This window comes from Pelecanus crispus, chromosome 8 (genome assembly GCF_030463565.1).
Source record: "Pelecanus crispus isolate bPelCri1 chromosome 8, bPelCri1.pri, whole genome shotgun sequence".
NCBI lineage: Eukaryota > Metazoa > Chordata > Aves > Pelecaniformes > Pelecanidae > Pelecanus > Pelecanus crispus.
The window spans coordinates 6083868-6155956 of NC_134650.1; the positions used below are offsets into that span (position 1 = coordinate 6083868).

Sequence of the window (72089 nt, forward strand, 5' to 3'; positions counted from 1 at the left end):
GCAGCCTGTTCCAATGCTTGACTACCCTTTCCATGAAGAAATTTTTCCTAATATCCAATCTAAACCTCCCCTGACACAGCTTGAGGCCATTTCCTCTTGTCCTATCACTTGTTACTCAGGAGACCAACACCCACCTCACTACACCCTCCTTTCATGTAGTTGTAGAGAGCAATAAGGTCTCCCCTCAGCCTCCTCTTCTCCAGGCTCAACAATCCCAGTTCCCTCAGCTGCTCCTCATAAGATGTGCTCCAGATCCTTCACCAGCTAGAAAACAATGAGGAGCTGAAGAGCAAGATGGGCAGATGGGGTCAGGTATGACACAGTGGGGGCTCAGTGGTGTCCAGCCTGCAGCTCACAAGACCATGGGACACAGTTCACAATGTGCACACAGACCCACAAGACAGAAGCGCACACCCATGCCATGCCCACCATTTGGTAGAAGTGTCCCGAGACCCCAGCTCTGCAAACAGGGACAAGTGCTGTGAGATGTCAAAGCTCACTAGAGCCCCATCCACCCATCTCATGGCCACCATCTACTGGGTGCAGCTCCTGTATTTCCATGGGACTGGAGGGGAACATCTGGGTCAATCCATATCTGTGTCCCTCAGGATTCGTAGCTTCCTCCTACTTCTGCTTTGGGTTCACGTTTAGAGAAGCAACACTCCACATTTCCCAACCAGCACAACGCCTTCACTACCAAATTGCTGGTTAAATGAGAATTCAAAGGAACATTTAAAAATTTCATCAATGCCACTTGGACATATGCCTTCGGGCTGTTTATCTTTAAATGAGATGTCACATGTAATTTAGTGGCTATATTAAGTATTGTTTTTCACTTTTAGCTGCACTGCTGTGGGCAGCCCTGTATCAGTGCACACCTTCATTCTTCATTAGGAGAGATAAATGAAAATGGCACCATTTTTCTGAATTAAAGCCCAAATATCTGACATGTCAATACCATCTAATGGAACAAAGCACTACAGATTCCTACAGCAGGTGTTTAATTTGCATGTTATTACTGACAACCAAGATTAATGCGTTCCTAAATACTTATGCTGCAATAACAAGAAAAGCAGAGGGGGGTTATACTTAAAATGGCAAACAAGGACAAAATATTTTAAGTTCCTTTTGTTCCTCAAGTGGTTCTGTCTTTTTAACAGAACTAAAATCTTATAGCTGTGGTATTTCTTTTTAAATTGCTCCCCCCAAGCCCCCTCACAAAAGGCAGCCTGTAGAATAACATCCTCAAATTGGAGAAATTTATATTTTAATAAAAACAAGGTGGTGCTGTACTAGGTACACTCTGCCCTGACTTTTAGGAGACGCGATGGCTCTCCCTGCCTCTGCTACCAAGCAAGCTTGGAGAAATCTTTCCTCTGTGCCTCAGTTTTTCTAGCTGTAAAATGCAGGCAGTGATGCCAACCTTCTTTTCTAAATTTCTTTAAAATACAATGTAAACATGCCACATACAAATCAAGAGTTTTCCTGTAGAGTTGCATAACAGGAGATTGCTTAGTTTTTTTATTGCAAGCTGCTGGGAAGTTTTTGCTTTCAAATTTCATAGAGACTTGGACTTCTCCCTCGGAAAGTTCCGAGTTGAACAGCAGAAGAGGCACACCAGAGAGCCCTGAGTAGCCAGGGGCAGCGGGGAGCTTTGGGAAGCCGGAGCCCCACATTGCCCAGCCAGGCACCAGGACTGGGAGAGCCCCAGCAGCGCCGGCTGCCCTAGCCCCAGCTCACAGGCTGCCAGCGCAGTGCAAAGCCCCAAATCCAGCCCAATGTTACATCCACTGCTGCTGCTTAAGGCTTCGCCAGCATGAAATGAAAAATGCACGTCATCTTTTCCATCGCCTCCCCTGCCGCGAAGATGAGAGCCTCAGAAAAGCTCTTTTCATCATCTGTAACACCTTAAACACACCAGATGGTCCCATGGCCATTTAGGGTAGCAACATTGATGCCTTGTGCCTCAGTTTCCCTATTTAATCCCTGGCAATGCAAATGCCTTCCTCTCTCCATCCAAACAGCAAACCAGAAGCGCAGAAGTCTCTGGAGCCCACTGCACACAGTGAACCCCTGCAGAGCTGAACATGCCTCATTTTTCCTCAGCTCCAACTTGCAACCACCCCACACTCTATCCTCAGGAAGAAGAATATCTGAATTTCCAGAAGTTTGTTTTCATTAATGGAGATGCTTCTATGACTGGTCTTTGCCAGGGATCGATAACACTTAGGCTGTTTAAGGTATGTTATGGGTGGGATGCAAGAGTTAATTAGATGAGGAATTTCTCGGTCATTAGGATGGGTTTCCTTGCAAGGCAGGGGGCTGTGGAAGCGGGCTGGATGACAGCAGAGAAGGTATCCCAAACACACCAGATGGGTCTGCAGCCACCCAGGGCAGCTGACTGGCTCCAGGCCCTCACCAGCCCGGGCAGGAGGGGGATGCTCCCAGCCCTTCCCCAGACCCCTCCTGGGGGCAGCTCAGGGTGGGGCTGGTGGCTCAGTGGGTGGCTCTGTGGTGTCCAGGGGGGTTTAGAAGTCCGTGGGTATGGAAAGGGCTGTTTTCCACCCTGTGCTGCATCTTGCACACTTTTGGGTCGTGCCAGCCAGAAATCCCACAAAGTCTCCCTACAGCCTAAAGCCAAAGCTGCAGGGCCGTGGTGATGCTCTCGGTGGGAGCAGGGAAGTTACCTGTTGCTCCACTGCCTCAACCCTTCCTTCGGTGTGGAGGACTTGTGCAGGTAAAAAAAGTTTAAACCTCATCCCTGAGGCATTCTGCCCCTCAGGATGTTTCTTTCTAGACCATAAGCTGACTCTCGCCAGACTGTTTCCTACATATGCATATAACAGCAGAATATCACAGGAATCCAAACTGCTTCTGGAATAATAATAACAAAAGGAAAAACAGAAATGCAATTAAATTACAGCTCAGGGGCATTTGCTTTACAGGAACTCTTTGCTCTGCAAAGACTTGCTGCAAAAATTCAGCAGGATCATCCTGTTCTCAGCACCGCCACGTGAACGTGGAGCCCCTGTCCCAGCTTCAGAAGAGCTCCTCTGGATTTGTCCCAGCACCATCATTTTGACAAGGATAGTGGGAAACACACTTGCTTTCAATTTGCAAAGCTGTATAAGTTTATGCACGTTGGGTATCCAGCTCCTGTTCTCCATCGCTGACCAAACTACAAGACTTGTGCATCATCAGATGTAGGAAGAGCTATAGGACAGGTCTTGTCTAGAAAATCTACCATTTTACAGTGAACGCATCGTTTGTCAACCAAACCCTGTGATACCCCCAGGTAATCACTCCCACTTTCTTTGCATTCTTGCTCATAAGCACCAACCCAGCTACATCCTACCACAGAGCAAACCGAAATCAGTAAGTCAGACCCTTTCTTTGGCACAAGCCGGCAAAGCTCTGGTGTCTTCAGTTAGCCCAGATACAACGAAGCCAGGAGCAGATCTGGCCCAGGGAGCTGCGCAGGGGTAACAGCAGCAGCCGTAATGGCAGGATGCCAGCAGGGTACGTGTTGTAACAGTTTGGGTTCATCACAAACACACAGCACCTTTACAGATCAAAGTTTAGGTGCAAACTCAGCCTGAGAAAGGCAAGGATCATTTCAGGGCAGCTCACTGGCCACACCTGCACTTGGGTGTTTTTGGCAGCAGTGCGGGCAAGCAGAGCCCTCCTCACCACTGTGTCTGCTGGAGGAGGACAAGACACTGCCCTGTGCAAGGGGCTCCTCTGCCCTTCTGCTGGGGCACCCACCGCCACCATAGCCATGTTTCCCTTTCACCCACGGCCCTGTTCCTCTGCGGTTCACACCGTGGCTCGCCCAACGCATTATGGATGCATATTATTCAGCTGCCCTTGAACTATGGCCTCAATGACTTGAGGTCTTGTTTCTCCCTGGTACCTGTGTGGATAACATCAGTGATGTGATCAAGAGAGGGACCTGGACTTTTCAGTGCCTCTCCACAACAGGCCTTTAGGATTTTTATAACCTGATCTTCCATTCATTTTCCACAAAAGGACTTTTATTGTTTTGGAGACAACAAAATAAAAGCTACTATTCACTGCCTGTCAGGTTAATGATTCAGAACAGGCCTGCGTGCATTGAGGAAAACAAGAGTTCAAGGAGCAAAACCAGCATTAACTGCAAATAAAAAGTGAGAGCGATGTTCACATTTATTAGCCGCCCTGTCCACAGTGCGGGGATGCTTCAGCATCACTGGGAACCATTGCCTCCACCAAGCCAGCACCCTCAAGCCAAGCGAGTCCAGCCCAGCAGGTCGGCAACACCACACCTGTGTGGCCGGGGCTGCCATCTCACAAACCAGACACAAGGGAGCAAAACTGCAGGGACTGATGAACCTCAGGCCAGAGGGGGAGGCTCCAAGTCCCCACCCGCAACAAAGTCCTTGCAAGGCTCTCCCTCTGACAGCACCAGTGGCATTTGGCCATTTTCACTCTTTCCCATGCTAAACGCTTTCAGAAAAACCAACCCCTCAGCTCCACGGTGTTTTAAAGACACTCAGTTTTAGGGAGGGTTCCCAGCTTGCAGGAGATGCCCATGGTGGCACCAGCAGCCAGCACCTTCCCCATCCCCAGGGCCAGTCCCATCAGAGCAGTCGCTTGGCCTTGTTGCGGAGCAAGCCAGCCAGAGTTATCCTCTCCAACAGCTCTCCTTGCAGGCACAGGGGGATGAGGCGCCCATCAGGGACGGCTGTTGCTGGATGGGGACACTGGGGCCAGGGACAAGGAGCAGCTGAGGACACCGCTTCTTACAGATGTGCTAGGGGACATATCCAGAGGTCACACACAGCCCTGCTCTGAATGCTTCCCCACACACCTACTGAACCAGGGAAATGTTCTGTCTCCCCTTCCCACCCTGCAGCCTGGGTCATCATTCACACAAGGCAGATGCTCTCCCCACGTGCCATCGACTTACAAGCCTGGCACTGGGTTTCCAAGCGCATGGTGAGGCATTTAAACACACTGAGCTCTCCTGAAGTTCCTTATGTTAAAGAACTTGTTTTTTAAGAAACATTTCTCACCTGGTATCTCCTTTGGTCACCTTAAGAGTACAACTCTGCAGCTCCACAAGCCGCTTCTGCTCTTCAAAACTTGTAATCAAGACAAAAATCTTTACTTTAATCACACAGCAAGGAGCCAGCCTGCCTCCAACCTCACCAACACCAGGTACCCCTGATTTCAGGGGCTGCCCCTCATTTATACCCACCTAACCCAATGCCATCAGGTGGAGAGCCAAACTCTGTGATGAGCTCATCCCTCCTTCTGGGTGGGTAACGGCGAATTGGGTGAAGGCTTTGGGGGATTATTGGCCCTGAAGTGATTAATGCAGCTGAGGGCACCACCCGGGCCAGGGGGGCAGGGAGGATCGGGCTCTGGCAGCATGGCTTTCCCTTGCACGTCTCAGGAAAGGTTGGTCCAGGAGAGTTGTCCCTGATTAGCAGCACCTTACCACATCATGAACATTTGCTTTATGAAAAGCAAGCCTCATATTCCTGGGGAGGAAACTCAGTTAATAAACAACTCCTTCAGCTGCTCCTCTGCGACAGCCGGTGCATTGCAGCCTGCGGGCTGGCAGGTAACTGTTGTATTCAGAGTCATTAAATAAAGTAAAAACCTGTGTTGCCGTGCTCCCATTGCATTGCATATCATAGAAAAAATGAAGAAAAAAACCCACATTAATTACTATTGATTTAAAGAAATGTGCTCATATTATCAGATGGTGGCAACAAATGGCCAGCCACAGGGAAGCTGCTTCTTAGAAGCTGTGTGAGCGGCTGCCTGCGAGCAGGGCTTCACTGGAGGCTCAGCAGAAACGCGGAGACAAATGCGGATGTTTCAGTCTCTCTTAGCCCTAATGACAACAGAGCTCGTTAACATGATCAAAAACTTCAGTTTCTCCAACCTGTTTCTATCTTGAATGGGTGCTTTCAGCAATTGCTTTAATGTTTGGGAAGGTAAAAATTGTTTTACCAAAAGCCCTCCTGGGCTGCAGCACTGACTGGGACCACTTCGCCATCTCCACCCCAGCCCCAAGCTATATGCAATGCACAAATCCTGCTGCACCGGGAAAATTGCATGCATTCCCACGCCCACCTTGTACCCCGGAGCCAGTGGGGTGGCCAGGGGCCATGAATCTAAATCCCCTGTTGCCAAATGTGGGCAATTTGTCTGGAGCTAATTTGGTTCTTTCCCGTTTGGGGTTTGCTGTTGTCGTGTTTCGAAGTCCTGACACTAAAGGAGCCCTTTTGGAGGGGGGTGAGGCTCCTGGCATCCCCGCAGGGGTGGTGGGTACCAATTTCTCATCTCCGGGGGTGGGACAGGACAGACCCACCATGTATTCCTGCCACCAGCAAGCAAATGGGCTGTTCTCCACTGATGATGGAGAAGACCAAGCTCAAGGCACTGAGAGACGCTTTGCTCCACTGGTGAGCCACAGAAATAGAAGAAATTACCCAGCATGATGAATTGGGCCATAATGTTGTGGCCACAAGTGCAGTCAATGCCCCAATTTGAGAGATGTGCCACCTTCACTCTTAGCCAACCCAGTCGTGCTGGTGTCAGGTTAGCTACAGAGCCTAACCGGTGTAGGTTTGCCCAAAGATCGGAAAAAAAGGCTATTTTAGGGAATCGCCTCCAGCAGCCGCACACAGCAGGGAAAATTTTACAGGCCCAGCCGTGCCTGGGTAAATGGCTGGGATGTTTTCAGAATAAGACCTGACAATGTTCAATGGTTTGGACACAGCAAGACTCTTGGTGCCTGTCGAACGTGCATTCAGATTTGTCTAAGTGGCTTCCTCTTAAACTGGCAACGTGGAACTAGGCTTTGGCTTTGGCTCTGCCATGCCTCTTCCCCCCCAGCAATAACTTATTGCCACAGAAATCCTGAAATATCCACAGCAGCTTTAGAAAGTACTTTTAAATACCTTGGCCACAGTCAACACTTGTGTTTTCAACTTAGGCTCAGACTTTAACTTCTGGCCAACAAGTTTGATATGTGGCTGCCTTGGGTCCTTATTTCATCAGTGTTACAGAGATATGAGCTGTGCATCTTTAAATAGCCTGATAAGAGCCTGATCCAGGCACAATTTATGTTGCCCAGATGCTGGAGTTCCTTCCAGATAAAGCGTAGTTTCTCTTCGGAGCACAAGCTGCAGAGCTGATCACTCCCGGCGCAGTGATTTACACCGCTGGATTTCTCCCCAGAGCTCTGATGTCAGGGTGCTGGTGGCTGCAGGAGACACTTCGCTTGCCGTCAGTCATTATCGCTATTTTATTATCCTAGAGGAGAAAAAAATAGCATGCTAATTAATTCCACAGCTTCAGTTGTGGTTTTGCTTTTATTTTATTTATTAGTGATTATGGACTGAGAAAAATGAAAGACAGTGCGTGGGCTCTATCTAAATAACTCCTCTGCCCACCGCTGCACCCGTGCTATAATCTGCAGGGCCGTCTGCATTCTCAGAGTAAACTCTTTAAAGATTTAATCAAACAAATTAATCCCCTACCTCGCCTGTTCCCCGGTAGCTGTCATTCAGGAGGCAGCTTATTTTCCCATTTCCAAGAGCCCGATTTCTGCCGAGTGCAATTTTAAATGAAACAGTCCTTAAAAAAATGCCCAGATAAAAGATTTACTCCAAAAACCCAGTTTATATCCTGGCGTTCGCTGTATATGAAATTGAGATCCATTTAAATGCAACACCACGCCATCGAGCTCCGCTAAAGGCAGGGGCTGCTCGGAGCCATTGGAGGAAGCGACGGGATTTAGCAGGATGGGGCTCTCCTCCCAGCCCCACTGCTGTCTGCTCTGACCTTGGCCAAGTCATTTAAACACTCTACGCTGTTTAGTCATCTGTAAAATGAGTATATTGCTATTTACCTACTTCCAAGAGATACAGAAAAGGTCACCGGTTGCGAAATGCTTGGAGACCTTTGGGGGGAACAGACCTTACATCATGTCCGCTGGCTTCCGAACAGCACCCTGAGCCCAATCCTGCAAACCCCCTCTCTTTAACTGAGCCTGAAGGAAGAGACCCCAGTGCCATGGGATGAGCTGCTTCTGGACCAGGGCCAGCAGCTGAGATGGATATTTTTCAGATCTAGTAACAAAATACTGTTTCTTGGAAACTGAGCTGAATCACCTCTGCAAACAGCTCTGTGGTTTAAGTAATGATTTGATCTATTTTACACTTGGAATAACAAAATAAATAGCCCGGTGACTGCCAAAACTCTCCACCATGTTCATCTTTCAAATGCAAAAGAAAGTGAAAAAACCTTTAATTGGTTCTGCCAGCCATTTCCCCTGGAAACATGCACTGTCCTACAGACTGCATGAGCTCTGCTCGAAACGCTGATGAAAATGGCCTTGAAATCTGATGTACGTACGGCTGTTGAGCCAAGTCACGGCTCTTACTTTTTACCCAGATGGTTAGGATCTTCTCTGCAAAGAGACGCTAATACCTGCTAATAGGCAGAAGCGACTAAAAAAAGCTTTACAGAAAAAAAATTAAATTTAAATTTGTGTGCTTCAGGATCTTTCAGCCTTTTCATTATAGCTGCCCTGGAAAGTGATGCTGAAAGAGATGAACCGGAGGCAGAGGCCTCAGGTCTAACGCTGTGCCCAGTTCAGCCCTCTCACCCAGCCTTTCACCAGCACCGAAGCCGTCAAGGGAGCTGGGGCACCGTAAGCAAAGACTTGTCTGGATCAGCTTTGGGGGCTGAAGCACATGAAGCAAAAGGAAACAATTGGGATTAAACCAATTTAAAATACCTTCACGCTACAAAGATGGGGAATGGTTGGCACTGTGCTGAGCCCGGCCTGCCGAGCGCTCTCATTTATCTCCAGCGTGCATGCACAGAAAACAGGCTGCTGGAGAAGCAAGTTAATAGAGCCACTGCTGTATTCTCATTTATTGCCTTTTCTTCCATGCATTAAAGGCAGCTGTCGACATTCTTAAATCCTGAGGGTTACTGTTGGGAGAGTGTTACACCAATATGACGTATTTTCGGCCCAGCTTCTCCAGAGCGTGGGCAAGAACGAGATTTTCAAAGTGCAGAAATCCTGAGAAAATGGTTAAACCCAAGTGCAGCGACACCGGCACATGCCCACGCACGCCTCCCCATCACCTGGAGAAGCAACAGTACACATCTAAAACCCCTCAGCCCAACGAACCGTGACGCATTTAAGATCTAACCCCACAAGTATTAGAGCGGTGCCAGTACAAGCAGGGGTAAAGCTACCGCCTGAAGCCTCAGGGCTAGGTCCCATGATGGGGCTGAACGCCGTCTACCTGCCCCAGGGCACGGGGGAGAGCCGCAGCCCTCCTGCACGCTCCCTCGCACGCCCTGCCGCGCCGTGCCGCGTCCGCAGGAGAGCTGCTGGATGGGTGCTGGGAGCATGGCCGGGTCCCAGCGTGGGCACCCCACAGCCCCCTCGTCCCACCAGGACCGTGCCCGGCTCCGTGGGGCTGCTTGCAGGCGCTGCTTTATCGGCGGCGCTGAGCTTCCCACAGAAATCGCTGTATCATTAACCTGAGCTTGGCTTTGAACCAGGGCTTTAAGAGTTTATACAAGTAGTAGCTAAAAGGCATTTAATAGCACACTGCAGCCAATAAGCAATGAATGATTTAGAATATTTTACTAAGAATAATTGCTGGTTTTAAAGAGATTTTTTTTCCCCCCCATCCTCCCTGGGGCCTGTAAATGATTTCACAGTAGTAATAGCGAGTAAGAAAAAAACCCCAAAATACAAAGCCACCTAATAGCGGCTGCCTGAGATCAGCTAAACCATGATGCAGAGAAGAAACAGTATCTCAAATGCGGTTTCAGCGTATGTTTATTAATTAAAGTAAATACACAACCGCAGACAATAAAGCAAACGCACTGCCAAGAGCTAAGTTTACAGCCCAGCTAGTCCAGACAGGATCGTACACACTCTCCCACTTTTTAAATTTATTCTAACTCCCCCAAAATGCTAAAAAAAATGTTGCTTTGGGCCCTGACCCCATGCCTGAGATCCACTGCGTGCTCCCCGACGTGGTGCCATGCGTAGCCCTCCCGTGGGCACGGTGCCGCAGGGAGCACCATGGCACAGCCCTGCCCGGCCCCGGCACGGCTGCGACACCGGCAGAGCCGTGGCACACAGCTCCCCCTAAAAACACAGCTCCCCCTAAAAACACAGCTATCCCTAAAAACACAGCTCCCCCTAAAAACACAGCTATCCCTAAAAACACAGCTCCCCCTAAAAACACAGCTATCCCTAAAAACATCGCACTGCACTTTGTCTTCCTTTTGGCTCATGGAACTGTCACAAAAATAAGCAAAAGCATTATTTTTTTGCAATTATTTGCATACTTTCCCCCCCCCCGGCAATGTATAACTGATGTTTGTGAGTGGGTGGGCTGGGAGCTCCGAAACGGAGTATCGGCACAGGGCCATTTCCCAGTGGTCAGGGCCGAGCAGCCAAAGGCCACGGCACAAACGCTCCGCTTCCATGGTGCCGTGGCGCCGGGGCCAGCTGGGAGGGCAGCAAGGCTTTTTCCTGGAGGTCCGATGGATAAAAGTGAAGGGCAATGTTCAACCCACCCGCCCCGTCCGGGTCCTGCTCAGGCCAGGGCTGCGGCTTCCAGCAGCGTTCAGAGGTTGCCCTGCCTGCCGAGCCCCCCTCTCCTGGAAACCCGGCAGCTGCCGTTTGTAAAAACAACAAAATATGTTTCTTATTTTTGTGCTATTTCAGGCTGTGAGCACTGCTGGGGGCGGGGGGGGGGGTACGAGAGAGGAGGGATCGGAGATTTACTGCCCAAAGATTTAACAGAGGGGTTACACTCGAGCAGGGCCGTCCCTGGCTTTTGCTCACACGTTTTGGAAATTCATCCTTTCCCAAAATCCTGGGTGAGAAACCTCTCTCTTCCTTCAAAACACAGGCGGAAAGGAGACGCTTCACTCAGGACACAGAGGGGTCCAGAAGAGACAGGGAAAACAAACACACCTCCAAAAACTCACTTAAAAAAAGAGGATTTTCCAGCTGCCAGTCATTTCCCCTGGATTGCAAACGTTTCCTCTAATTAACAGTACTCCACCTCTTGAGTGTCTACTAATGATAAGCTCTGGGCAAAAGACCTAGAGCGGGGAGCTCTCTATTGATCCCTGTATTGATTTTTTATCTTTTCCCCTGTTGTTATTGCACATGCAAATGGCTGGTAATGACTCAACATTACAACCACTCTCTTCAAGTGACATTTAGGAAACAGTGATTTAATCAGCGGGTGAACAAGGCTGCTTGCCCTCCCAGTTCTCGACCCTGGGGCCTTGCCTGAGCCCCCTCCTCCCCTGGAGCATCCGAGCGGGACAGGGCTCACGCTCCGTTTCACTTTATTCTCCCCAAAAATCATTTTCACAGGGCAGCTATTAGACAGGAACAGCTTTCAATCACGTACCTTCAAATCACTAAGTTGGGGCTTTTTATGGCCACAGTTTTAAACCCCCTAAAGTTATCGCTTCATTTTTAAGATACATTTTTCTAACCATTTTGAATAAGACACATGGACTTATTTGTTCCACTGAGTTTACTGCTATCAGCTTGCTTTGCCTAGATAAAATAACTTGTTAAGTGACATATCTCCTTTCTTCCCTCTTTCTTCATTATCTTTGCTTGGGATTGGTGAATTTTGCGCTGTATTCTCCAAAAATGCTAGCAAAGAAGTGCTACTTTTCCACAAGCCTCACCATTTTCTTGCTGCTTTTTCCCCCTGTAACACACACACAACGCAGCCGTGTACCAGGCCGACACGCTCCCCAACACGATCGTATCAACACGAACCAGAAGAGGAAAAAAACCCAGAACCAAATAAATTTTGTTTGAATGCGGCTGACAAAAAAAGAGCCCTGTAAGGAATGACCGCTCTCGGCGCCGGTGGGGGGACAGGACACCCGCGAGCACCGGTGCTCCTCCGTCCCGGACAGCTCTGGACAGTTCAGGTGGAAAGTCAAAGACTATGGATTTGCTTGGGAAATTCCTGACATTTTCTCCTTCTGGATGGGCCAGAAGATATCATGAGAGCAGTCTCTCCTCTGGTGTTTTGCTATTTCTTTTCTGGGAAGCTCCTCGGTGCAGGCAGGCAGAGCCAAGTCTCCCCTGTGGCATCGCCCGCGACTCGGCCGGCCACGAGGGACGGCACGAAACCCACTTCGATCCCTGGCTTCCCGCTCAAGCAAGTAATGGGACTTGCTAAATAGCAAGGGATCAGGATTTTTTGCAAAATTTCGTAATGTTTTACAAATGGACTCCTGCAGCTGGAGGCAGTTTAGTCTTGCCCCGAAGAGCAGCCTGGCTCCAGAGGCGATGGCTACAGAAACGGTCCCCGGCAGAACGAGCTGCCCCGTCTCGGGGTGCCCTGGAGCAGATGGGAGAGCAGCTTCTGGCTGGGGGAAACGTTCGGAGCAGGGTCAGGCCTCGGCTCCATCCCCTCTCCACCACCCTAGGGAAAAGGACGGTGAAGCCCATGGTGAAGCCGTCCGACCTCCCGACGGAGCCCATCCAAGCTCCGACAGCCTCAGCCCATCTCACAGCCGCCGCCCCGCAACAGGGCTGGATGCTCGGCCAAAATGAAGTGACCATATCCCTGCCCCAGCAGAGGCTGCAAAAAGCTATGGGGTTTCTGAGCAAAGGTGTCAGCGAGGTTAATGACATTAAATGAAGGCTGTTATCGCACGCTTTAAGTTGTGATTCACTGTAAGAGGTGACCCATGACACCCAAACCCAGATACGAGAAGAGGGAAAGTAGTAAGTAAGAAGTAGGACAGAGGAAAGAAGGAGCCCTTCAGGCTTGTACCCATCCCTGGAGGAGAGCTCACTTTTCCCAGCTCTCTTTAAGAAACGCAGAGCTGGAAACGCCGAACGTACATCGCATTAATCTGATGACTCTCCGAGATGTCTAGACTATTGTTGGAGCTGATAGGAAGCTGGCATCATCCGAGCTCTTTGAGCTTTTCTTGCCTTTTTTTTTTTTTTTTTTTTTTAACTAGTAATAAGATTCTTTTCATATTATGCACTGCTGGAAAGTCCCGTTTGCATGCAGACAGCTGCTGTGTTTATAGACACCATCCAAAATGCAGCTAAACACGACAGCTCGCTTTAGGCAGAGCAGCGGGCATTTGTTAAAATGATCATTTCCAAGGGGATTGCAGGAGTTCTTGACTTTTGCTATTTTAAAGTCAAAACTTTGTCCTTATGCAAATACAAAAGTCCCACATAGAAACACGCCTTGGGAAGACCCTGAAAGGGAAAAAAAAAAAAAATCCTTAAAACTGAAAGACAGCCTGAAAATCAGCAGCTCCCATTCATGTTAACCAGAAACACAAATGCTGAGCTAAACAGGCCGTTCCCTGTGAGTGGTCGAGGATCATTTTGGAAGTGCAAGAAAGCCAGCTCGCCTTTAGCGCTGAACAAACCGAATGCTTGAAATCCTTCCTTGCAGATCTGCAGAGCTAAAATAAAACTGAGGTAGGGAATGGCATCAAAACTGCCTCTAATTAAAAACAAAGTCCATGAGAAAGGCAGTTGGGGAGCGTTCCTTCCAAGCAGTTTTTCCTCATTATAACACGACAGGAGTTATTGTACGGAAGAAAACAAAGGATGAGCGAGTTAGTTTGAACACGTGTTTCAAACGAAACACCATTTCCCCCCCCCAGAGGGAAACCCTACACTGAAAGCGAACAGGTAAACTATATTTAAGACACAAAATACGGCTGGGGAGGGAGAAAATCAGCTTTGACTCAAGTTATTTGCATGTATAGAGCGAGGATGCTTTTGTTGAAGAGCGGTGCAGATGCTGCGGCCCCAGCTCACCCCTCCCCACGCTCGCCCTGCCTTCGCCCCAGCCCTTTCCCTCAGCAGCCCCTCCACCCGCGCCAAGCCAGCATAAGGTACAAAGCAGCTTTTAACCCAAAACCAGCGTGGTACGGGAAGAGGGGCAGGGAGAAGCTCCAGGCTCCCAAGCTCTTTTCTCCGGAGCTTTTCCCCGTGGCATGGGGGCCTGTATCACACCACAGGGGGAATGGGCTGGCCGCTCTGCGGCTGCACAGCCTCCCACCTAAAATAACCTCATCCTAAACGCACGTTCCCTTGGATATAGCAAAGCACACAGTGCCCTCTCCTGCCAGCAGCCTCTGTTTTCTAAATATTCCCCCTCACCCGCCTTTTTGCCCTTGTTTAGGGATGAAAATTAATTTATGGCTTGCTTTTATAAGACGTTGGTCACAAGCTGCCAGGGAGCTTGAAAAAATGGTGCGATTTTTTTTTTTCCCTCGCCAGGCCTTTGGGCTCAGGCAGCGCCAGGCAGAGCAGCACAAATCCAGACCCAACCGTGACATCTAGTGGGTAAGGGGCTGAATGCTAGTCTTCTCCTCTGGAGAGGAAAGAAAAAGGTCATTTTTCCCTTCCCACTCATTCCTGCACTCTGGCAACAACAGCCCCTTACACTTGACAGCGTCTCCCACCGGGAAAGACTCCAAAGCCCCCAGCCAGCTCCAGCCCCGGAGCGTTACAGCTGGGCAGTGGCTGTTTGCAGGGCATAACCCAGCTCCGGCGGCGAAGAGGGCAATACCGCAGTCAGCTGCTGCCCTGCAACGAGAGGGAAAAAAAAAAAAAAAAAAAAAGCCTAAAATTTGCTCCCAGCTCTTTGCCGGAGCCACAGTATGGAGACTCCAGCTTTATTTTTCAAGCAGCTTCCAGCTGCCCAAAAGCAAGCGCCTTCATTTTCCGCGATGCGATCTAGCTGCAGACCTCTGTATTTATGCACAAAAAGATTAGGTTGTGCAGACGGGGCAACACACAGTACTCCTGACAAGCCCCAAAGCTTGAAAAGCTCAGGCTCTTAGGGCACGGAGCCGCACACACCTCTTCTCCTGTACTGCGATGTGGTAACGTCTTTGTATAGGAACAAGCATCATAAAAAGACCAAGATTAAAAATTGAATTAGCTTTCAAAATGAAGTTATGAATGTTTGCTTTTTATGATTTTGTTTCCATTTCTCTTTGCAAAAAGATCGCTATCAAACAATACAGGACTGCTGCCAAAAGTTCAAAAGAGCTCAGACGCCTGAGGTCGGTAAGCACCTGGAGCCCCAGTCTGTCCCAGCCAAGAGTGATTTGTCCTGGGCCTCCTTCTGCAGGTGCAGGGAGAACATTTTCTTTGTTTCCATTTATTCATCACATTTAGCACAGTAAATAGTTCATTCAGAATTAAAAAGACCAAGTGGGATCAAAAAAAAAAAAAAAAAAAAAAAGCACAGGAAACTAGTTTTATTTTTAATTCGACTGCAAGAGGAAAACAAGAGATGAGACTATGAGATTCACCGTTCTAACATCATGGAAGTCCAGGCTGAAAGAAAACCAGCAAGAACAGAAGTTTCAAATCACTAATAGCAAGCCAAGAGAGCATTAAAGTCCATTTTAGATGCAAAACAAGTTGACTACAGGTAGTTTCTCATTTAATACAAAAATCAGTTCATGCATTTTTATGGGTTCTCATTTCCAAACATAGCTCAAGACAAATCATTCTGTAAAAAGTCAGTCCATGTGAGCTGTTTCTTTCATTACAACACGGAGAAAGCGTGGAAGTTCAGTCTGAATGAATGTGTGCAAGCAAAGAACTCATACAAATGTATGGGTCTAACCTAGCTCCAGAGTAACTATAAAATATATCGAGTTTAGCAGATGCTTCAGGCGGAGTGTGTCATTGTTACTAAAGAGAATGAACATATTTTCCCAAAGAATGTCTGAAATTATTAAACTTCAGGCCCATCCATCCTGGCATGACACACAGAGCTCCGACTGCATCCTGCTGAAGAGGGCAGCAGCCTCCCAGCGCGCTTCCCCAAATGGGGACACGCTCTCCAGCCCGGCTGCACGAGGGGCTCCCCGACAGCGGGGTGATGCAGGAGCTCAGCGCCGGTTTTTGGGTGTTACCTTGCCCAACCACCCTGCTGTACGCCCGGTAGTGCATTCTGAGCAGCACCGGGCTGCCTGCGCGTGCTTCACGGAGCTGTTCTGCTCGTTGAGGCTGGCACAAGGAGATGCCCCACAAGCTGCGTGCAGGTGACTCTGCTTTCGCCCTTGCTGGCGGCTGAGCTCGTCTCTACCACCAGGTTGAAGAGGAGATTACACACAGGCTTACAAAACCAGAGTCCAATTATCACCAGCTTTTGCGAAAAGGAAATTACGAGCTTTTATCTCAGCAGTAACCTCAACCACACACGTCCCCGGGGCAATTTAACATCCTTTTTGGAACAGTCGCACCCCATCTGTCCTCAGTGCAAACGCTACCCTGCAAAAGGCGACGCTAGAGTACTCCAGTCTCTCTTCTAGAGCTCAGAGGCGATGCAGGGGAACAGGCAGCTGGCACAGGACCAGAGCTGAGGGAGGCTGAATCCCACAGCTCGCCTGGGGGAACTATTTCAAGCATGTTGAATTTTAACCACACATGGCAGCATCTCTGCACTCCAGGGAGAGGTCATCGCAGAGAATCACAAGTTCCATCCCAAGTTGGTCCAAAATAAGAAACAATTTTTCAAAACATCCCAGCTCCCTGCAAGCTGAGAGTCTGGAACAGAGCTCTTCCTCTGCCTCAGGGCAAAAAAAAAAAAAAAAAATACACAGCTCTCTTCATAGCTGACCTTTAAATTGTCAGGAAACTAATACAAGCGATCTTCCCTGAGAAGCCATAGGGAAGGTGAAAGGAGAACATGGCATACGAATAAATGTAAATCCAGAGGGGGTGGGGGGAGGAAATCAACGCTATATGGTGCTGTGCCTGATCCAGGTTACAATTAGGAGAGGAAGCAGAGAGTAGATGCAATTCCAGCTGTCATACCCCAGTGATGTTGCTCCGATGCACTCCGAGTTCCTAACCCGGAGCTCGGCAGCCACCCTGTAAAAGAGGTGTTATGGGCCTGTCTAAGAATCACAGAGATGGGATTTCTGAGAAACCAGCTGTCGCCAGTCCCGCCACACGCCACAGAAAGCTGGCCGAGAGGCACAAGCCCTTCTGCACCCTGGGTCTGCCACCCAACTTCAGGCCACACAGAAGACAGTCTCCTGCTTGGAGAACCCGTTTTCTCTGGCAGGACCCTCCGCATCGCTCCCTCACCTTCATCCCACCTTGCAGCTCGCCCCTGTGCAGCAACCTTCCATGCAATATTTTATTCACTCATCTTCCTCTTTCCCCTCCGACACCGCCAGCCCAGCTCACGCATTAACGACTTGTCACGGAGGAGCTGTCGGCGGTTCCTGCCATAAAGCCCCACCGCCGGCACCGACCTCCAGGAGCAGGCGGAGAAGCCGCATCCTTTGCGGCCCCCGTTCATTATAGCGTCGGTGCGGACGTGCTCCACGTTGCTCCGAGCCACGCCAGCGCTAGAAGCGAGCATGTGCGAGGGGCAGCTGGGAAGGGGACTCCGTTCATCTGTCATTGCCTTTCCTTTGCGCATCAGCTCCAAGATAACGTCAAGGTGAGTAATTAGCAAAATCCAAAAATAGAGAGCGCTCTCCCAGAGGAGCGCGAGCCAACGCAAGCGCCCGCGTCGGCGCCCAGCTGCGTACGGAAGGCGAAGCAGGGGAGCACTGCACGCTACACCTCCACGTGACTTTTCCCCGCAGTCACCTTATCGCACGGTTGGTTCCACGACCGAGTGGCGGTTTTACACTTTCCTTGAGCGGTCAAGCGTCAAGAGAAGGAACTGGTCTCTGCCTCAGTGCCAACACACGGCTCCGGCGTTAGAGGCGCGGGACCAAGGGCTGCTCGCTCCCCGCTCCCTGCCCTGCGTCCTGAAAACCTGCCGCCTCCAAAGGCTCCCCCACGTAAGCCACTTGAACCGCTCTTGAGCAATGCTTGGGCTCGGTGACCATGACCAGAGGTGACATGCCGCAAGCACAGCTCTCCAAATTTCCTAATATCCCGTTGACCTCCTTAACTCTGCCCACGTCGAGCTGTTACAGCTCTGTAACCACGAAGGGGACCACGAAGGTCGGACTCCTCCCCGTCCGTCCGCTCCCAAAACGAGGACCCCTCGGCTGCCCCGCTTCTCCCTCCTGACTTAGCGGGGGTGACGGACGTGCTCCCTGCCCGCATCCCGAGGGGCAGCAGTGCCGGGATCGCTTCCTCGGCAGGCGAGCGGAGGCGCCTGCGGGAATCGGGGCCGGAGAGGCTCCCGGTTGTGCAATAGCAGCTGCTGGATGGCACAGCTGCTGCCTCTCCTTCGGAGTGGGGAGAAAGCAGATTAATCAATGAAACCGAATCCGATTCATCAGAAACTACGGCCATCTGTTAGATTATTAATAGACACAGAACTCGTGTAAAGCACTGGCATTCATACTCCAGCAGTATCTTTTTCTGGAGGAAAAGTTTAGATTAGCAGCAACTGCAGTGTTGAGGGGGGAGAGGGGCGTTGATGGCAGTGTTTAAATCAGTTTGTTATTTTACTTCTGCAAAACCGAGTTCGTGGATTTCTCCCCACCTTCCTGCAGTACAGCATCTCACCTTCAGAAGGCTAAAGCCTTATTTACTTTTTTTTTTTTTTTTTTAAAAAATATAATCCTCACCCCAGGCCTTCTTTAGATTCCTAAAACATTCACCTACCCGCCTGCTCACTTCTAGGGACTCTTCCTCCTGGAGGGAGCGCAGGTTGAAGTGGGAAAGCGTCTGAACAACCTCCCAGCCCCGCCTTGGCCAAGGAACACATCACAGCCTTGTCAGGTGCGCAGGGCGAAAGCCAGGAGTGGTTTTCACGCAGGAGACCAGTAAAACACTTACAGCAATCCGGCGGCACTTAAACCAGCTCATTTTCACCTCTTGTACCAAGAGACTGAACAGGTGGGGCTCGGGGAGAGGAAACAACTTGCCAGATTATTTTAACCACCTCCATTATTTTTGAGATACGCATTTAAACCGCATCCATGTTTGCCTCTTCCTTTTTTATAATCAAGTTATTTCTGTACTGTGCTTGATTCTCTTGGGAGAACAGGCAGCTGAAATAAACACTCCATATTTGCTCACATCAAATAGTTTCTCCAAGAGGAACTGAAATACAACTGACAAGTGGCCTATTTTTCCTTAACCTCCGGCTTTTTGTCCTTGAAACATCGTGACCGGAGGAACCAGCCTCCCTTGCTTGCACCACGACGACTTGCTCTCTCCGAAGCCGACGGAGCGGATGCACCGGAGATGAGGCGGCACAGCGAGACCTTTTACATTCGTGCCATTTTTCTCACGCCTGACCGGCTAGATATAGCGCAGCCAAAGCAGCTGTAACACACCCCGTGGCTAACGCGCGCGAAGGGGAACACAAGGAGCCCTGTCCTCGCAGCCTGCAAAGCGGGCGCCCTGCTCCCCCCGCGCAGCCCCGGGACTGGGCTACTGCTGCAGAATTCACCCCCCCAGCCCAGGAATGAAGCTGGTCAGGGGTAGACAGCTATAAAATGGGCCACCTACAGATGTCAGACAAACTACACTGAACAGACCGAGGGTGGGAAAGCAGTAGGAGCTCCTGGAGATGAGACTAAACCAGCCACCACGATAAAGGCGAGCGGAAAGCAGAGGGGCGCAGCAGCTCGAGACCTCAACCCGCTGCGTACAAAAAGCAAAGCCGCAACAAGATCCAGGCTCCAGCAAAATGGACGATTTCCAACTATTTGCAAAAGCTTCAAACAGCTGCGGGGAGGAAGAAAACTCTCACAGCCCATGACAAGGCAGAGCCAGACCGACCCGAAAACAAGGTCTCTGAAGCAGAAAAGGCATCGAGTCTTTGACAACGCCCGGAGGGCACGGGTGGTGCTGGCTGGGCACGCTCAGCAGGCTCCCGCTGCTAAATGATGTTCGAGGAAAATCCTCCTTCAAGACATTTGACACGGCTTGCCCACCCAGAAGACTCCCAAGAAACCAAGACAGCTGCAAGTCATGTTTTGCGGGATCAGAACACAGGGCATGTCCCAGTGGACAACAGCGAGGGCTTTGCTTCCTCCGGCGACTTGCCAGCAAACCCAGCCTCCCCGCAGAACCACCTGGCAAGTCTGAAGATGCTGATGTCCAGACAGAAGGCTGAGTACGAATCTAAAATTGCAAGGTAAAGGATTTTAAAAAGCCATGAGGCTTCAGGGAAGGCGCCTCTTCCCGCTGTACGCAGCTCCCGGGGGTCCCCATCTGCCGGGCGGGTCTGTGGGTGCTGCCGCAGGCACTGCCTCCCCACGCCGGGAGCGGCGCCCAGGATCCAGCGTTACAGGATTGGCTTAGCAATTATTCAGACTTAATTGAATTCATTTTCATGTGCAGTTCGAAGAAACCTCATTTTGACTTGAGAAACTCCAGAGCATATATAAGATTTTTTTTTTTTGCAGGGCTGCGCAGAGCTCTTGAAAAGCCTCTGTCTAGTGTGTATTTTCCTCTTTTGCCTTAATCCAGTATTAAGATTTTCTCTAGGGAAAAATGTGCGGGCTTCTGGGCCACGTGAGCAGTAAGTCATTATTCTTTACAAATTGCAAGTCATGAATTTTAACAACTCAGAGGAAAGTGTTCATAAGTATTTTCCCAATTTCTAAGATTAGAAATTGAATAGAGATTTAGCCATAGCTTGTTATCAAGGAAAAAAAAACAAACTGAAACCGCTCCAGGCTCTACTTTCCACATAGTGCTGCTTCTCTATTGTGTAGTTAAAAGGAATGAACATTTTAAATACAATATTGCTCGTTAGTTGCAAGTTACAGGTATGTTGTGCAAATTGACTATTTGATTAAATCGTAAAATACCTCAACATGCATCACTGCAACAAATGGCAAGTGGGTAATGTTGAATTACACTTTGCCTTGAACATTGTGTAAAGAAAAAAAATCCATTTAATCTTTAATTTCTTGAAGAAGAATTCATCAATTTCTTCTTACTAAAAGGAGCTATTCCTAGGGTTTTGGCTTTTTTTTTTTTTTAAATTGTTTTGCTGTATTCTGGATATTTTTTCCCTTGCAGTTCAAGGGAACGGCTACATAACGAGAATCCTCAGTGTCTCCTAAAATATGTTGCATTGCCATTTGTTAGATGACTGTAGTATTCCACTACAAAAAAAAAAAAAAAAAAAAAAAAAACAAAAGCAAAAAAACCAAACCAATCCCCAAATGGACTCCTTTGGCCACATGGTTATTTATATTTATTGTAAATTAGAATAACTAAAAATTGCAGCTTTTATTTTAATATATTAACACCATAAATTGGAAAAGTATTGGGGATGCCAGTACTTGTATTTATAGTTGCTACTTGTATGTTAAAAAAGGCTAGCTTTAAAAAAAAAAAAAGAGCCTATACCTTTACTGAGAAAGGGGGAAACAAAATGCTGTAATTTACAGTGTCTGCCTCTCCAACAGCCTGGAGCAGCGGAACAGGGAGCTGCAGTCGGAGATTAAGGACATGCATTCGAAACTGGGACAGCAGCGCAAGTGGTACAGCCTCGTGGAGATGAAAATGCGAAATGCAGAGAGAGCAAAGGAAGATGCAGAGAGAAGAAATGAAATGCTCCAAAGAGAAATGGAAGAGTTTTTTGAAACCTTTGGGGAAATTAACAGATGGAAATAAACAGGAGGCTGTGCGGTTTGGAATTGAGCTAAGCTGTAGGGGAGAGAAAGGCCACATCCCGATTTCGGCACGCGCTCCCATTTCAGAGGCGAGATAAGAACCCAACAGCACAAACCAGGCTGTCAATTACGGAGTCAGCAGTTGAGACAAACTCGTCGGGATCCCTGAACTCCAGGAGCTCTGCACCACCCTACTAATGCCAGGGATGCTTTCTCTTACCGCTGGCAAAAATCTAAAATCTTTCCGACACTTTGCACTACCAACTCCCAAGCCAGCTGCCGGGGTTTAACCCGGCACACAGCTGAACACCGTGCAGCCGCTCGCTCGCTCCCCGCCCGGGGGGATGGGGAGAGAATCGGGGGGGAAGTAACATTCGTGGGTTGAGATAAAGAGTTTAATAGGACAGAAAAGGAAGGAAAAATATTGATAATAATAATATACAAAGCAAGTGCCGCACAATGCAATTGCTCACCACCCGCCAACCGATGCCCAGCCAGTTCCTGAGCAGCGATCGCTGCCCCCCAGCCAACTCCCCCCAGTTTTTTGCCCAGCGGGACACCGTATGGTATGCGGTAGCCCTCGGGCCAGCGGTCCCAGCTGTGCCCCCTCCCAGCTTCGTGTGCCCCAGCCTCCTCGCTGGCAGGGCATGGAAAGCTGAAAAGTCCTTGACTCGTGTAAGCACTGCTCAGCAGCAACTGAACCATCAGCGTGTTATCAACATTATTCTCATCCTAAATCCAAAACACAGCCCTGCACCAGCTGCTAGGAAAAAAAAATAACTCCATCCCAGCCGAAACCAGGACACCAGCCTATGCAGCATGCTGGGGAGCACTCTGGTATTTTCGGGCTAGCCTTGAGCCTCGTACCAGTGCACTGAACGCCTAAGCAGTGAGTGGTTTCCATCAAGGGAGGTCACACTTGCTGGAGTGTGTTACCAGCCACCCCAGAGGTCCCATAGGTACCGCACGGGCTGCAAAAGAGTGCTGAGCACATACCTGCATCCCAAAGTCAGCTGTTTCAGTTAGAGACAAATACAGCAAGGATGCGACAACACACTCTTGTCTCCCTATAGTCCCCTATAGTCTCCCTATAGTTTACGGCCTCAAGTTGCACCAGGGGAGGTTTAGATTGGGTATTAGGAAAAATTTCTTCACAGAAAGAGTAGTCAAGCATTGGAACAGGCTGCCCAGAGAGGTGGTGGAGTCACCATCCCTGGAAGTGTTCAAAAAACAGGCAGACGTGGCACTTTGGGACACGGTTTAGTGGGCATGGTGGTGTTGGGTTGATGATTGGACTGATGATCTTAGAGATCCTTTCTAACCTTAGTGATTCCTAGTTTTTATTTTCATTAAAAAATAATCCAGCCACCAAGCCAGGAAACATGAAATTGCTACTCTCCCCTTAATTGGTTTAGTGGTGGACTTGGTAGTGTTGGGTTAATGGTTGGACTGGATGATCTTAAAGGGCTTTTCCAACCTAAACGATTCTGATTCCCTCCAGCGCTCTCACCTGGCCCCGCGCCTGGGATCCGGAGCTGTTGCGCAGCTCCTGCCCTCTCATGGAAGGGCTGTTCACTCACAGAGGAGGAGGAGGTCTCTTAAAGCCATTTGCTCCTCTGGATTATCATTAGCCTCCCTACGGGACCCCCATAAGAACACATTAATCTTAAGACCATCGCTGGTAGACTCCCTCCCTCACATCTCTTCAGAGCTACCTCTCTCTACACGAGCAATGTGTTAACTCTTTTGATACCAGCATTAATGACACATATACAGTTAAATATAAAGAAAATAACCGCTGTTCTTTTAACCCACTGCAGAACTTTAACATGAACAATGGCATCTGTATACTTAAGCCTGTACTGAATTTAAAATTATACTTTATATGAGAAAAAACATGTGGTTCATTATTTGCTCTTCAGCAAGATTAAATGCAAGAGTGACCATCTACTTAGTAACTCAGTATCTCACTAAAACAGCTTATGATGTGCAAGCAGAAACTGCACAGATGTTTTTCTTCTTCCCCAGAGAGGAACAAACAGCTTGTTTTAAGATCAAATACCAGTGAATAAAAAACCCCAGTCTTATCCCACAAGGTTCACGTGCCCAGGGCAACGCTGCTAGAACTGTCCTACCAACTTCAAGAACTTGAAGGACATATAAAGAAAAGGTATGGCATAAGGCAAGGAAAGTACTTGGGTAAAGCACTTCCCTGTACACACGTCACGGTCTTCCCCGCCCCCCCCCCCCCCCCCATTTAAGAAATTAGGTCTTCCTCTGTAGCTGAAGGAGCAACCTGAAAAATACCCTATCGTCAAATACAGGGGAACTTCAGGACCTACTGGCCATCCCTGCTTTATCCAGATACTCTGTTGCAACACCCTGTAGAGAAGAGATAAAAACTTCAAGTTCTCCATGCAAGAAATAGCCTGAAATAATTTTTACAGCAACATTGCTGTCATAGGTGAAGTTTTTAAAACGCCAAAGCCTGGCTGAGAGCCCTAGCCATATGTTATGGCAGCTGTGTTAACCCTTTCTTTAATATCAGAAAACGGCCATGAAAAGCAATGAGATGAAAGTGGTTCAGTTTCACTTCACCTTCCCCAGAGTTAGGGCAGGCAGCTTTGCAAAGGACCTGGAAACCTCACTGTCTTTGCAGGAATACTTACCTCTTCCTCAAAATAAGTACAATGGAACTATTGTTTCAAGTTAGCTGTACCTCTGTCTTGTTCAGCGAGAACAAAATGAAACACAACATTGAGCATGAGGTGAAGAGAAAATTCTTCCAAAGTCCTTTTATACATACAAACGTATATACACCCCCCCCCCCATACAGCCAGCAGCTTATCTGAAACTTGCAAGGAATTCTGACAATCCAATTCTGATCCTGTTTAATCGCAAGGATGGCAACACAGATCTGTCAGTATTACCAGGCAAGCTTCTGCAATTTATAAAACACTCACATTTCAAAATACACTTGGCAGTAAAACCAAGTGCTGTTAATGCGTCCAAATGTTCCAGCTGATCAGCAGCAAGCAGCACCAACCCATCCCCTAACGCTGTTCTTCATTCCTTTCTCGTACCAACACTTACCTTTTGGGTTAACCGGAAGCTGAAGTGGTAACCGAAACTTTACATTTTAAAATAACTAAGAGCATACATCATTTTGGTTACATAAAGCATTCCACTTAACACAGGAACAATCAAGAAAAAGAAAACATTGCTACAGTAAACAACACAGACTGCTCAAATCATTTAAGTATACATATTTATTTGTAATTTTACAGTGGCTTTAGTACTGTTTTACGATAAGGTTTTTGGAGGAAAAAAAACCCCAAAACAAAACACAAAAAGCTTCAGAATGAGGCTTTAACTAGCACTCCAGAACTAGTTATTGACAGTTTTCCTTATGAAATTCTAGTTTCCTTAAAGAAAAATCAATCTAAAAACAAGGAAGCATGACTGCTGTCCATAAAAAAAACCACCCCACAACTTTCTAGTCATCCTGAAAACAAAGTCCAGCATCAGACAAAATAGCCACTGCATTGAAAGGAACATGTTCCTATTGCACAAGCATCAAGAATGAGATATGACAATCAAAGCCTAATCTCATAGGCAGAAGAGGCCACATGTATCTATATAATTAGACTTCAAAACACATCTTTCTTCTGAAATTATATACCATACTATAATATTAAGGCCATAAAATCAGAACACTGTAACAAGTGATAGGGCTTGATGCTACTTTTTGTGACATTTGGTAAACAGAAGGTGGGAAAGAGGGCCAAAACAAGAGACACAAAGCATTTTGAAGGGAGTTAAAACTTGAAGGCATTTCAAAATAAATTCTCAAAGAACTAATTTCTGGAGGGAGTTTATTTTGCATCATTAGATAAAACTGGATTTCATAACAAATTACTCAAGAAGCCTATTATGCTCTTTAATAGCATGTGTTCTGGAGTATACTATAGAATATATTCTCTGGATTAACATTTGAATTTGTATGAAAACAGTTAGTGATTTTTGTTATTCCCTCTTTAAAATAGATTAAAATTTGTATAGTCTTTACAAATTGTCTTAATGACCAGGTAAGGCTTCACTGTACTGAGTTAACTGCACACAGGTATCTGATTTGCTCTTCATTAGGTACCTTGATTACACTATACTGCTAAAACCACCTGGGGAACCCAACATGTCATGTAAGTTAAAGAAAGGGATAGTTATGTATTGCTATCTTTTCTAATTGTGTTAATTTTATTAGCGTATACCGTACCTGAAAGCAATAGTTCCAAAGAAGCAGTAACTACCATGGAAGTTTAAACATTTTACTTCAGAAAAATCTGGGAGTCTGATGAAGCTGAAAATGCACATTAGTCATTTTATAAAGTTTGGCTTGTCACCATTTAAGAAAATATAGGTATCAAAAACAGACAAATACACTGCTAACCATCTGTTACATTTTCTTTTAAAAAATTAGCACCAATTTAAGCATCTGAATTCATAGAAAAGCTAGTGACACACTTGGTTTTTCAAAAAAGTTTCTCCCCATTAGAAGGCAATACAATAGCGTATGCTCACGGGTATTAAATTAGCTTTGTGATCAGTAACAAATATGACTGCCGTTTCAGGTAGCGAACATAAAATGTTGTTCTCACCCAATGACTTTCTCCACGGCTTTTGTTATCCTAGGAAACTATGGAGTGCTGAACTACAGACGCAGCCTGGGAAACAGATACACCTGCACTTGCTGAAGTACACCCTAGAAAGTATCAGGGTTTCGGACTCGTATTTTAGAGCAGGGACAGTGTCTTCCTGTGGTATTCACACAGCATCTATTACAGTGGAGGACCAAGAAGCATATGTTCTCGCCTTACCATAACATATACAGCTACCTCCTGATGCGTAGCCAAAAGTTAATGAAAAGTTTTTTGTTTAAGAACAAAAATCCTAGTGCTCATAGCTAGCTGATCTTGCCATAGGAACAAACGTTGTATCTTTGTTGTATCTTTACATACTAGATGGCTAGGTAGTCACATCGCTATTCAAGTCACCCTACAGGCATTTGAGTACAAGATGTTTCTCAAATGATCTCTTGCTATGTGTTAAATTTCAGCCCATAAAAAGATTTCTAATTTAAAATCTCTGAAGAAAAAAAAAAAGGTTTCTATTTAGAGGAACATGCTGATCAGATCTATCAGAATAGCAAAGATTGCAACCAAAATTTAAACACATTAAACTTTTTTTTTTTTAATGGCATTCCTTTTTACACCATATACTGGTTGCATTTAGAAGAATTCTAAAGTGCTTCAAACCCAGCAATTAATAAAGTCGATTTCTTTTGTGCAAAACTGCAAGCACCTCTTCAAAAAATAAGCAGCAGCATCAAGGAATAAAAACTTAAAATAGTTAAAATGTATTTTCTCTATTTTGTTTTGAATTCTTGGACCAAAATAATTTGCCATATTTTCAATAACAAATTGCAGAAGAGTGCATTTTATTAGTTTAATTTTATACTGGACTTGTTATACATGTACTGTTTGAAATAGCGGACCCAGGTAAATTTATATCCACAAAGCAACACTGTGGGATTGAAATCCAACAACTAAAATTTTAACTACAAAAATAGTCATTTTATAGAACACAAACAGAAATGATGGTTCTCTCTCCACTTTCTTCCAACACTAATATGAGAAAAGATGTTTTACCTAAAACATTGGTTTAGCTCCAGACATTTTTAGCATGCAGAGCGGGAAAAAAATAAAACTGATTTGATAAGTTGTGTAATAAGCTTTTAGAACATCACTATCACTCACGTAATAGACAATCTAAAATATATGTAAAATAATGAGCCAGAATACATCTTCTGTCATATTTCAACATGTTTTAAAAAAAAAAAAAAAAAAATCAAGGACACTCTGGAAAAGCGAAGAAGTTACTAGATTCATCTATAGGAACTCAAGCCCAAATTCTGCATCTGGGTGCAGGTGTCCCTGGATCAAAACCAGTTTTGAACAGGACTTACACAATACACATCCCAGGAAAGAATTTGGTTCCCAGTATATGGTATCACTAAGTTTAGCATCAAGCCCTGATAGAATCCATATGACACATGTAGAATATACAGACAAAGGCTGTTCAGCATTTACCCCCCACCACGCTTAAAGTACTTCCATGTCAAGTGTCACAAGTCAAATGAAACACTCCACACAAACTGTATTGCTGCAAGACCGAACCCGTACTCCAAAACGGCATTATGCTCAGTAAAGATTTGTCTGCACTTTAACATCTGAACTTCCAGCACACACCAACCTAGAGGACTGCACTTCTGCCAAAAAAAAAAGAGGGTCATTCACTCAGTTCTTGGAGACTCTGTATGTCAGCTGTATTTTGAATGTCTAAATCCTACTTCATTCATAAAATTATAATTTTAAGCCAAATACAATCAGATCTAAAAAGGAAACCGATTTAGCATTTAAGGTCCTTCCTTTAGGAAAGAAAAATTAAACAATATGGAATCACTTAATAAACACTTATGCTCTGTCAGGACTTAAAAAAGACAAAGAAAACCCCAACAGCCCTCTGGTTCCTAACAGTTTTTGAACCTTACCAACCAACTAGTTAATTTCTAGTTAAGGTTGAGTTTAATTTTCATTACTTTGCCAAAGAAATGCAAACCCTTACCGGAAACATTACAAAACTTCAAAGGCTGTTTGCAAACACTACCTTCCAGTCATTAGACTAGTTTATTTTGTATGATCCATGCAGACAAAGCCTTAATTTTGAATCCATTTCTCGTCTTTTTCAATAAAAAAACTTGACCTGCCATATCACAGTATTTCCTCAAAGCACTTACGGGCTGCTTATCCAGATTTTAAAAGGCCAAGCTTCTCTTTCTAAGGTTTTTTTTTTTCTTTTTGAGGAAAAATGATACGAGCACAGATGAAATGAATTGTTTAAAACATACTCCATTTCTGCAATGCCATTCAGCTACTCAGTGTTCATGTATTTAACATAATGTTTCTGGTAAATAATCCGATTGATAGCCATAGATTCCTCTCTCTTTTTTCAGGTGAGCAGTTAAGATTACAGATTGCATCTATGTTGACCACCACTTATTTTTAATCGTATTTCACAAATTGTTTATGTATACTGCAGTAGTGTTAACACTATACAAAGTCTCTCAAAGAAAACTAACATTCATGTTTACAAAACTGAGCAGGTTTCTTAATATATATATATATGTATATACACACTCACATATTCTTTATCTTTAAATACATATAAATATTTATAAATGCCAAAGTGCAAAAAAAATGGTCAATTGCATCACTTTACGTACATGATTTTAGTATTAGGAATAAAAGTGATCATATTGCACACCAAACTAAATTTTTAAACCCTTGTCAAGTTATATGTGCATTTTGTTTTCCATCAATGATGAGGTTCTCATGGCATTGACGACCATTTCACAAACGCGGCACTGAACTGAATCTGCAGTCAGGAATACAACTATATGTATATAGTCCGCATGCAGCGCATTTATAGTCTATATGTGCACACTGAAATAGCATGGGAGCTTTAGCATGCATCTATTCTGCATGCGTTTTTCCGAATATAACCTGCATATGTGCCTTCTCAAGATTGACGTTCGTTCGGGTTATTAGCAATTTGGTTTATGAATTATACTGGAATCAAAATCTACAATATTCACAGACATTTCATGCATGCTCCGAAGGCAGAAACAGTTCTGCCAAATTTTGAAGCTTCAATGTATGCCATAGCAAGAAGACATTAAAAAAAAATAAGGTATGAGACAGCTTTTCCTACAGCAAGATTTACTAATAAGCTCAGTTAATCTCAGGGCGGTTTTTGTTCCAAGAGCACATATTCAAGCTAACAGTACGTACTAGGAGAAGGTCAGATACCAGTTCAAGTCGTGGAGATAGGGCAGTTGTATTAAAAAACATTAAAAGACAATCTGAATCACAGAATAATTTAGGTTGGAAGAGACCTGGAGGTCATCTGGTCCAACACCCCCTTGTTCTGAGCAGCCCAAGACTAATAGGAAAAATTCAACTCTGCAAGTGTCCAGAACACATGAAAAAAAAAACAAAAACACCAAACAAACTTTGTTAAGTCTTCTAGAGCAGTAACTGTTAAAATGAACATAGCACAGTGCAACTTCAGTTGAAAAAGATTGAAATCTTGAAAAGTGAAATCCAGTAGATTACTTCCACAGTGAATCACTAATGTTCATTTTGAATAGGTGTCTTCAGTAATTTTAACTTACACAAAAAACAAGGATTAAAAAAACGCAAAAGAACAACCACCTGTACTGTTCTGCTATATGGTAAATAGGTATTTTTAAATGTTTTTTCCAGTGACAAAAATGCACTAAAAATATTTCACATATACTGTCAGTATACAAAAGATAAACTAAGGTATCCGTAGGTTTAAAACCAAACAACAAGAAAAAATGCAAGCCCTAATATCCTGCAATTGAATTAAACAGAATTTTAAAAATCCAAGATTCCAGATGACAATTCTGAAGCTAACATCATATTAAGTACTTTTTTTTTTTTTTTTTTTAAAACTTCTGGGACAGTAAAACCTTAATATTTTTGCTACCGCAACTTAAGCTATTAAAAAGGGGTACAATTTTAATATAAAAGCAATAAAAGTTTGCATAAAGAGAAATTGCTGCTTTTCAAATTGTAAGGTCAGAAACAACGGACAATTTTCTTTTACAAGAGAAATATGTCAGTAATGCAGTGGCTGGCTGGGCCAGTATATTTTATAAGTTCTATTTATATATTCAAGTCAAGAGTATCTGGATCAACAGCTAAATATAGTGCCTTTAAGAAAGTGGTGTTTTACCTCATCTTGTACATCTATATGATTCATAGTTATATAGTTTAATCTCACACACATGCACACACAAGATCCTTTAGCAAAATTTCACACCTGCGCACTCCAAAGTGAACGTGCACAAATTCACAAGTGTGTAGTATGAAGCGATTTAAGCCCTACTGCAAACGCATTTTCTAATTCAACATATTGAGCAACTTAACAGGCAATGTTTGTATTATCAATACCGTTTTCAGAATCAGATAAGCCTGTATTGAAACAGCAAATAATCTCCTCCTCTTCCCTGACACTCTGCTTAGAAAATATTAAATATGCTTTCCTCCCCTAGTACAAATAGAGAGGTTTTCCTAATGTGGGAATAGAGCTAAGCCTTATAAATTAAGTATTTAGTTAACAAGTGACTCAAAACTACTGTATTTTTATTTAATTACTTGCTAGATAGAATGGACCCATTAAAAAAATGGAAAACATTTATGCAGCTCTTTTTGTGGCTGCAAGTCTCTCCAATTCATCTGTCCTTTTATCAGAGTTTGCAGTGAATGAAGAGCATCACAGATGTAATCTCCTTTTCTCTTTGTTTTTGTTAAAGGACCAGTATCACAAGCTAGAAAATACAGAACATTTTAGCACTCTCTCCTCTTCTAAACAGGTAATGCTTCACAAATAAGTCACTCATCCTTACTTAAGATTTAATTAAGCCACTGTATCTTCCATCCACGTTTAAAAAACTGAAAAAGTTAGACACACATTACCCATAGGTGAAATACAAAGTAATGGCTACATTCTTTAAACTTCACGTTTATCTCTTCTACAAGAAGATAGACAGAATTGCTGGAAAGTGAAGATAGAAAGGGGTCAATTAAAAAAAAAAAAAAAAAAGTGCTATGTGGAAGAGTAACTGCCCCTTAAACACAAGACTGAGAGCGTTCAGCGTGTGAGTTCACACTTACATACAACACTCCGGTCGTTAAATAAAGCACACTGCCACAGTCACACATTAAAACAAACTTCATAGAGACTATACATTCAAAAAACCTACTAATGAGCAATACTGTACTAAAATGTAAACAAACATTGTGTCACAGAAGCCTGCTACTTGGGACTGAAGATTCATGAACCCACTTACGAGGAGTTATTGGCTAAAAGTCCATTATAACTGCTCACCTGAAATAGGCTGAAACAAAGAAAAGCCTATAATAGTGTCTAAATTTAAATTTTTTTTTCTTTAGACATTGATTTGCTTTCATTCTACAACATTAAGCAGGCAATTTCATAACAACTGAGTAAAAAATACAGGCATTACTTTAGCAGAACATGCAGAACATGGAGTTTTTCTACTTGGTTCCATTAACTCACAAGCAATTCAGGCCCAATGGAAGCAAGAGTTCTTTTCCAAAGTCAAGTCTGCAATCCTGGCTGATCATCGACATCCTTCAAGGGGTCCTGTCAAGGCATCGAGGCTGCTGTCTGTATCTGAGGCCAATGTTTGCTCTGTTGACATGGATGAAATGTCATTGATAGATGATGACTGGGAAGGACTGGTGTTGCTATTCACTGCTGCATCTGTGCTAAGTAAACCAAACATAATAAAATCTGAGGCAAGACAATATTGCAAGTACAAATAACCACACTTCTTGGCTCTGAGCATCACTTTCCCCACAGAAATCCTTAGAAAATAAATTAATAAACAGTAGAAAAGCAAGTACTATGTTCCCTGGCACTCAAAACCCAGGGTAAACATTAAGAGAAGATAATTTTATTTTTCTCCCTCTTCAGGGAGTGGGGAAAAAAACCAAAACAAAACAAAAAAAACAATGTATGATGTGAATAGTGACCCAAGTATCAAGAAATCTAATAGATATAGTTAATAAAAGACTACAATATTCCAATTAGTGGACCAAGAGAACAGCAGCAAACGTCAAGGATTCAATCATGGGCATAAATACTTTGCACTATTAACTATTTTAAAACAAGGAGCCCTAACAATGTTTAACCCTGCAGAAAAGGACTCATTCACGCAGAGCCACACAGAATAAGCATTCAGCATAAAAGATATCTACGCAACAGCTGATATAACATGGTATCAATTATTTCATTTGATGACTGAGCCTTTTGGGGAGAAGGCAGCTCCAGGTACTGGGCACAGAAAACTTCGTAAGTTTTCCTAAAACCTACTTCATTAACAATGAAAAAGCACTGCACATGGATGTCCACAGGCTGATCAGAATCAAGAGTCTTGAACAACAAAACTTTTGCCTACCTGGATTATTAAGCAGGATTTCTTCATTCACTAGTGCAACAGATCAGCACTATGTATCATAGTTACAGGAGAACTACTGAAACAATGACTAACCTGAGGGCTGATCTTTTACCACACCATTCTTGCTCCTTTCTTCCCAATCCATTACTTCTTTGTATATTAATTCTTATGAGAGAAGGGTGGAAGGAATAAGAGAAGAGACAGAAAAAACATTGTAAGATCACAGAGGATTTGCATACAATTTACATATGTGTAAAGGGTCAGTCTGGAAGTACAACTGTAGAGATATTTAAAAAAAAGAAAGAAAAAAAAAAGGAAAATAAAGGCCTATGGCAATGATTAGAGAATTCTATGGGTTTTCTTTATGCATCACAGAATGACACCAAGCATGTACCAAAATCAACATATTTTATGAATAGCTGTTCATTTAAAAAAAAAAAAAAACCAAACCCAAAACAACCAACCAAACAAAAAACAACCATCCCACCCCAAAACTTTATGGATACCTACAATGCACTAATATTAACTGTTTAAAAAAAAAAAAAAACTGATTTGGATTTTAAAAAAACCATATGGATAACCCCCATGGAAATTTTACTTTGATAACAAAACCATACACAAATGTCTTTGTTCTTTAAGAACAATCTCCATGGATACATTGAGGAAAGTCTGGAAATTCTGAAGTAGGTTAAACAAATAATTAAAATAGTGCTTGAAAGCCCTCATTTACTAATCAAGGACAATTTAGGATACAGGCACCTCAACAACAACGGAAAAAAATCAGAGCTGTGACTTTGAAGGAGCATCCACTACTCTGTTTGATATGTCTGTAGTGTGGTTCAGGCCCTCTGCCCCTTCTAGAGCAAAAGGACTATTACTGCTGCAGAGCATCAGGTACACTTTAAGTTATACTTTCGGTTAACTCACAGTAGCTTGTGTATGTACCCATAGTCTTAATTTAACTAAGAGTAACTACTGAAATAGATTAAGACTTCTTTAATTCTGAGTAATAACATTTACAAATGGATTCAATTAGATTTAACTGATCCATTTTAATCTTCCACCTTGCATTAATCCAAAATAATCTGAAGTGCACCTGTGCAGATATGCCCTAAAAAAATAGATGTAAAAACCAGAATCAATACCTGAAATTTATAAAGCTATTTTACAAAAACAAGTGATTTCCAAAGTACTAAGCAAAGATGTCTATCACCCTTGGTCCTCTGATGGTAGATGTGTAAAATCTGAACTGCCTCACCACTTCATGTTTTTGACTAGAACTATAAGGTGTAATTGATTTCAATACAATGCTGTTTATTCTTTTGTTTAAGTCAACAGTTTAATATATTTGGTCAATAAATAAGCAATGATGAGAGGAAAAAAACCCCACCAAAACACTCTTCTGCTATTTAAGATCTCTAGAACAAATACAGTCGTAAATATTGTCAAGAGATACGGCTTAAATAATGCAGACTGAGAACAGGCACACGTTTCTCTTTCCGAGAATTTCCTATCAAGAAAAAAACCCCATTGAGATTACAAACACTTTAAGAATAACAAAATGCTCAGAAGAATGGAACAAAAAAAATGAAAACCACAGCATTTTGTTGAACAGACTTCAGAATGTTATATGTGTATATATATGTGCATATATATATATTCACTCCAAATAGAACATTTTTCCATTATTGATTTCTTTTCATACTGCCACAAGCAGCACTGCATGACTGGAATAGTGGGTTCCAGTCAGTTACACAATCCAGCACACACATTCTGCGAGCCATGTATTAATAATGCAAGTTATTACAATAAGTGTTATTTGTCATGCTCACTTTTTACCTTTCCATTCTTCAATTGCATGTTCTCTTTCTTCCAACTGTGCATCATAGATTTGAGGTGGAGGCTACAAAGAAAAGAAAGTCTATAGTGCATCTACTACATCAGGTTAATACGACCAATCATAACTAAAAAAAACCCCTAAAAATGACAACTTTTTTAGCATTTTTGTACCTTCATCTTTAGCAGCCTATTCCCTATACCTCAGTCACGTTCATTTTAAAACTCCAGAATTTGCTTTTAAGTCCTACCTCCCACTGAAAGGCTGTTTAAAAGCGTAAAAGAAAATTAAACTCATTGCAAGGCTTTAAGGGGCCTTAGAGAAAGTCCCCTTTTAAAAAAGCCCTAGATTACCACAACATAGGCAACTCCTGTAAAGTAAAGGGAACTACCAACAACCACTTTCCAAATTATATCAACTCCACTCCAGCGGCTGTTCTTCAGGTGATTCTGCCCCTAATGTTGATCTGAAGGCTTTATGTGTGACTTTTGCTAGGCAAAGAATGAGTTCAAAGCATGCTCTTGACTAAAACTAAAGGTATTCTTTAAAGTCATTAAACTGATAGCTTGAAATTTATTTTAAATGCAAACTTACAGCTTCTGCTTCAGCTGGATCATACCAGACTGTAATATAAGGGTGACGTAAGGCTTCATCTACAGAAATTCTCTTGTCTGGATCTACTACAAGCATTTTTGATAATAAATCTCTAGCTTGGCTGGCTAGAAAGTAAAAACAAAAAGAACATACATGTAAAAGGGCTGTAGAGTTTAGCTTCTGACACAGAAAATGAATACTGGGAACACAGGACATACACTAACAGATTTCACTGTGAAAACAGGCCTACAAACGCAAACTTTAAAAAAAAAGTAGCTCTATAGTAAAGAATAAAGTCACACCCCTTTAGTGTAAATGTTATTTTGCTATTACCCAAAACAAACAGTGACACCAACCAAAACCTCAATTTTTAACAGTTCTGCTGTTACTTGGGTCACAGTTGACTTGGCACTAACTATTGAACACAAAACACCCTAAACATTTTAAATAAGCTTTTAAAAAAACATCTTGGTACAGTAATGATCTAATTTTATAATATCAAATTAGTTTTTCTCTTAAAGGCATTACTGCACGGTAACTGGCTACCCATTGTTGCAGTGGCACTTCACTGACATTTCTTTTTTGTTGGAGTGATCACTGTAATAATAAAATAGGCTGTAACAAGTCATTTTATGTAAAAAAAAAAATTATTTGACCATCTAGAGAATATAAGGTGTTTTTTTTTTTTCATTTTATCAGTAATTATCTAAAGTCAAAGTATAGCCAAAATGAATTATATGCACACACCAACTAGAAAAAGAGAATTACAAATAGCCTCCACAAGAAGTATTACTTTCAGAGAACATTTAAGCGACAGACATTATTCAAGGCATTAGAATTAAGAAAATTAAACAGAATACTGGGAACAGGGAAATAGTTCTGTATTTAATGACTACTACTAAGATTTCAGGACATGCCATAGATGAAAGAAACAGAAGGTATGCAGTAATGTTGACATCTATTGCAAAAAAACATTTCTTTCTTTTTTTTAATTAAGTGTATTGCAGACATTTAAAATTAACATCTTTGAGAGAGAGAGAGCGCGCGCGCTCGCCTTACTTTTTAACTTGTCACGATCAGATTCTGACGGAAATATCCAGTCTGGAAAGAGTTCTTCAAATTTAATACCAGGATATTTTGGCCTATTTTCTACATAATTCCTCACTGTAGGCTGTAGTTTCTTCATGAAGTCTGCTGATGGTGTTCCTAATTGTTCAATAACTTTATTCCATTGATCAATATCTGCACCATACCTTTAGGAAAATCAGCTGAAGAATTTGAAGTTTGCACTATACAAAAATACCACTTAAAGAAATCTGAAAAAGTTAATGAAAACTTGAACAAAGGACACAAATATGAACTTCATCTTAGCATCAACAGTATTCTGAGCTGCCATGCAAAAAGCTAGACTGACATAAAAATATGGTTCAGATTTTACAACCTTAAGGACAGGCTAGAAGTGCTGCACAATGCATTATGCTTAAATATCTTTTGCCAATTATTATCTATTGGCTAGTATTGAAAGCTATGCTTTTTTGGACTCCAAAAGAAGCTTTATTTAGCAATTGTACCCATAGCAAAACAACTATAAGGACAGAAGAGAAAGGCTACTGTTGAATCTTCTGAAGTACAACATAACACCATCAACATTGAAGATTCTTGAAGAAAAATACATGAAAAAACCTAAAGCACAAATACATCCCATTCAAAGTAAGGAATTTTGTGCTTGTCTCCTAAGGAAATAAAGCTTTGGTTTGTAGAGTTTGGGTTTTGTTGGGTTTTTTTTGTTTTGTGGTTTTGTGGTTTTTGTGGTTTGTTTTTTTGTTGGGTTTTTTTTGTTTGTTTGTTTGTTTTTTTTTTGCGGGGGGGGGTTGGTTGAACTTCTGTTTAAATGTATCAACTGCCGTAATACTCAAAGACTACTCTGTCTTAAATTCAGAATTTAAATATTTTATAGGAATTGCATTTACAAGCCACAAGTTGAAATTGTGCCTCATGTTTCTCCTGGACTGTCCCTTCTCCCGCTTTAAAGTGAAAGCATTTCCCCTAGACATGGCAACACTTTTTAGAGAGATACCAGAGTCTGAACAAGCCTAGTCGGGATAACAAAGCTCATTTATCACACTGAGAAAACACTGCATTAGTATTCCTGGTATCTAAGTTTACTCAGATTTACGCTTTACAGTTTCTCTGATAAAAAGAATGTGCAATTCCAGCAGAGTCTAACCATGGACCTTGCAAACATTCATAGCTAAATTCATAATCTAGCACTTCAACTTCTCCATTCTCATAGACGGTTTTTGTAACAAAACAACAAATTTGCTGCACTTTGAATTAAGATGTATTTAAAAAACAGAGGTGCTTTTATTTCATTTAGTACGCCAAGAATATAACTAGAAAGATATGCATAGTCACTGCTTCATGCTAAGACTTTAGACTTCTGATACAAAGATTGAAAATTATATTTGCTTACTGAATACATTCCAATGGAAAAACTATATTAAAATCAAAATTAAGGAGTCAATACTGTTAACTCTCATGCTAAAGCAAAGCACATACAAAGAAAATTTTAAACATACATCAGGAAATTTTGTTCCTAGCTGGAAAACTGATTTCTGAGAGATGTCCACCAATCTAGATTCAAGAAGATGCTTTTTCTTTGAGTTACAGCAGCCTGGTTAGTCAGCTAACCAAATTAAGTCCAGTCTATTGGGGTCTCAGAGCACTGGTGGGAGGGCAGAAAAACTTAATGACCTATCCCACCTTAGTAATAAAAACTGAAAAAAATCTCCAATGTCTCAATGGATTGCTTCAAAGTGCTTTACAGATACTGAAAACTGGAAAAAAAAAAATTCCTCAATATAGGGTTGGACTTGAAATAAACTAAGCCTGTTACCAGAAACCCAAATGGGAGAAAACCTTAATTTCAATGTAAAGCACGTAGAGCGTTGTATGTGAATAACCTTGTAACCTGCAGGCAAAACAACCCTTCCTGTTCTAGTGACCACAAGGTCAAAAGTAACCAGCAGCTTAGCCCATTCCAAGTACATCTGCTTACTTTTTGGGACTCTGGAAGAAGAGAAGATGAAAACAGAGTCCTTGTTACAATCACAATAAAGCATGATTTTTCCTAAGAAAGCATGAATATGCCCTCATGATTTTTCCACTAGTTGGGCAACTAGTCTCCTTTACTACCGGGGCAGAAAGAGCATTAAAAACACTCTGGTGCTGCTAGGCTTTCCATTATTTCATCTTGGGCATCTACGTTGCCCGTTTTTTCTCCATTTGTCACTTCCAGTGCAGCAGCAACTGCCAGTAACTCAGGCCGGTAACTCTAAGAGCCCTGTCCATCCTCCAAAGCACCAGTCAGGAGCTGGCTCAGGGCATCCACCGCCCTGGCGACGCGGAGCATCTCATTCCACCCACAGCACTGCTGCAAGTATCCCGGCAATCCCCGTCGACCATGTGGGAAAATGCAAACTATTGAGTGTAAGAGTAGGTTTTCCTGAAGATAGTCAAGGCACATCATTAGGCAACATGCTGAACTTGGTTCCCTGCTCTAAATCCCCAAATACTAAGACATTTTAAAAATTAAGTCAAAATAAAAAAAACAAACCCCACACAAAAAAAATGCAAAACTTCATGGCCATGCACACCAGCAATCCCCATAAACCATACTCCAAACAATCCTGAAGCTGAAGCTAAAAGAAAACAACAATTTGACTGAAGCAGTTATCAGTCAGGAAAAGTTTCAGCAACACAAACAGTTGTCAGTATTTCACATTAAAGAAAACTGCAAGCCTTGCAAGAGGAACAAAAACCCCGTAAGCATAGCTGTGCACTTTTATAAGAACCTGGGGGAGGAGACTCCTTGAAACATAGACTGGTGGAGCTTCAGTAACCTCCAGAGAACCACAAGTGATAACTTGCATATTCAACAAGTATGGACAAAATTTCCTTCATTTATTCATGAATAAATCAAAATAGCCCATGCTAACATGCAGGTGAAAGACACATAACATACATGAAGAATTGTGTTAGGTTGGTCTGAAGGCTTCAAAAGGTAAAACAATAAGTATATAAAGGAAGAAAGGTGGAAAACAAAAAGACTTATTTAACAATTAATCATTTGTACTACTAAATAATGCATGATCAACTGCTGAAGATTAGTGTCATGAAATTTAGCATTAAAATTGAAAGTCCTCCTCTGTGAGATACACAGGTATTTATGAAAAGATTCTGTGAACATATACTTGATATTTCTAGTGGTGGACTCAAATTTTCCTTGCTGACAAGCAAAAATATTATACTTTCTTCAAAATCTTGGACCACAAGTAGCTATAGCTTCTTACGACCTACAGCCATAACTGGCAATTGTGGTCTAATTACATCGTCTGGATTCTATTTATTTACTGATCAATTTTCCATGTCTAGTCCTACAACACTACTACTTTGTAAAATATTATTTATAAAGGATGAAATTAATTCTGCTCCAATTTTTACAATTGGAACTTGGTAATGAGTCAAATGTTTTAAATTTTGTTTCTAGGGAAATATTTTGAAATACATCAAAATCTTCAAAGAATATTTACTTTATTAAATGATCACTTCTGTTCACTTAATACAGTGTAAAGACTTCTTTATGATCTGATAGATGTATTACTGAGATTTCTAATCTCTAAGGCATGAAAACATGTATGTGAGGGGTTTGTTTGTTTTTAATACAGTAAAATTTCCTACAATTACTATTGTACAAGAAAGCAGAACTTTATGCAGACAAGTCTGGGTCAAAAGTATTAGAGGGAGGAATGGAGGAGTAACAATCTTACAGAAAAAGGAAGCCCAAAATAAAATTTTCATAGAATGAAAAAAAACTCCAAAAAGAAAAAGGTTTTCTTTCTATAATAAATAATAGTAATAAAAAAAAAAAACATTTCTCATGCAGTGTGCTTGCAATTAGGACACTGCTGTCCAGCAAGTGCTAACAAGCAAGAAAAAAAAAAATCTGACTGAAACTCAAAAAATTGTACAATAAAAAAATGAGTCTACTGTTCAAACAAATAGTAAGCAAAATCCATGCATAGTAAAAAGTAACTTTGGAGGCTTTTGTTTATAACACTTATCTACAAAGAACAAGAGTAAGAAAATATACTTACTGCTATTTATTTTTTAAGCCTAACAGTATCCTTTTTTTAAGCTACAAAAGCTGAAGCTCTTAATATAAATTCCATGGATTCAACCAGTACAAATTACATTAAATATAGTCTACTAAGAAAATAAAATGGAAAGCTCAACAATTTGGTTTGTGACACTAATTTCAAATAGTACAGTAGATCTATTAAAACATATTATGGAAAATATTGCTTATGCTTTTATACTTATACAGATCAAAATAATTGTGTTTCTGTTAGAAGTGGAATGGGATTCAAGGATGACTAGGGAAGGATACGATCAGTGCCTTGGAATATCACACAACCTTTCACCAATTCTCCCATGATGCACCCAACTGACCAGATATCAACTGAAAGTAAAAATGAAATGATCAAATTATGAAGTATCATGAACAAAAGTGAGGAAAAACAAACAAAAACATCTAGCATCTACAATAAAACACAACAATGTGGAAAACCAAATTGCTAACATGAATTTTCAATCATCTCAACACCAACTGACTGTTGTTAAATTTTGTTATTAGCATCTTGTAAAATAGAATCAGTGTTTACATTTCTGAAACGACCATGAAGAAGGATACAATCTCTTCCTGGGAACAGGACTTTATGGAGGACCATTTCTGCCATAATGCACCCAACAGACCAGATATCCACTATCATATGTTAGGTGCAACAAGGACAAAAGATTAAAGAGGTTTTTTAAATACCACAAGTATTTATTTGTAAGTTCACACTGTACTCCTACAGTCCTGCAGATAATTTATTTTTTGTCCCATCCAGAACAGCCTCTACTAAAGTTCTGATCCACATCAGCACTTGCTCTACAACAAGCTGCCTTGTGCGTTAATGAAAGTTTTTTGCATGATCAGTGGCCCAGCAAGGTCCTGCAAGTCCCTTTTATTACACAGCCACAGTTACATGTATACAAAAAGCACAGTATCCCCAAGCCCCTGCAATAAAGCAAAAAGATGTACCAGCACAGAAGTCCAGAGGAGACAGCATATTACTCCACAGCTAGTAAAAATCAGCAGGTAAAACCCCCAATAATGCAGGTCAAGGACAATTTCCTAGCCAGCAATTTTGTTGGCTGAACGTTCAACATATTATAGCTGTGGCGTTTGTAATAATATAGCACCCAGCCTCTTTGAGTGCTATGCAGATTTAGGAGAGTATAAGACATGGTTTATCATAGGGATCTGAAACAGGTTTTAATAATCAGAGACGCAAAAGGGGACAGACTGTCAAAAGATGTTTCAGAATAAAATCACATTGATAAAAGCGTTTATTATTTATAGATTGATGGTTGTTAATTTTTTTTTAACATCATCCAGCAGAAGTGTCTCAACAGTTTTTTTGTAGGATAAAAAAAGGCAATGAGACAACAGGACAACACATGAAAAAATAACAATAGCAGGGGAGAGGGAGCAGTATACGTTAAATGGAGATAGGCACACAGAGCAGAAACCTATTATATTCTCCAAAATTATTACAGCATAATTTTTATTATTTCCAATACCGTGATTAACATACTTTAACAACAGACATGGTGGGGAAAACCAGCCCTCCCCCCCACCTTTTAAAGCTGTTAAGTTCCGAGACAGATATGCTTTAGACAAAAGATTTAAAGCATTACTCAAGCAACTTACCGTTCTCTTTATATCCCATTCCAAGGATAACCTCTGGTGCTCTGTAATACCGTGTTACTACATATGGAGTCATCATAAAGTTAGTACACGCTGTTCTTGCCAGTCCAAAATCAAGGATTTTAAGCGTACAATCTGATTTTACTACTATGTTGCTGGGTTTCAAATCCTAACAAGAAATAACATCAGTTAAGGAAGGATCAGCATACAGAATAACACCAAACACCACATGCCACCAGTTCGCTTCACATTAACAACTGCATATCCCTGCTCTGACGTATCTGCTTATTTATACACAGACTAGAGACAAGTTAAATGCTGCACAGCTAAGTACTCAAAAAATTCAGGGAAAACCAGAATCAAAAGTTGTCTGCAGAGTCTTAATTTACCCAGTTGTGCACTGACGGTATAGTCCATTACAGAATGATCTGTATATACGCACAATGCGTACATATATCTGCTTCCTTTAACACATTAAGTGGACCTATTTTGGGTATGAATAGTTGCATGGTAAAGCAGACTATGCTCCAAATACTTCCATTATTAGGGCATAGATCCTAAAGACATCATGAATGAGTCAGGTATCTGTAGGAAAAAGGAGTATCCCAACACCTAAAGCATTAACAAGGGTATTTGTTAATGACAGGTAAGCCACCTGCGTTAGAGTGACTGCCAAATTTCACAGGTAGAATTAGGATGTAGTGAAACCACAAAGTTACCCAATGAGTGAGGAGAAAAAGAAAATACTTTAGGAGATATGCCTCGTGGGAACAGTTATTATTGCACTCAAAGGAACACAGAGTTAGAGAAAACTAGAATAATTGGGTTTTATTCACAAAGGATCAGAAGTAGTCAAATTACGGTGTGCTAGCACATTTAATTCCGCTCCAGTGTTTGACTTCATTTCAACCACATGAACCATGTTCTCAGGTACAGAATTTCCTTTTCTTAAAGGAGATGGGGACATGCAAATCGTTCACGTGGGTTTGCATGTTTTAGGAAGGCAACAAATCTTCTGCACTACGCTACTGCATTTCCTATCAGCTAGGCTGGAGTTTCTAATCCTCTACGCAGACTTTTCTCTTGAAACAACGCAATAATTATTTGCAGCAGCTGGTAGTGAAATTTGTTATCTCATCTTACTATGATGCTGGGCCATGTGAAGGATAACAGATCTCAATATTCACCAACTCCTAACAGAGGTGGGAGTCGTGTACATTATTTCAAGCTCTATTTGGTCACATACTCTCAGTAATTTCTAGATGTAATTCCTACTATTCCATTCCTTCTGAACTACCCCAGTTCTGTTCCCTTCCTAGCCTTGTTTCTTTTCTAAACAAAATCTCTCACCTAATTGAGAGTTTTCACTCCAAAAAGGTCATTTTGTTTTGGTCCCAAACTAACCCAACCTAATGCTCACCCTTTTAGCCTCTCCATTCAAATAAACTTCACACCTCTGTTTAGCTATTCACAGTGCGGTTCCCCTCACGGCCCATTTCATTGTCAACCAGTATCGGTTCTGTCTGATTGCTCCCATTAGCTCCTATGAGCTTAAGTTTCTCAGCAAATACTGCGTCTCCCCTTTAGCTCCAAATCAGTCAAGAAGTCAGGTGGATGTCAGCAGGAGTTCCAGCCCTTCCCGCTTCAATCTCTTACACACCTCACTCCATAATTCTAAGAAAGCCCAGTACTAATTCTACCTGGATACAGACTTAGCTTAACTACGTGTAACTTCCTTGTTAACACCACAGTATTTACATGGCAGATTTTTTTCAACAGAGTAAGGAAGTAGATTTGTTGCAGTTTATACAGCCTCTCAATTATGTTTACAGATTGAACATAAAGAAAAAAGTGCATTAAGCTAGACCTGGGTAAAGTTTTCAGCCACCAGGCAAAAAAGAAAGAAATTTAAAATGCAAGTGTAGGAAGCAGAGAAGGAGAAGAAAAGGAAAGGAACAGAAAACAAGCAGAACTGTCAAATAGACTGGTCATGAAATTACAAAAAAAAAAAAAAAAAAAAAAAAAAAAAAGAGAGAGCACAGCAGCAGAACAACAGAACGTATATGAAGTCTGCACAGGACTTTGAAATTCCGATCACTCACAAACTTTACTTTTCAGAATCACAGAATGGTTGAGGTTGGAAGGGACCTCTGGAGGTCATCAGGTTGAAGCACCCTGCTCAAGCAGGGCCACCTACAGCCAGCTGCCCAGGACCATGTCCAGACAGCTTCTGAGCATCTCCAAGGATAGAGATATTTAAGAGGCAAATATTACATTTTAAAGACTCATTCTTTAGTCATTTGAAAGGTTCACAGATACTCATGTTTTATCTTTTAATCAGTTCAGCACTAGTTAAATCCACAGAGCTAACCTGAGTTAAGATCTATTTACAATGCAGTCTTTACCTTTGAACTAGAAACAATCTTAAGGTCTAATAACATTCTTACAAATGAAAGAAATACAACTCATGAAATAACAACCCCCTGCCTTCCCTCGTTTCATAAGAACATCTGTGTTCATAAAAAGTACTGGTAATGATCTAATACTACCTACTCTGTGGATGATACCAGCTGAGTGGAGATGTTTGATACCACATAGCATTTGGTAAAGAAGATAAGACATTCTTTCATGATCCAATTCCATATGAATAACCTGGCACAAATTTGCATCCATCAGCTCCATAACCAAATATCTAAACCACAAGAAAGAAAGCATTAAGAAAACTCAAGTCTTACTTTTCATATCAGGTTTAAGCTTAGCACGAGAGATGTTTAATAACAGCCAACTACTTCGCTAACATAAGTGTCAAAAAGCTTATGATTAAAAAAATATCATGCATGACTAGTGTCAAAATTATTATCTATTCAAATAGTCTTACCATTAAAAATTAATGTTCAATAGTCCATCACAAGAGATTAGAATTCCACTAGTTTTATAAACAGTAATACAAAAGAATAATTGAGTTATGCAGCATGAAAAACTCAGACTGACTGAAGTTGATGCAGAAATTGCAGATACTGCAATGTATCAAAAAATGATGCTGCTTTTCACTGCATTTTAATTTAAAAAAAAATAAGAAAATTAAGAAAAGCACAGTAAGAACTAAGACGAAAATGAAACATTTTCAAGTTAAAAGTATTATCTGCTTACCCCCTTCAGACACACACACTTCCATGTACTAAAGAAGCCCATTCACAAACCACAACAGCGTATTCACTGGAGTCTATGAATACCCCACCAATTAAATCATCATGAATCTTTCTAGACCAATTGACATAGCTCACATAAAAAAGAAATCTATTCAGTTCTTAATTGAGGCCAAAGATACTCTTGTGCTGATGTGACTGGTATGGCAAAAAAATGGTATCAGGTTATCCAGACCAAGTTATTATCCTGAGCTGACCCATTTAGCTGAAGGACAATGCACACAAACCAGATGCATATGCAATCAGCAAAGTATGGCAGACAGATGAATAAAAGGTAAATAACCTTTGGTTTTTTATTTCCCACTTCCATCTTATACATGTAATGAAACAACTTTCTTGGTCTTTCTTAAAGAAATCTAGAAAGAAAGACTAATTAAAGGCTAAATTCAGCCTTTAGCTTCCCTCTGTTTTCAAAGTGTGAAGTCTGTAGGATACTGGAAATACACTCCAGGGCTTAGGCCAGTATTTGTCAGGAAAATTAAAACAAAGATCTAGTACTTACACATCCTGAAATTCTTCTAGTGACTTCTGTGGTGTAAATACATTTAATAGGCTAATTATCTATAAAATAAAAATAAACATTAGAAGAAACTTCCACTTCAATTCACACAAAAATCCACTATTGCAGAAGTTACTATTTAACATCAAATGCACACTGTTACTATATACAATTTGAACGTTACTTGGCTTCACTTAATTCACATGGGCTGGAAAACTGCCAATTCAGAAATAGTTCAAAACTGCAGCATATATGCCAAAGAAACTAGGACAGGACAAAACCACTTTTTTATTTTTAAAGTTATATGACACTTTCTATCTCCTTCCCCAGTGCCTGAAATATACCCCATTTTTTCCCCATAAATAATAGTCTCTTATTTTAAATCACATGCTGTGCAAGGAATTTTAACCAAGGCTGTCCAACAAGACATACACAGAAGTGCCCCATGCCATCCCATTAAACTTAGATTATGATGTACTATTTCTAGAAGAACTGCTAAAATTACTGTACTGCCCTCCTTAATAACCACCTTGCTTTTATTCTGCTACTTCTGGACTTCACCAAAAGATTACTTTAAAAAAAAAAATAAAAATCCTAAAAGGCTAATTGACTCCAGGAAGTTTGAGACCTGAGTGCACAACTTCAACGATCAGCAATGTTTCTAGTTCATGTTAGTATCAGAACATAACAGTCACATAAACCTTACATTCTTGTACATGAAGTATTGACATTAAGGCTTGTTATTTTACAAGGTTCAAAGATTTTAAACTATATATGTATTGTCCATAGTAATTCACTTCTGTTTACCAATAAATTGTTACAGTGCTGCGCCCCTGCAAACCCCACCAGTTAAACGCTGTATTTAATAAAAATCTTGCCTAAACTCAGTTTTAACTACAGTGCAGTTAGAAGAGCCAAACCCACAAACAAACCCACTGCCAAACAGGCTTTGCTGCAGCACGACTTAAAAGGGCAAATGCAATATAGCAAGGCCAGTTCTACAAAGCCGACGCTGATGGTAAACCTATACCAACACCACAGCAAAAACCTCCTCCTCTTGGCACTTCATCCTCCAAACAGCTCATCCAATAACTTAATCACACATTGCATTACCCATAGCAAATCGTTCCAGTTTTTCACTACTTTTTCCCATTACTTTGGTTACTAACAGCAAGAAAGAGAGCGAATCCCGAGCATTTTAGACAACTTACAGTAATGAGGGAGAGAAATACAAAGCCAAACTTACATTTTTGTGATTGACACATTTTAAAAGAACAAGCTCTCTGTAAGCTCTTTTTGCATGGGTTTGATTCTGAAAAGGACGACTCAGCTTCTTTACAGCAACATTTATTCCAAGGACTGTATCAAACGCAGCACTAGAAGTTTTCAAAGACAAACAACTTAAGTTGAAGTCTGTTTGAGGGAAAGGAGGGGGCAAAAAGGAGACGGGAATGAGGAAAGAAATCAAGATTTGAGACAAAGCATATCCACTACGCTGTTTATACTAACTTCAATTAGTTTCCATTTAGAAAACAAACATCCTTTAAAATCTACCCGTCCTTTAATAAATACAAATAGGTTAAACAGAAGCCACTGACACTCTTCAGAAGTCTTCCTGCCCTTAAGACTGAATCTGCTGACTCAAGACTCACATTCAAAACTGCAAGATCTAAAAATATTTTAAGCTTATTTGAAATCAAGAAGCATTTCAGTTGCCTAATCTGTGTATTTGGAGGGTTTTTTCTTTTTGGACACTGCTGCTGACTGAGAATCATTTAATATTTGCAATAGAAATTTCTCTTTCCTAAAGGACAGTCACAACCATGCCTCCATGATCTGCTCTGCAGGCATCAATACTCTCCTGTATGTGGATAGTTTACAATTATAAACAATTTTGGTGCCTAGCAGAAAGTTACATTCATCATCTGGTTTTGGGAAAAAAAAAAATCCATACAATTGAGTAATATGGAAAACTCAGATTGCAGGGAGCAAGACAAGAGTTTAAAAGCGAACATGATCATTAATTTTCTCATTTTTTTCAGTTGTGCTTTTTCCTTCCCTCTGCAGTTTGAGGCACAGCTGTAAACTTGTTTTAATAGCTGTAAGAGTCTAAAGCTAAGTTATCTGTACATCCAGAACAAGACTAAGGTGGGAACATTATTCATTATTAACTCACAGACTATTTGGCAAAATGTACATGAATTCATACCACAAACTACTCAAGTGTTGAAAGCTTTAAATAGCTCCAGTTTTAAATAAGGATTCCCACATTACTCTATTTCCATTTAACGTTACTTTCATAAGGTAGGAAAGAATTCCGATTCACATATTATTTTCGAAGCACAATTAAGCTCTTTGTGAGCTCCTTCCCTATCTCATCAAGATACATACGATACCAGGTTTAAAAGGACCATCATATTACAGTACTCTTACAAAAAGTACAGCTCCTCTGTGATAACAATACTCAAATTATATGACGTTTACCAGCACCAAGTCACTGCTTTCCCTACTGGAAAAAGCAATACCACCACAAAGCAGGGCTCACCCATGAGATGATGTGTTTTCTTGGAAGCATGTCCCAAATTTGAATCAATGTGCCATTTGCACTAAAGGCTTGCTAGCATTTATTTCAATTTAGTTCCGTTAACACATAAGTCATTATTCAATGATATGATCACTCTCAGATGTAAAGTCTTTATGTCTGTGCAAAACAAAACACAACATGGGAGGAAGGCAACTGGCCAGACAACTGGAGAAATTATCTTCCTCCCAAGTAAGAAAGCACTGATGTTTCAGTATTCACTTCACCTAGAAGATGTTATATGTAAATTAAAAAGTTCTGCATATGTTAACAATGACTTTAACTATACCTGGGAATTAGTGTAAAAATCCATAACCAACAGTGTCTGCATGAATTAGTTGTTAAATCAATCACAGGTCAGCAGTGGACAAAGGAGCAATTTTAGGGGAAGCATCACTGTGATCTGACAAATCAGGCACACATCAAGGCTCAGTCTGAGCATATACAAGAACTCCACCTGAACCTCTTGTTTTGCTCATGTACACGGGAGTGACTGACAGTCTATCTCAAAAAAAAAAAAAAAAAAAAAAAAAAAAAAAGCAGCTGTCTGCTACCTACACAGTCCAAGGGGAAGGATTAAAAACAGACTGGTAGAAGAAAAAAAAAAAAATGATAAAAAATTGTGTGAGCAGGCATTTATTTAATTTGCCAAGAAAAAAAAGACAGAATATAACCTCTGTTACCACTAAGACCACACTTCTAAGTATCACGTAATTGTACATAAATGAACAAAAACATCACGGATGTAATTGGTATTAAATTCCTTTCCCCATCCCTGCTCATTTGAATTCAAAAGAGACTTTTTCATCATGGCAACTGTTTCAGGCACAGATTTTAAAAAAGCAGATTTGCCAGAGTCTACCCAGTTATCATCTTGGCTACTAACAGAATGTCTATAAATTATTTCAGCATTTGATATCGTGGAAGAATCGCAATGTCTATCCCTCTGTATAACAGCAATTTGAATCTGATTATAGTGAATTGTAGCAGGGTCTTCACTGCACTTGGGATAGTTTTGCATCTTGAGCAAACATTTAAACATACCGATGCCACATACGTGATGAACTTATTAACGAAACATTATGACCTAAGTTATAGCAGGAAATCACACTTCATTTCTGTAGGCAAATGACCTTTGCTTTGAACTGCAATATGCTACTACTGTGGACTCTGGCTTTGCCAGTTCCACGTCATTAACTCTTTCCCTGCTATTTGCAAACTCCTGTTTAGACAGTAACACACTTGTCCCACCTGCTTCTTCAACTGCAATTGTAACTGTAAGTAAATTATCAACACAGTCAATGGTATGCTATTTATAAGATCATAGTTTTGCTGCATTGCAGGACAAAAGAAGTTTGCTGGGACAGAAAAATCAGATTCACGAGAAAATTTAGGTAATCAAGGACAAGAAAGGAAAAAAGATGTCAAAAAGTCAAAGATAAAAATGATTCCAAAGAATAATTTTGTGTAAGTGATTATTTAGTCCTAAATAGATTGTAAGACTTCGAACTGGAGTTGGAGATTTTAACAGATTATAAGAATTTAAATTGGAGACTCAAACTGGAGTTCCAACTTCAGTTGGAACAGGCTGCCCAGGGAAGTGCTTGAGTCCCCATCCCTGGAGGTACTCAAGAGATGCCTAGATGTGGTGCTTACGGACATGGTTCTGTGGTGGACTTGGCGGTGCCAGGTTAATGGTTGGACTTGATGATTTTAAAGGTCTCTTCCAACCTAAATGATTCTATGAAATGTATTAATACTTAGGAACAAAGAAGTGTGGAAAGTCATGCATGAAAAGTGTACTTTGTATATAAGATACAAAACGTACATCCAATTTCTCTCTTAGCCTGTTTGCAGCGTGAGCTAGAAATACCCTCTACATAACAACTGAGTTCCTTTCTAATCTTCCTAAAGCTTTCATTTACCACTTTTCCTAAGTATGTATTTTTAGAACTACTACTTTTCCTAAATTTTAATATCAAAGAAAAAACTAAGCAGAAGCCACACCAATGGAGTTTCCCATTAATATTTTGAAGAAAAAAACCAGCAAAATTCAGACATCTCCTAGCTGAAGTGACACACGTGGTATTAAAAATTTCTCACCAAAAAATAAAATCCACACGCACAACTCCAGAAATACTTTTCCTAATTTTTATGTTAAACACTGGGTGATTTATTTAAAAAAAAAAAAAAAAAAGGCATCACATCTGTAGTGGTCACACTACTGACTTGACAATTTCTCCAGGCAAACATGACAGGATAGCACTCATCTTACACTGGGTTTTCTACAGTTTACATCCGAGTATTTTCTATCTTTCCTTTGTGTACTGTAAGGAATTTTAGTAGAAATTAAGATTTTGCACCTTCTTCAACTTGGACATAATTTTCAGATGTTTCACATGAAGATGAAAATTTACGCAATGTTTCACTCTGTTGTTCCATAAATCAAGTATTCTCAAAACAAGTCAATAAATCGAATCGCTCCTCCTTCTTCCCAAAACGTTGACCTTAACACTACCCTAACTTCATTTTGAAGCAAAAACCTAGTTTAAGGTCATATAGTTTAGAAATGCACTACTTCTAATGAAAGGAGGAACACTTACAACCACCCTAAATTCCTGCATGCCATCTAGAACATGCATAACTTTAAGAATATTTATACCTGGAAAAATGTTAGCACTATACTAAATCTTACCCAAACACTAATAACCAAGATCTAGTATGCTTATCCCCTCACCACTCAACTCACTAAAGAAGAATGAAATATGGTGTTCTCATTTTGCTTATTTTTCGCCTATAGCAGGGCAATAGGTGTACCTAAATAATTTAAAAATAAAGGCACGTTCTCACAAAAATGCACTCTTTTCCTACACATATAACTTATTGCAGTTATGCAAAGGCCAAAAAGACATGGGCAGATGCTGTATAAGGAGTTGCTAACAATACATGAGTCATCACACCTATTCTGCAGAATTTATAGATGAAAAGAAACCGCAGACTGGATTTAAAGCATGAACAGCCCACCATGTGTTGTGATTAAGTCTAATATTAGAGAGTTCCTGAGCGTATCTGTTTGCTCCCCTGTGTACGGAATCGTCAAATCGCATCAATAAACATTTCTGCTGTTACCAAGTAAGTTTTGCCCAACAAAATACGGGCTGGCACTAAATTGTGTAGAATGGATTGCCGCAGTCTAAAAAACATTTGAAAGTGTTTACCTTTAGCTGGCCCAGAGGTGTGGTGCCATACAAGAGACTAAGGTTCAGGATCAGACTAACGACTCTCACGTCCTGGGCCAGTGGAGGCTGGACACATAGCTGAGGTGACACACCAAGGAAGAGCCGGCCAGCCCAACCCCTCACACAGCATCCCTTTCTGGTTAATCCATGGAGTGACAATGACACTGATTTGCCTCATCCTGCCAGTTAATGGCAAGGCACTGCATTGATGGCTCCTAGAAATGGACAGGAGTGATCGGGAATAAAAGGGGGGGAAGAAAGGGGGCCATGATGAAGAAACGAGTAAAACCCAGAATCTCTCACCATCGCATTGTCATACCTTACACTGCAATATCATAACTACATGGGGAATGTGAGAACTAGAGACAGAAATAAGTGGTTAATGAGAACGAAATTTGTTGACCATTTTAACTTATGCAGTTATCCAAATATTAATTTTCCCCTAAAAACAAAACAAAAAGTTTTGCACATGAACTACAGAAAGCAGGTGTTTTAGAATTTATTTAGTCCATAACCCTGTAGCAAGAGACAGAAGTTATCATCAGTATTTGACATTCTGGCACCTCTATCAGGAATACATTCAAATTTTGGTTTATATTTATAGCTTTTTATATTTAAATAAAGTATTTATTACTCACCAAACAATGCCCTGTGCCCCTGATCCTATGGGCTTCAATTGCTGGTAACGTTTTAGTACAGTGAATGTTGAATCTGCAACTTGAACACTGTAAAACTGACTATCACATTTACTGTCACTCATGGTGTAGTGTCATGTAGTTTTCTCTCTCAAGGACCTGGCAAAGCTTTCAAGATCTTAAAGAAAAGAAAGAAAACAAATGTTCAGTTTCTCACTAATTCCAGACAGACAAGTTGGGAAATATATCTATACATATTTTAATACATATGAATTTTTCAATAGCATACCATTAAATAAGCATTCGTTCAACTTCATGTGTTACCACTGCTAATGAAAAATACTTGCAGACAGACAGCAAATAATTATAGCTTTCACAGCTTTAAGTAAATGCATGTTTCTATTCCAATCCCTAAAACAAAGAACAGCTAAGTAAACAACTGTAAAAACAAACAAAACCACCTAAATCCAGCAGCTCACTCCCTACTCCTTGAAGGATACTTCCTAACTTAGAATTACTACTATGTGCTAGGACTGTATTAATTTCTGTATTACAGAAAAAAAAATCATAAATAATGTCTTTCAAACACTGACAATGCAGATAAAAGCAACAGTAGAAACCCACAGAGTCCACACAGAAAGAAACAGGGTTTTAATACAAGACTTGACTACAACTGTGAAACAGGTTTGAAACAAAACAACTGCCCCCCAAATCCCCACGGCTGCTGCAGTTTCTCCAACAGTCCCTTTCAGTCCAGTTCAGAAGGAAATTTCAAGCAGGGCTCTGCCCCCTCACCCCTGCCAGGCAACCCTTCCCTGATCCGTACCTATCGCATCCCACTCTCCCTCCCATGTTAAACACACTGTAACATCCTATGCTATCAGTTAGAGTCCTACAAGACTTATGAGTTTTGTGCTATAATTTGAAAGAGACTTTCATGCCATAATAGAGAATAAGTTCTAGCCATCTGTCAAGAATGAATTAGAGGTAGGTAATTACATGGAAGAGCAAGGTAATGGACTAAACCTCTTTAGCACTCAAGTGCTACAGTAACGAGAGTACAGACCTCCAGTTCTCCTGGGCCTCCATCCCTCTTCCAAACCTTCCACAAAAATTACCTCAGTAATTACCGAAGAGGTCTCTAACAAATTCTCCCATTTTTAATTTCACATTCACTATCACAGACAGTGTCATTATAGCCCAGAGTAAATTGCACAATCAAGTGTTCCTTGAAACAGGAAATGAAAGCAGACCACCTTCCCCAGGAGCAGCTGTCCTAACCACCAGCCTGTACAACATCTCTTTTAGCTAAAGGAAGAGCACCTAGTCTCTCTCTCTCTTCGCCAGCCTACAGAATATTTATGAGCCAATGCAAAACAGAAAAGCCTCAAGAGCAACCCAGAAGCCCATCCTAGAAGGGCATACAGCCACACAAATGCTTTTGGTTGCTTCAAGAATTAGAATTTGGACCTCTCTCTTCCTAGGTGCACGTAGGAGGGAGCAGCATCTTTCCACGGCTTAAGCCAGCAGATGAACTCCAAGAAATCTGCCAGTGAAACAGGCGGAAGACCTACAAATCCTAATAAAGACTGGGTTTAAACTGAACTGGTAATGGTTAGTCTTAAGGGATTCTCAAGAAATGTCTAGAGTCCCTTTCACCTTCTAGTGTCTCAAAATCTAAGCAGCATTTGAAGAAGTAGATATTCAACTTGGTCATCTCTGGCAGCAATTTAGACAGCGAGTTTACTCACTATTTCCTCTTAGAAGCTTAAAAAAAAAAAGCAGAGGAGAAAGGATCAGCAAAGGGAAAATGTGAGCTACCAACTGTCTGCCTCTGCCATGACAGTAGTAGGGGGGAGGAAGAGAATTACATCTCCCATACAGTATTTTTAGGGGCAGTCAGATGCAGTTCCACAATCAGCTCACACCAACGAGAGACCAAAACACCGCCTTAAGAGGCGCTCTCAACCCTTCCTACTACATCTCAGGAAAAACACCGCTGTTCTTTCCAACCCTTTTCATTACTCCAAACCTACGGACTCTGAAGTACCCAATTTTTTGATTAACAGTCCCTGAGCAGCCATGGAACTTCAGTGAATCTTCATACATTGGAAGGTATGGCTGGAAGGTCAAGATCCTATCTCTGAAAAGGACTTACAGAACAAAACCAAAAAAGTAGAACAAGAACTACTACGCTGTACCTCTTCATGGGTTAATGAAACACTTTTCTACAACAGAGATAAAGTAGTAAGGGAAAAGGAAGTTATCCTGAACCAGAGAAACCCTCCCTTTAAGGAACCTTGTCTGCACAAAGCCATCTTTTAAAAATCATTTAGAGATCAGGATAAGCTCTTTAGGCAAGACCCAAAGAGGGAATTGGGCATCACAACACACAAGTTTTATGTACCCTGACATCCTTTGCAATTCACTAAGTACCCGGCCTCTCCATAAGCTGAGCCCTAATTTCTACTTGGGCTGCAAGCTGCTTGGATGCACCAGGACGTCACTTCAGACATACACATGTAAAATAAGGTGCCTAGGGATTGTAGCTGCTCACAGGACTTCAGACAGACGATCTATTTTGGGGGCAAGATCCCTCAAAGAAAAACAGGTTTCCCATTGCTCCAGGGGACAGTATATCCGGCATATAAGTTTCTCAATCCTGAGCTGTTAACTCTCCTACCTGAAATAATTTGATTCATCACTCCAGCTAACTTACTCCACACTTCTCCTATACAGGAATTTTTTGGAAGTAGGTGTTATTTATATATTCATGGCTTCCTAGCTGCAGCTGCACCAAACAACAACAAATGTAAAGGGCACAGGATGGTCAGCAAACATACTTCTACTTGTTGATAATAGCATGTTATTGAATCACAATGTTTCAAGATGGTTTTTCTATTTTAAAGCATGCACAAGATGCATATAAATTAAGTGGGTGGTTTGGGTGGTTTTTTTAATATAACTTGTTTGTACAATTGGGGAAATTTAAGAATCACAAACCTGACTGAGCACATCACATGCAGGGAACTTACAGAAGTGATTTGCAACCCGTAGTTCATGCAAGATAACTACAAAAATAACCAACACGCCAAACCTACCATCAGTAGGTTTGTATGAGTTGTTATATGGAATTCCACTAAGAAATTTTTAGAAGTTGAAAGCAACTGCACCATAGCATACATCCTGTACTAAACAGTCACTTCCCTAAAAGGCATTTATTAAAATGGCAACTTATTACTAACCAGATCGGTCCTCTGGATACCTTCAAGTCAAAAGCTTCTGAAACAAACAGGTTGTATGAGTTGGGAACACAGTCCCAGGGTTGTTTTCGTTGCAGAAATGTTATTACTGACACAGGCACAAGCACATCAAGAAACTCAGCTTGATTTTTAAGCCTCAAGCTAAAATTCTACTGCTGACCAGATGAATAGACAATGAATAAATTTATGAAAAGATACAGAAATTCTGTGCAGAAAATCTTCCCCCCATTCTCTTATTCACCCTTGCAAATGCACTTCAAATTCAGGTGCGCCCTTTTAAGGACTATTATCCAATAGCGTTGGTGGGTTTTTTCATCTTTACAGCAATATATATCAACAGGGGTGAGCCCAGCTACAAAATCAGAGAGTTACCTTCTACCCCTCTACGCGCAACCCTCCAGCAGCCTGTTACAAAAGGTAAGCGCAGCAAAGCAGCAGCCCAGTAACGTCAATCGCTTACAGTAGAGTTTAGAGGTACCCTGCATCTGTTCAGCTCTTTGAAAAGTCGACCTTTTTCTTTAAGCAACCCAAACTATTACCGACCGAAGACTTTACCAACTACCTGTGACAGCATCACTCAGCCGTTAAACACACACCGCGGGCAAACGCTGGACGCATCTCAGCGCCCCTGCCAGGGAAAGTTGGTGGAAAGAAGGAAAAAGTTGAAACGTGCATCTGCTGTAACCAATTACGCTGTTGTAGAATTACGTAACTGCCATGTAACTGAGCACGAGTACTTCTAACACCTCTTCGAAAACTTTCCAAAAATTTCTCTTCTGCTCTGAGAAACCGCTTCGGCTCAAGAGCCAGCGCAGGGTCGCGCCGGCTGCACGGAGCGGGGCGCAGCACCGGGCTGTCCCCGGCTCGGCCGCGCTGCCCTCCAGCCCCTCGGACGGGGACGGGGCAGCTTCAAGGGACGCCGAGCGCCGGCCCGGCCGCAGAGCGCGGCACCCGCGGGGCACGGCGGGGCGGCAGCCCGGCCCCCGGCCGCTCGGCGACGCGGGGCAGGGGGCGATCCCGCCCCGGGCCGGACGCGAAGCGGGAGGGGAGCAGAGCCCGAGCCCGAGCCGCCGCAGCGCAGCGGGCGCGGCTCCCGCCGGGAGCGGAGCGGGGCCGGCACTGCGGCACGGGAAGGGCGGGGGGCTCGGCCAGGGCAGCCCCGCGGGAGAGGCGCGGAGCAGGAAGGGGCCCCCGGCCCGGCCGCGTCGCGCCCCCCGCCTCCTTCCCGCTCGGCCGCGCCCAGGGCAGCGGCACACGGGGAACCCCAGCTCTGCCCGCGCCTCGGCGGGCGGGGCCCAGGGGAGAAGCCGGGCACTCCGGTCGCCACAGGGCCGGCCCCGCGGCCGGCAGCTCGGCCCGCTCCAGCTCCGGCCCCGCCGCCCGCAGGGCCCCCCTCACGGCGGCCTCCCTCACCGTCTCCTCCCTCGGTCGGGCTTCGGCGGGACGGGACGGGACGGGGCGCGGCGCTGGCGAGCCGCGGCCGCCTCCTGCTCCGGCGCGCAGAGCTGCCCCAGCCACAATGGCCTCCCGCTGCCCCACACAGGCCGCGCCAGGCCTGCGCCCGCTGACAGGCAGCCGCTCAGCCCAATCGTAGCCCTCAGCCGGCGAAGCCCAGCCAATCGAGCTCCAGAGGCGGGACCTACTAGCCGCTATATATGGGAGGGCGGTGAAGGACTGCGGTGGAGACAGGGGCGGTCAGGCCAATCCGGGCGCAGCCCCCGCCCCCTGGCGTGATGTCATCAGCGCACGTCAACCTGTCACCATATTTATGATGTCACCTCACAGCAGTGCCTCGTCATGAGTTGCTGAGGCACCGATCCTCGGTGCTGGGCGGTGCTGTGGGTTCCTCAGCCGCCCTGCTCCAGCAAGCAGGGAGAAGTGCCCCATACACACCCGCCATGTATAGGAAGCCCTCAAAGCACCACAGCAAAATGACATCACACAGTGGCAGCCTGTCACAACACCACAACAGGCCGTGGTCACCTCACATCCCTGTTTTGGGATGATGACACGGTGCCCAGTCCCACGGTACAGGGTGATGCAGCTGCAAGCCCCGACCCGCTGGCTCTGCGATGGCCCCGAGCACTGGGGCAGGGGCTGCACGCAGCTTTTCCAGGCGCGACGGTTCAGCAGGGAAGGGATTTCTTCCCTCCACGGGTAGCCCAGCTATTTTTGACTCCACTCAAAAATCATAAACCTTCTATACATTACCGTACCATCTGCCTTGACGTTAGGACTGCTTGGTTTTTAAAACAGGTGCTGACTAAAAATAAACTTGTTTTCCACCTCTCCTAGGACCAACAACAGCTTGCTTTTCTGTGATTTCTATTCTCATAGATGAGTTTAGAAAAACACACCTGTAATTTTTTTAAGAAATCGATTTAATGTATCATAGAGACTAGACAGTATCAGTCTCCTTGAGTAGCTCCAGTTTTTAATATGAAGATGATACTAACTCTAGACAGACAGTAAAAGGGGCCTTGACATCATTTACCAAAACATGTTGGATACCGAGTTACATATTCTTGGCATCTAGGTCAGATTATCACTATGCTTTCCATTATGATTTGGTTTTTATGTGGTTATAAAAAGTACAAAGGCAGTTTCCAGTAAGAAGCTCCTATTACAACAAGCTAGCATAACACTTTCAAGCTACTAACCTACATAAGCATTCAAACGTCTCCATTTAGAAGCAAGCCTGCAGAGGAATGTGAAGGAAACTTTACTCGTCAAGGATTTAGTTAATAAAATGCAAAAATGAAATATTATGATTTCTGACTGTTCCAAAATAACAAATGAGCAGAGAACTTCATGTGTGTATCTATCTTACTTCTTTGAGGTTTAGATGCTTCCTACTGCTAGTTAGTTCACAACTAGCAAAGTGTGCTTTTATAAATATATATGTTAATAAAACAGGGCTTTGGTCCTAGCTTGAAGGTGTACTTAGTATTCTCTTATTTGCCGGTATAGGGTGTTGGGATTTTTTATATATATTCCAGCATCTGTAGTTTAGGTATTATATTAAATGCAAGTTTATGACAATTTTTTCTTGGTCAAGGAGGCAACTTTATGGCCATAAACAGCTTCTATTTTCACCTGCAGGAAATTCATCTATGTTAGCAGAAGGTAAAATACAAAGGTTTAAACAATAGCTGGTGTGAACTGCAGCAGGAGCTACAATCAGAGATTACGCTGCTCTATCAGTACACATCTGGCAAACACTGACCAACAGTCCCCAAATTCAACTCTCCTACGCTCACGTGCTTCAGAAAGATGGGGATATGGAGCAAGCTACCCAAACCCGACACATTATTTTGAAACACAGCTGCTGGATAAGGAAAAGTAAGGCGTGCCTACCTGGGAGACCTGCGTGACACAGAAGAAACTAACCCAAGAAACAGAGGAAAGAACTCCGATACCAGGATTTAGGCAAGACTGGGGGAGAAGACTGTGTTTCCTACTTGTATCAGAGTACTGCGGTATTGCACCTCTGTTCAGACCTGAGATGAGGAGTCATCAAGTTAAAAAAAAAAAAAACACAAAACAAAACCAAAAAAACAAAAAAGCCCACCACACCAAAAAGAATTATACAATCTTTTAATTGCATTGTAATTTCATTGTACACTCTTCAAACAGAAATATCACTTGAAAGACATCCAGTTCCCTTATTTTGTTGCACTGTACATGTTATGCAAATAAGAGCTGGGGTGGCATACAAAACAAAATGTTGCTCTGGCTTTTCAAATAATTAGTTGAAAGAAGCATAAATTTAAAACATAGCCGAGAATTTACAGCCACGGAAGAGCTTTGCAAATGACTGGTTAAATATGAAACACAGATGCAAAGGGGGGAGGGGAAGCTGGGGAGGAAGAGGGACAACAAATTTCCAGTTTGAGACTGAAGTAGGAAAATAACCCTAACAACTGTACACAAGTGTTAACATGCTCAGTATTTACATTCTGAGCATCTGTAGCATTGGTAATAAGTAGTGTACTAAAAAAATAACTTAAAAAAAGCTATACAAATGTAGTTATAAATACTATATCTTTAAAACTAGTTAAGTAGTGTAGGCTAAAAAAATGTTCACAGTTACTCTGAAGAGAGCTGTATATATATATTGCACAGTAGAAAAGTTCATTCAGTATACCATGTGTAAACAATTTTTATCTTCTTTGGCAACTTCTTAGAGGAATATTTGCTGTGAGCAAAAGCACTTGGTTACAAGGCACATCAAAAGCTTTTAAAGCTGCAAGATAAATCCTTCTGACACTTTCCAATTAGCACTGTCATTCTCTTTAGAAAAATGAGTACCTATCAATTCAGAACAACACATTTCTACAAGTATAACTCAGAGGTCTGGTGACAAAAACATCAGCTGTTCTTGGCTGTTATTCTACAGTAACAGATTTGGCCAAATTTCTTGGAAAGTCCACCTAGAATGAAGAGACAGACTTTCAGTATATGACAGAGTAATACTGACGTTCTGCATTTGACAGTTCATTTAGTGTGCTTTTTTCAGATTTCCTATTGAGTTCTGCTTTATTCTAGACACATTAACACATGCAAAAGACTACAGATCTGCAGATAATGACTCACTGTTGAATTCATCCTTGCTTCTAAAACCCTCCTAACAAATACATATTTGTTTTGCACAGGTACCTTTCCAAAGCAGTCATCATTATCAAACTGACACAGCTATACAAAGCACCAAACTATTTTAGGTTGAAGTGCAGTTATCACATTTTAAGATTTAGTTTTCTGAAAAAGTCCTATCTGTACTCTTAACTAATCAAACTAAGCAAATGATCTTTATAATTTTTTAGAAGGATACCCATTAAAAAATATTAGGCTGAAGAATTGGCACTGTAATGCCACCTCTACTACCACAGTCACTGTAAGCTCCACTATTATCATAGTTCTTTGTTAGATACGCCATATAACTGGGTCTCTCACTTTACACTGGTAGGAGGAAGTTCAAAACTGCACTAACTAGAGTGCTAAATATAGAAAGCACTTACATCGTATCCTCTGAGAACAGCCAGGTGGAATGAAAGCAACTGGAGAGGAATAACACTCAAGACTCCTTGAAGGCAGTCCACTGTATGAGGCAGCTCAATGGTTTTGTAGGCAAATTTTGAGCTTTCTGTGTCTTCTTTAGAACACAGAATGATTGGACGACCCTGAAAATATAATTTTGCAGTGTTAAGTGAAGAGCTGGCTTAGAACTGCTTTCAAATACCGGTTCACAGCATGCCTGTAGTATGTTTGAAGACACTCAGGTAGCCAACAAAGACTATGCCAGTCTTGCGTAATGACTTGTCATTCACTGTTCTGTGAGACTTGAATGTTTTCACCCTGTAGAGTTTAACATTTGCTTCAAAACAAACAAAAAACCCAAACAAATGACCCACATGCAATCAGTTTTCACTACTGGTGTTAACCTGTAATGACAGCCTAAGATACAGCATCTTATTTATAACTTAATAATTTGGGGGGGGGGGGAGGTGTGTGTGACAACACACCACCAATACATCGTTTTTCTGAGGCACAGTCAGCAGCAATACACTGTGCACAATCTCTTTCCCTATGACATTGTATTAGTTAAACAGCTTACCTGTCGAGCAGTGACCTGCTGCAGAGCATTCTGGCACTTGGTGAAACAAGGATCCTTCATTATCACCATGATAACAGGCATTTGTTTATCTATTAAGGCTAATGGCCCATGTTTCAGCTCACCAGCCAGGATACCTTCAGAGTGCATATAGGTGATTTCTTTTATTTTCTTTTAAAAAAAAAAAAATAAATAAAAGCAAATGCCATCAAGTTACTAGTAAATCAGATGAGAAATGAAAGCCACAAGAAGCAAAATACCAAGGCTGTACATCTGCCACTTAAATACAGACATATGGTATCAAGTTGGTATTTTCAAAGATCAGTTAAAGAGTGAAAACAGACAAGCTTGTCTGCTGGGATTTCTAGCAGGCTGCTGGTGGAAGCAGAGCCTGCCTGTGCACATGCATTTGCAGATAAAGAAATGGAGTAATCAACAGGAACTCTGAGCACCAAAAACCCAACACAACCTTGGCTAATGCAGTCAACCTTTAACATTTCAAGCTTCTGAGAGATGGGTATGCATCCATTCCACCAGGACATTCATGACGTAATTTATGCATTTCCTGCACGAGCATCGCATCTGAACATCAGCACATTGTGTTTTTCTGATGTTATTTTCAAATGGGTCAGCATTTTGAATTGTTTGGTTTTTAAATAACCTCATTAAACACTGCATTTATCATGTGAAAGAAACAAGAAAATGATATTGTATCTGGTTCACCTTATGCATGTATTCAGTACAACAGGACTAAATGCTCTCAGTTACTGATAGCAGTTTTACTGCAGCAGAATTAAGTTCTAATGAAATAATAGAAATAAATGATGTTGCAGAAGCCAGAAAAGCTCATTTTAAATAACATCCAACAATATTGAGAGGTTCCTACCAGAGCTCCTTCCAGACAAGTGGCATAATTATATCCACGGCCCATAACGAGCAGTGATCTTTGTTTGTACAGTTCAAGAGCCAAATCATGTATCTTCTCATCCAAGGACAAGACTTCTTTAATCATTTCTATTGGGGCACACAAAAAGCACATACAAAAAGCTTTTTTTAATTGGAAAAGAATAGTTTGCTTGTAGGAGGATGTTCTAATGATCTACTAGAACAAATAGGCTTAATACAATTCAACCATTAACTCTGCATCTTTGACTGCAGTTTAAGGATATTTTCTCCACCCTTATTTACAGTAACAAATTTAAAGTGACCATTGGTTTAAGCAGTGCTCATACATCCCATTTGTATTTCCAAAGGAAGTTGTGAACATCCATTTTGAAGTCACCTTGAATTAGTTTCCTTTTATCTATCCTGATTTAAAGTGAAAGGCTTTAAAAATTTAAAATCATCAATTTAGGAGATTGAGTAGTATTTGTCACACAAAACCACCTTATTGTAATTAGAAAACCTAACCCATAAAAGTTCTGATCTCCTGCCAAGTTTCTTGGAAGGGCACTTGTAAAATTGGCAATTAGTGCAGAAACTAATAGTCCATTTTTCTTACATTGTCTACCTTTCAGGAGGAGGGGGAAGAGTGAAACTTAAATAAGAAAGAAACATCCTCAAGTAGTATTACATATTGCCCATTAAACAACATCCCCTATCCCTCCTCAAACCCAAAATATCAATATACCTGGCAATGATTTTAGTCCACTAATGATTTCCTGTCTCCTTTTCTGCAAGGAAATTCTGTCTTCAGACATCATTAGGCCAAACATTACAAGAGACACAAATTGGCTGGTATAAGCCTGCAGACAAAAGAAAACATTTAGCAGCTAAGTCTGCAGAGAGTTAGTATGATCTCAGTTTGAAATGCTACAATTAAAATTTTAATTGGATTCCACAGGGGTGAAGTATGAAAGTCAAACACTGAACAGCAATTACCTTTGTGCTCGCCACACCTATCTCCGGTCCTGCATTGATATGTACACCACAGTCAGTCTCCCTGGATATTGAACTTCCGACTGTGTTTGTGATGCCAACTGTTAGAGCACGACGCTCTTTACAATACCTCAAGGCCATAAGCGTATCTGCAGTTTCACCTGGAAAACATTTACATCCTGACTTCAGGCTGACAGAGGATAGCAATGATTCCTGAAAAGCATAAAATTCTACACAAGTGTGTTCTAAATAACTGCATCCACACTTACACGATGCAAAATGCAACTGAAAACAATCTTTCAGCATTCACTTGTTGTCTACATATTTGAATCAAGCCTAAAAGAAACTGTCATTCAAGACAGATCTGGCCCATTAGCCATCATCCTCCTTTGCAACATGCAGAAAGCAGTAAATCGTTGGCTTTTTAAAATTTTTCTACAGTTTTCACTCAACTGAAAACAAACAGTAAATGCAGCTCACCTGACTGACTTATAAAAAAGCACACGTCATCTCTGAATACAGGTGTGTTTCTATCCAGGAAGTCACTAGCAAGTTCCACCATCACTGGTAGTTCAGTTAATTCTTCCAGTACTTGTCGAGTCTGTATTCAAGCAGCACAGAATATTTGTTAATATTGCCACAATATAAAAGTCTTGACATCTTAAAAGTCAGAGATAATCTAAATGGATTATTACAAAAATTGATAACTACAGCTCACCAGAGCTTTAAAAACGAAGGTGAAAGAAGTTACTTTCTCGCACAGTAGGTAACAACATTGGAGCATTAATAAAGAATGCAGCACAAAGGAAAACTAAATAAAAGGGCAAGACACCCCCCCCCCCCCCCCCAAATTGAAAGGCAAAGTTTGAGATATAGAAAAAGCAGATGAAGAGCTGTTGTCCAAAACTCAGCAACTAGGCTTTATATACACATTTCAGCTAAGGCTGAACATACAGCTACTGCAGCGTGGTAACTGGTCCCACAGCCAATAATGATCAGTCTTCGGCATCTTCTGATTTCTTTCAAATGATCCTTCAGCCCCCCCAGCAGAACTGTAAACAATCAAACAAAAAAGCATCTATCAATGGTGTATTTTATTTTATAGTTAGTACGTTCAAAATTTGCAGGCTTAGAACAGGCATTCAAGCTGCACTAAGTTACCTGTGCTGCTCTCGAAATTCACCCTGCCTCTCATTGTGTTGACAACTGATTCCGGTTGTTCAAAAATTTCCTTCTGCATGAACGCACTGAAGTTACCTGTTTAGAAAAACATTACATGGTAATGCTTAGGTACAGCGTTTGTTATCTGAAGTCTATTACAGTCACAAACAGAACTTTTAAGACAACCTGTGGTAGCAAGCTAATTTAAGTTGACTTTGTTGCTTAAACAAAAGCTTAGAAATAGGCAAGAATAAAAAAGGGATTGGTAGTTCTATTAGGTTGCTTTCATTTCCCAACACTGACAAAGTAACTGAATTCCTTTTTAAACAAACTTCTCTATTCCACTTCAGTTCTTAGTTTACAGTCAAAGTTTGCCAACAACTACAACAACATGTTAACATCAGTTATATTTTCACCAAATACTGAGATGAATAGAAGTATCTAGGACTTTTCCAAGGCTAAAAATGTGTAGGGTCCCATACTGCCCATCTTTGTTTGGTCTTAAAGCTTGGAATCATCAGCTCCCAGTACAAACAGCCTAAATATCAGGTCATTTTCACAACAAATTAGCAGTTTTCTGCCTTATCTACTACACAGTCAGTAACTATCCATCTTTTATGATACTTGCTTACAGATGTTGCAACCTACCCTTCATGATTTGCTGCAATTCCATCTGCAACGTTTGGATGGCCCGGGAAGGATCATCACTAGCTGAACGCTTGAGACGGTGAATTGAAAGCTTCCCATCAGTTACTGCTGCAATGTCATCATCTTCTAAGAAAATTACTCTGTTGGTGTGTTCAATGATAGCACTACAGAAAAAACAGAAGCAAGACAAACCTGACGTGTCAGTGAGAGTCGGTAGCAGCACTGCTCAAAGCAATTAAATATGCCACACAGCACTTCCAGCCCCCCTTCTATCTTCCTTTTGGACATAACTACGTATAGAGCCATCTTAAAGGAAATGGCTCCATCTGCTGCTCCTCCTGCATTCTCACAGGAACCTGTAGCAGAAGGCTCAGGAACCACGGCATCTCGCACCAAGTTCCTGCTGAGCTGATCTTGCCTCCCAGGGTCTCTGACAGACCCCTCAGGTCAGGATCTTGCTTCTGAGAGAGACAAATGTGTGCCTGATGTGCAGGTTCCTGCTAAGTATGGAATGACACCACTATTTCCTCTTCCAAGAGATGGATTAAAATGCCAAAACCCAGACTAACCTATAGTCTGCCCAAATACAGGGCCGATAGCATCTATTTGTACCCAACTCACCTTCCTACACTGGATTTGTTTTACATAGAGGTTAGTAATTGGCAGATATTTACAGTTCAAATGTTGATGTCAAACCTCCACATTTTTCAAGTACCTTAGAATGTGGACTTTATGAAGTTACCTAGATTAGAAGCTATCCTATCAGAAAACAATTGTACAGCAGCAAGATAGCTTAAGATTTCCAGAACTAGCTCATTTCTAAACAAAAACAGTACTTTGAGAAGCGTTTTAAGTACTTTTACTACCTCGCATCTGAAGCAAAGAAAAATTCTACTGCCTTATCCCCAACAGCATGAAGGCAGGTAGAGCTGTCCAGTCTTTTCACTCGTGAATTGCAGATGTTCTTCACATTCTCAATGTTGCCTATTAAAGAAATGAGACACTTTAAATGCAAAAATAGATCTGTTCAAGTTAGAGACTGAAGACTATACAGGTTCAACGTATCACAGTTACCTAAGTATTTTGGGGGGATGGGACTTTTACACGAACTATGCATTCAGTAGTATAAAAATAGAATATCCTCAGCTAAGCAGCTATTTGGGGCATCAGCTGGTAGTTTCGTAGTACAAAGACCGATTAACCTAATTTCTAAGCATAAAGTAACAATAATTTTAGCTCTTAAAAATAATGTAATTGGATTTATCAACTTACACGTTCTATATAAAACAGGAATCTGTTCAGTGGAGAGCTTGTACTTGCTCCTAACCCCAATGAGCAAAGGACTCCCTCTCCTACAAAGGGAAAACATGCAAGTTTATAAAGAGAAAGGTGCATACAAAGAAGTCAAAGGACATCTGTGAAGTTGAAAGACAATATCCCATCTAGCTTCCCAAATAGGAAGATACTCCTCAACCCTCATCCTAAAGCCATTATGTGGCAGGAGTTAGATAAACTTGATTTGTTTCTGTAAGGTTCCCCAAATATTATTGTAAGAACAAGTGCCGGGTGCCTTGGTGATTCTCTCCCCATGAACTACACCCAGGTAGAGGAAAATGTACATGAACTAGTTGTTTTCCTTCACAAAACAGCTTACCACAGATGCCAATCTGAATACCATTTTTAAACAAAGCTTCCTCTGCCTCCAAAGTGAGCTAGCAGTGCTCTTTACTACTGAAATACTGTTCCACCCTGTAGCCTTTTAAACTCAGAAATGTCAAATGCACCTCTGAAACTGTAGAATACTAAGATCATTTCTCAATTATATGGGTCACATGCCATATTGAAGAGCTTATTAAAAAAAGAAAACTCACAGGAGTAAGAGAGTAGTAATTTACCCCCCCAACACCTCAGATTACAAGTTTAGCTTCTCTTAATCCCCTCACTCCTACAAACCCAAACCTGAACCACATACTGAATAGCTCATCTCAGAAGATGTTCTCCAGTTAGAGTGATGGTACAGCTGGCTTTTTCACAATTTTAATAGAGTCCTATTTTAGACCACAGAAGCAATGGGCTTTTTGGTTGTAATATAAAAGAGTCTTTATTCCCACTGCTACTTCACTTGCTACTTTAATATCTTTACATTTCCTGAAAGTTGTTTTCCAAGTCATAAATAAAAGTAGAACTTATACAGAAAAAACTCATAAATGCTATGACAGCTATAGAACACTATTTGTATAACCTATTAGTACGGTGGCTTTTTAGGCAACCTGAACATACTACTTTCAGTCTTTATTCATTGTGAAATAAAATTGAACCATACCCTTTCCCTCCCCTTTTTGATATAGGACAAAGGTTAGCACATTCTTAATACAACTTTAGAAACAGAGGATACGCTGAGCTTCTTTATTGACACACTGTAATAGATAAAAGGACAGACTATGGGAATGAGTTTGTCAGTGGTACATTCTTCCGAGCATGTCATTTGGATGATCTCCAACCGAAACCGTATTTGCATGAAGCAAGAAAACATCATACAATCATAGAATCATTTAGGTTGGAAAAGACCTTTAAGATCATCAAGTCCAGTTGTTAACTTAGCACTGCCAAGTCCACCACTAAACCGTGTCCCTAAGCACCACACCTACACGTCTTTTAAATACCTCCAGGGATGGGGACTCAACCACTTCCCTGGGCAGCCTGCTCCAATGCTTGACGTCATCTGATTACTTTTCACTACAGTCTTGCATCCTCAAAAAGTGAGTAGTCACATCTAATTTATTAAACAAAATCAAGCTAAAGAATACAGAGAATCAACACAAGCCTCTGATAATTCTGTGATCTGCACTCAGTACAGCTCAGATTAAGTTATATCTAATAGTCAGTTGAAGAGATGCTCAGCAGAGCTTTACTGCGCTTCATAAGGATTCCATTAGTGCAGCTACCTTCTGAGTTTTGTTTAATTAAGCACTTGAAACATCAGTGTTCTGGGGGAGGGGCGGTGTTTTGTTTTTGTTTTGTGTTTTTGTGGTGGTTTTTTGTTGGTTGGTTTTTTTTTTTTTTTTAAGAGATGTTAGCATTTTTTTTAACCTAAAAAAGCATCTATGATGTAGAAAATGGACTTTTACTAACCTGGTAGCAACAGCTTCACCTGGGTAATGGACGCTCTTGAAAACCAATGCAAAAGCACCTTCCTGGAAACCATGCAAACAGAAGAGAAAAAAATAATCCTAAACAACTTATCTCAATTAGTTGCATCTCATTAAACTGGGGCCCCTCTTCCTGAGGAGGCTGTGAAGGAAAGCTCTTTACTGCTATCAGGAATCTCTTCCTGGAGGGCAGACTGCACCTTTAAAGGAACTGGTCACTGAGCAGAACAAGCTAACATGCACGTAACAGTGCAACAGCTGAAAGATCAGGAAGCAAGCACTTAGCCTCCCTTTATAAATAAAAACAGTATCTTCCAATGCAAGGGTTAAGAAAATCTCCAAGATGTTACTCTTAATGAGCATGAAGACTGCTAGACTTCTACTTTTAGTAAGACTTTTAATAAGAATGTGCATGTAGCTGCATTTTATCAAGTGTTTTCAGCTAAAATTTTACTTACTGCTTCTAGTTTAAGCAGCAAATTCTCACTGAAGTATTTCCAGAAAAACCCTCCACCAAAAAAAAAAAAAAAAAAAAAAAAAAAAAAGAACACACCAACATCCACAACAGAAGAACAAAAACAGGAACACACAATCAATCACTCTACAGTATTAACACAGCGTGCAAACTTGTGGAGTATTCCAGAAGCAGGAGCAAAAGCCCCTCACACACACTTTGCAAACAGAAGAGAGATGGTAACATCCACTCCTCTCGCAGGGACTCCAGTCTGAGACTACTCTGCTCTTGGTCTGCGGTCAGGTGAAGTCACCCTTCCCCTCAACTAGGTGGCTGCACCACTGTTCCCTCGACCCACACAGGCCTTTACTCTGTGTTTATTCCAGCCCTGCTCTGGGGGAATCCTACAGGGCTGCTTTAGAGAGGAGAAAGGGGAGGTGAAAAAAGGGTAAGAAACTGCAGGAATGGGAGGGAAAACGTCTGCCCAGAGACTGGGGGAGGAAACAAAGCAGGCTTTCTCCAAGTTTGCAATGCATTTATCGAAGTTTTTAAGCATTCACATACTAAGTAACAGTAGATTCCCACTTCACAGTTTGGGAACCAGCTACGCCATGAATCAGTACAGCTTGTTAGATCCATTTCCAAATATGGGAGCCAAGGCATACTATTAGACAAACTTGAACCACAGCAGTGTTTTAACATGATCAGAATAGCCTTTAAGAACACGCTGCCCTTTATGAGAGATTTCAAACCCTAGAGGCTCCTACATTTTTTTTTTTTAATTAAGCTGCTTCATTAAAAAACTGTGATAACCTCTTGCTTTTAAAAAAAACCCCAACCAACCAAAAAAACGCACTCCTAATACAATTTAAAAATTTACCATTGAAAAGCCTTTGAAGTTCCCAAAATTTTAATCTAATTTCTTGGTCTATTAAGCATTGTTTAGAGGCCAAAAAGTGTTACTTGCAGCACCTTCTAAGGACTCCTGCGGAGGATCTAAGCGCATAAATGCAGAATAGTAAGGAACCTCACAAATAACTTATACTGTAGTATAGGAAAAAAGGAACTTCCTACTTACCAACTGCTGAATAACTCTTTCCACCAAGGCTGAAAAACTGGTGTCCTCACCCTCTCTGTTGTCATACATGTATTTGATCAACTTGGGGATTGTTTCTGTATCTGTTTCAGACTCAAATTCATAGCCTTTGCTCTCCTGAAATATAATACAGAAGAGTAAAAGGTGTTTTCATCCCCAGGCAAGGAGCACTGAAGAGCCTTTCAGCTGCCTCCCACCAGAAACTGCACAGTAAGACAGACTGCTCGGAGCACTACACTGGACTAGTGGCTATGTATCACTACAGACAAAATACAAAGAATTACCCTGTCATAGCTCACTCTTTCAGAAATACTGTAGCAAGACATGTAGTCAGACTTGCTTAGCATCCATCAAGCAACAAGAGACAGGAGGGAGCCCACTCCATACACTCTCTCAAATAATTAGTGCAAATTGCTACTCTACTCCTAAGTACTTTGCATTTAGGATTACAAGAACATATTGCACTTCATCAGCTCCTGCATATCTTTATTAGGCAGAATCCTTCACACTAGTATTTTATAGATGATATCATGAAAATTTAATTTAGATTCCAACAAAGTCATGAAAGATCTGACAGTAGTTGGTGGGGCATTTACTTTCTAGTTTTAGAATCAAGTTACCAGAGACTCACCAGAAATTTTCTCAGGTCTTTGTAATTTGTGATGATTCCATTATGGATAACAACGAATTCTAAAAGGAAAAAATACATATACATCAGTAATGGAAAATTAAGATATTTACCTCAGAACAGAAAATTAGAGGGGAAAAAAGCTTAGAAGTACACTAGGAACTACCTGCTATAGCTTTCAGACCTACAGTTTATCATAATATGGAAAACAGAAAGCAGAAGCTTACAAATTCTGAGGGCATACAAAGGTTGTTCCAAATCATCAAGACAGTTTTAAACTACACCCAGTAGAATAGCACCAAGCCGTCTCAAGTGACAAACGATACAAAATCTCCCTTTTCCAGTCCAGACAATATCGATGCGCTTACATTTTCAGAGTCTTACCTTTTAAAACAAGAACGTTGTCCTTTGGCTAACTTGCATCAATTTTCAGAAAACAGATCTCATTAATCTTTTACAGCATTACTTTAGCCCCAGAAGAGGCTATTTTATTGTAAAAGTGTCTAACCTAGATAGAATAGCAACAGCTTAGCCCTAGTAAACAAAATAGATACCATAACACTAGTAAGAAGAGAGTACACATGTACTATGCATGTTCAACCATTTCAGATTCATACAGTTCCAGAGTGCTGCAGAGATTACATACCATTCCTTTTATCTGATCTCTGAGGGTGACTGTTTATTGCACTTGGTACTCCATGGGTCGCCCAGCGAGTATGAGCAATTCCAAAATGTGTTTCAAAATCTGCTTTTGAATCCAGGTCATCTTGTTCTATAGACAAGAAATTCAGTTTACTGAATATTTAAAGTTGAGTCTCTCTCTCACACACACACAACTAGTAAAACACTAAGAGAATTTCTACAGGCAAAAATCTGAAAGTTATCTTCTGGCCTTCTTTTAAACCATTCGCTTTATTGATATTACCCTTCAGATAGTTCAATGTACTGTGATTAAAATTTTGTTTGCCAAGACTTGAGCATTTTCAGCCAATACTTACAGCTAGGCTAACAGACCACATTACTACAAATTATAATGTAAACGTATTAAAACACAACTTCAGTTCTTCACAGATGGAAGCACTGCATAAACCAGATTGTGATGACAGCCAGATGCTTAAACACTCGTAAATTCTGTCAGAGTCCATGTTCCGATGTTTCAGCTACCAAGCACAGAAATCATCCAAGTAAAGCACCAAGGGAGCACAGGTCTTGAACAAAGCAGCAACCAAAAGAGGGGACAGTACACTGATGTTTCACAGCACTAGACCTAAAGATCAACTCGCTTTTCAAGTGCAGATTTGGGGGCACACAAACAATTTAACTGCCATTGGATTACACAATGCAGTTATTTCTGGTACAAAATCGTAACTGCAATTTCATGGTCTGACTTTCTGCTAAGATGCAGATATTATCTGACTGGGAGGCCAAAGTAAAGAGGTAATTTTTAAGACACCTACTGTACAACTCTTCTTCCAGGGCCTTTACTTTTCCTCTTTTCTTAACTAGTTTGATGAACCTTTCTTTATCTTCATTATTATTTCCATCAATTGCCACTCCTACAGTACAGGACACAGTCACAAGTGTTATTTAAAGCATGAAATGCACTGGATGAAAAAAAGGCTGAGAAAATACATACAAGCACAGACTAGTGAAACAATTATTTTAAAATTATCCTGCAATGGGATATACTTGAAGTCGGTTGCTAGACTTGTACATGTTCAAATCAAACTAGATGAAGTCTATATCCACTGCATAGATGAAAACATATATATGAACCATCTCAAATTTTGCTTGAGGACAGACTGATATATTTTGCCTAGTGAAATCAGCCACCTCAAAATTAAATACAAGTTTAATCTTCTTCATCCTTTCACTGAGACTCACATGCACAAAAAAGGCTGAGGCACAAGCTACATGACCCTGTATGCAGGTCATCTTCCTCACACCCTGTTTCCTCGCTTGTGTGCACTAAACCTTAACCACCATCTGATTACAGAGCTAAACACCCAATTTAAAATCGTGAGAAAAG

General features: G+C 41.6%; 2 protein-coding genes across 8 annotated transcripts in view; both read right to left on the reverse strand.

Annotated features, from left to right (window-relative positions):
• Positions 1-7278: 7278 nt before the first annotated feature.
• On the reverse strand, positions 7279-56873 carry MAPK9 (mitogen-activated protein kinase 9). 6 transcript variants are annotated; one of them, XM_075715580.1, is made up of 12 exons: positions 56849-56873; positions 52176-52350; positions 46964-47093; positions 45721-45779; positions 44566-44704; positions 42016-42181; positions 40648-40719; positions 36258-36440; positions 35199-35323; positions 34607-34670; positions 32861-32932; positions 7279-7311 (listed from the first exon to the last, which is right to left on the reverse strand). In XM_075715580.1, exons 2-12 carry the CDS (start codon positions 52295-52297, stop codon positions 7307-7309), a joined length of 1137 nt encoding a protein of 378 aa, XP_075571695.1. In that variant the 5' UTR covers positions 52298-52350; positions 56849-56873; the 3' UTR covers positions 7279-7306. The 6 variants fall into 6 exon arrangements, with proteins under 6 accessions (XP_075571695.1, XP_075571693.1, XP_075571690.1 ...); XM_075715578.1 differs by lacking the exon at positions 7279-7311 and adding an exon at positions 31375-31998; XM_075715575.1 differs by lacking the exon at positions 7279-7311 and adding an exon at positions 31375-32070.
• Positions 56874-59823: 2950 nt separating this feature from the next.
• Positions 59824-72089, reverse strand: part of GFPT2 (glutamine-fructose-6-phosphate transaminase 2) — a 17531-nt gene continuing 5265 nt past the window's right edge. The window contains exons 3-19 of one of the 2 annotated variants that reach the window (XM_075715253.1): positions 71518-71616; positions 70707-70832; positions 70064-70122; positions 69415-69549; positions 67866-67927; positions 66006-66085; positions 65600-65717; positions 64734-64897; positions 64086-64181; positions 63879-63976; positions 63405-63525; positions 62928-63085; positions 62677-62791; positions 61933-62060; positions 61050-61217; positions 60454-60615; positions 59824-59868 (exon numbers count right to left, since the gene is read on the reverse strand). In XM_075715253.1, the coding sequence (XP_075571368.1) occupies positions 59824-59868; positions 60454-60615; positions 61050-61217; positions 61933-62060; positions 62677-62791; positions 62928-63085; positions 63405-63525; positions 63879-63976; positions 64086-64181; positions 64734-64897; positions 65600-65717; positions 66006-66085; positions 67866-67927; positions 69415-69549; positions 70064-70122; positions 70707-70832; positions 71518-71616 (1934 nt within the window). Of the gene's footprint in view, positions 59869-60453; positions 60616-61049; positions 61218-61932; positions 62061-62676; positions 62792-62927; positions 63086-63404; positions 63526-63878; positions 63977-64085; positions 64182-64733; positions 64898-65599; positions 65757-66005; positions 66086-67865; positions 67928-69414; positions 69550-70063; positions 70123-70706; positions 70833-71517; positions 71617-72089 lie in introns of both variants that reach the window. The other variant, XM_075715252.1, reaches the window with a different exon arrangement.

Coding starts and splice junctions, on each gene's coding strand:
- MAPK9 (XM_075715575.1), bottom strand. CDS start 52,297: ATGAGTGACAGTAAATGTGATAGTCAGTTTTACAGTGTTCAAGTTGCA. Junction 47,094..52,175: donor GGGGCACAGGGCATTGTTTG/GTGAGTAATAAA, acceptor GAAAACTTCTAG/TGCTGCGTTTGATACAGTCC. Junction 40,720..42,015: donor AATGGGATATAAAGAGAACG/GTAAGTTGCTTG, acceptor TTTTACTTTCAG/TTGATATCTGGTCAGTTGGG.